The sequence below is a fragment of the Medicago truncatula genome, chromosome 6, assembly GCF_003473485.1.
Source record: "Medicago truncatula cultivar Jemalong A17 chromosome 6, MtrunA17r5.0-ANR, whole genome shotgun sequence".
In the NCBI taxonomy this organism is placed as follows: domain Eukaryota; kingdom Viridiplantae; phylum Streptophyta; class Magnoliopsida; order Fabales; family Fabaceae; genus Medicago; species Medicago truncatula.
The window spans coordinates 6,172,607-6,244,695 of NC_053047.1; the positions used below are offsets into that span (position 1 = coordinate 6,172,607).

Consider the following 72,089-nt stretch of genomic DNA (forward strand, 5'->3'; position numbering starts at 1 on the left):
AAAATGTCAAAAAAACCTTAAAATAAAATTGACCAAACCATCAAATTGGTCTCTATCTTTATACTAAATTCTCAATTTGGTCAATGACTTTATTAATAACTCAAAATGGTTCATATTTTGAAAGAATTCATATTGGAATATGAATATCCATCTAATTTATGTAGCACCAAGCGCCATGGAAAAGTACAAAAGACGCAACTAGCAAAGTGATGCCTCAATGACACAATGTGGTGCTTCTCTTCCTTGCTTTGCTTATGTATAATCTTACATATGGAATCATAGTGTCCTAGCTAATCCGAGTTTTCTAGTACTACGTATTTGATTGTTTTTATAAATAGAGAGTTCAAGCCCTATAGAATAAAATTGGAGATGCATGCGTAAGAATACAAAAGTTTGTATTAAAAAAAAATGGAATTTGTTTTTTGAGGATAAACATAGAAAACATTACAAAATTTGGAAGGTTTATTGGAACAATGGGATGAAGTTGCTGCTGCTATTATTATTTACAAACATAGGATTTTCTGCAATGTCAATAGCTTCATTTGTCCCGTTGGTGTTTTCAAATCGACCAATGTAACGTGTACACTTTCATGCATTCGTCGACAACTTTTGTTCCAAAAAAGGATGAGGGTTTCTACTAATCTCTACATGATCACTCGCACTGGTCATGCTTCATTCATCAACTCTCAAGGAATTTCCATCGATGAATAATCCATTTATCAATACTTGATCACCAATATTCAAAAAAACAACATCACCAACAACAATCTCAAAGATCGATATCTTTTGGCAGTTACCACTTCGAACTTAATCATTTTGATAACATTGCTAATTGAAACAATTTATCAAATTGTCTGTGTTTATAATTAATTTGGTAGGGAGTATATTTGAATAGAAAATAAAAACATGATAGGTGTTTATAATCAAGGACAAAGGGAGTAATTATCTTTTTTTCTTCATTTGTAATGAAATTGATCTTAATTGATTTGTTTCTTCGAATAGGATCAAAGATTAAAATTAATTTATGAGATATAGAATTGGTTCCAGGATGACATAAAATTGATTCCATTGATAAAAAATTGATGTGGATATTTTTTAATGTGTTCCTATTTTATTAGCCTATGTTTGTATTGTTATTTGATAGTGGATTTGTTGTGTCCTACAATTTGTAGCTTCTCTATTATCAATTTCCAAAGCTATCAAACATGTGGTGAAACGCCAAAACAAACACAAACTTAGTTAAGTTGTTGGGAGTTCAGACACAAGTTGTGACAGCTTGGTGTTTTTTTTTTCCTTTTTCCTTTTGGTTTTACTTCAAAAACTCATTTTAATACCAATTCTTTTTTGTGAAATGAAGGAGACTAAGCTCAAGCAAATAATCAATTTAATGTGACATCTTTTTAATTTTTAAAATGCAAGACACGGGTTGTGGCAAATTGAACTTTGTAGACACAAAAAATGACTATAAAGGTGGGGTGGTTCAATCAAAAACTTCGGTGGAAATTTGTCATTAGCCAAGTGAGTAGATCATATGCATTTTTTTAATTATAAACAAAATATACATAAAAAAACAAAAAAATACGAAGAGTACAAGAAATAATCGAAACAATATACAACAAAATGGAAAATAGAAAAACGAAGAGATATAAACTCCAACGTGCAAAGGTTAAAGAGGGAGACCGCAACTTAAAAACACCAATAGCAAAAACTCGTGAGTACCAGAGCAAGACATAACCAGTAGGGCAACGAAAACCAAACACCCGACAAACAAACACAACCTAAATCGGTCGTTGCTCAAGCTCAACCGTCACCAATTTCGCAAAAAAGATCAATTCATTCAGGGACATTTAAATGGACTACACGACCAAATAAGTTGATATATTATTTGCATGATTGAATCTATGACATGTTAATTAAAATACAGTTTAATAGCCATATAATGTTCATGTAAATCAATTTTACAGTATTTTTTTTTTGGATAAAGGCAAATGAACAATTACAAATATTTGATCAAATATGTGACTTATAAAAGTGAGATGATATGACGAAATAATGAATTTTAATTAGTTTTCCATATTCCTTAAATCTCACAATAATATACTACTAATTATGTTGTCTAATGCATAAAGTTCAATATTTCTAATTAATGTCGCAAGTTGTGTTCCTTGTACCTTTGTTCAACAAATTGTACTTGAATTAACAACCACACATGGTCTCCAATTTCAATTGCTTGTCCTTTCTGCGACATTCATCTACTTAAGAAAATGCAAAACAAATTGTAACACTTATATGCTTCTCAGCTTCAACAATACCAAACTTCAATAATACCAAATAGCTTCACAATTTTTCTAAGCATCTTCATTCGACAATCCATCTCCAATCAAAATACAATAACAAATTTACATCTCTAATTTACTCTTGATATGAGACCCTCCACCTTCTGATTTTCCATTTATGATTTTTTGTTATTTTTTTTTGTTCATTTGGATGTATTTTTTATTTTTTATTATAACTTTTGGGGTTTTATAAAAAGGAAGAAGACATAAAGTACTTAATAAAAATATCATATAGAATTGGCTAAGGGAACAAAAAATAGTTTGAATTAGTAGACGCTCATCAAAGACAATAAATCTTTCACTGTTGGTCATATGTTGGAAAAATTAGTTTGATTGTTAAGGATTAAGAATGGATGAAATTGTTTGTCTGCATATGAAATTGTTATAAGTCAATTTTGATATTTGTTGTTCTTTATTAACCCTTTAAATTATTACGTGTATCAATATTGTGCACTTGATTATCAAAATATGAATAAAGAATGTCTAAATATATAGCCAATTTTAACTGTACTCTCATTATTTAACTTGGAGGTTAATTTTTTCTAAAATAATAAATATCAACATCGAAATATTTTGATGACAACATGTAGAACTTTTTTCTTTAAAAAAAAAACATGTAGAACTTTTCATGAATAGAAAAATTAAATTTTTACAAAGGGGAAACCCTAGAAATGGCAGATGCTCTATTCTATATAAATGTGGTTTAGATTTACTGTTCTCTGGCTTCAGCTGTTTTGCTAAATGTAGAGAGAAAAAGGTGATGATCACAATGAAAGAGCTTTAGTGGGAATTACTAATTACTAATTTAATTGGAAAATCAGAATCTTCGTGAAATTTGCAATTGAATTGGTTGTTCCCTATGGTGACAGATCTCTCTGAATTTTCCATTGATATGAGCCTCTTAACCCATCTGATTTTCTAATCTTATGATTATTTTAACTTAATTGGATGGTTTTGTTCGGATTTGTAGTTTTTTTTTGCACTCCTTGTTTTGGATGGCGAAACATTTGTGTTGATTTCTTGTTCAAGATTTAGTGCGTGCGTTAAGAGAAAAACTTGATTAGAGATGCAAATTATATCAATTTCCTCCAACCTAATCAAATTGGGCTCGACACAGAGTATGTGGTCTTTGTGTCTGATTAATTGATTTGACTAATCTAGCATAAAAACCAGGGTACTCTGTTCGAGTCTTTGTTTGATTATGATTTGGAGATGGAATCAAATCAACTAGGCATAACATTATGGGTGTTGCTGTAATTGGGCATCAGCTAGACGACCGTAAAGATGGTTCCTAAAAAAAAAAAAGTTTTAGAGATGGAATCCACAAATGGTAGGTTTGTTCTCTCTCTATATTCTAACTATTTCCATCTCACATTTTCTTATTTGTCGGTATCCTAGCTATTTAAATTTAATTGTTTTATCTCTCAATTTTTTTTATAATTGTTTTATGTATTTTTTATTTAGACAGAAAATTTGGGGTTTTATATAATAAGGAAGAAAACATAAAGTAGCATGCATATGGATACTCTGTGTGGGTGCATTTGCACTCTTGTTGTTCTCTTTGAATAATTTGATAAAAGTTATGAGCTTTCACACTTGTATATTAATCAATGCTCTTGGTATGGACTTGAATTAATAATTAGCCAGAGCATGTGTGCAATTTTGAAAATGTCAGCTTCAGAAATGTTTATTATTTCTAACTTCTTGAAAGTGGAATGCTTCCACCATCTCCTACATTTACCGTTTTGTTTACATTTGTTGAATCCGTTCAAAGTAGGAAGTGGACATTAAATTGAAACATTTGTAGATGTTTAATTAAAACTGTTCAATTGCCCCCTTCATATATTCATGATGTTAAAGGTGTAGAGTGTTCACTAATTTCAATGCAGTACTGGATATAATGCAGATATAGACTAAATAAATCTTTGAGTAAATTAAAGTGTACATATATACCAAATAAACCTCATTTTTCAGTATTATAATTTATAGTTTAAGCAACAATTAGTTGTACTTAGACTTAGAGACGAGTCTATAGAATGGATGAAGTCAAATTAGGTTTCGGATAGTAAAATAAGGAGTCACCTTGATGTTTTTAATTTGTTTTAAATAGGTTAACTTACCGCATATATTGTCGTTATGGTTAATGAGAGTTCTAAATCCGGTTTCTTAAATCATAAGTAGACACCACATAATTGATGTTGTACTAAATTAATTTCAACAAAGACGAAGGGGGATTCAAGGATTTTGTAATCGTCGTTAAATATCTGAATCGCAAACATAATCTTGCATTGGGCAGAGAAATCAAACCCTACAATTCTTTCTTAATCTCTTTTAGTTTCACTATCTAAAATAAGTTTTGTTAACTGCTAAATTAAACAACAGTCTATGCGGAGACGAAAAAACTTAGTACTTTGCTACTTTTTACGATTTGATGCACTTGCCAATTTGATCCATCAGAAATCCCACAACAAATAAGGAAGAAAAAATCACGGGGTATGTAAGAGTAATAACTTTCATTAAGTGGGAGAAATTACAAGACCTCTCTAAATACAAGTAGAGGCAAAGTTACCTTCTCTCTTGAAATAAAGAAATACTAAAACTAGAAGAATCCTTATAGGAGAAACTATATTTCCTTTCTATATTTTTCTCTCACTATCCGCAAGCTCTAATTCTTGTTGTTGCGTTACTACTTGATGGAAGGGGCGGATCCAGACAGTTGATATTGGTGTGGCAAAATTTGCAAAGCAACTATATATATTAACAAAGTAAAGCTATAACAACTTAAAAACTATAGCAAAGTGGTTTGGGTGAGAGCATTTTACCATGGTGTTACAGGTCTGTATATCCACCATGTTTCACAGTAGATCCGCCCCTACTTGATGGGATGATTGAAATGGTGCAAATAAACTTGATATTTATAGGAGAGGTAAACAATAGTAGTTCCTTACATATAGCAAGCCACTTGTGTTTCATGCAAAACACCAAGGGTGAAACATGTCACTAGCATCCCATGCATCATGCAACTATCCGTTTTACCACTTTGCATTACATGAGAAATGCAACTTAATTTACATGCACCATTAACATGTATTTTGTTATAAAAAATGGCTTTATCAATCACAATATTGAGTTTGCGTGATGCTCAAGCTAGAGACATCTGTTGATGTTGTAATGTTGTTGTTATTCTTTAGTTTTTGGTTATTTTTTACATTTCAAACAGATCAATAATTTTATTTTTCTTTTACCTTTTCAAATTATGCACTAATTAATAATAATAACACATAAAAAGAGAAAGAAATTCAAATTGGAAAGGGTTAGAAAAAAGATACGGATCTTGGAACATTGCAATATAAATATAAATATAGAAATTGAAATTGACCAACTTCTGCAATTTAAAAAGGGAAAGTGAGACCAATGCTTTTAGTAAGAGCACTCTCTATTATTGCTTTTCATTACATATATTTTTCTCCCTAGTCTCTTGTAATTTTGAAAAAAAAGGCAAACATTACTTTATGGTATAGTTATTTTCATTTTTCCTATTTATGTGTAAACATGCAAAGACATAGGTTGAGCCATTGAATATTGACTGGTTTATGTTATGCATGTATTTATGTGCTCATTAACTTGGATTTTTGTACTGATTTTATCACTTTCTCCACTTCTTCATAACTAATTTTCGAAATTGAGTTTGACCTTTTTATGAAGCAGAACTTAAGCGTAGAGTATAACTAACTTCCATCAATTGAAAGTGCTAACTTTTGTTTGATATCTCAGTTTCGGTCTCTGTCTTCTTTCTCCTCTTCCTCTTTCTTTTACACTCCTTCAAAGTGAATTGGGTTTTTCCTACAATCATAGATCTTTCTAAATTTACAAGTACTATGAGCCACTTAACCCATCTGATTTTCTATTCTTATGATTATTTTAACTTCTTTTGATTGTTTTGTTCAGATTTGTGGTTTTTGTTTCCTTTTTTTTGCACTAAACTTGTTTTGGATGGGAATCATTTTTGTTGTTTTCTTGTTGAATATTCAGTTTACACAAAGAAAAGTTTGATTAGAGCTGCCGCTTGTGTCAATTTCCCCCGACCTAATCAAACTGGACTCGACACAGATTATGTGGTCTCTATCCCCGATTAATTAAATTGACTAATGGAAGCCATGTATTCCTTGTCGAACTCCTGTTTGGTTAGCTTGTTGGAGATTGAATCAAATCAGCAAAACACTTAGCATGTTTGTTAGAAACAGCATTATGGATGTTGTTGTAATTGGGCAATGGGTAGACAACTGTAGAGATGGAATCCACAGCTACTACTAATTCAATCTCACATTTCCTTGTTTCTTAGTATGTGCTATTTAAATTTAATTATTTTATGTATTTTTTTATTGACGGAAAAACATGGTTTTATATAATAAAGAACACATAAAGTAGCATACATATAGAAGAGCTTTAGTGGGATGATCACTATTCTCTCGCTTTAGTAAGTTTTTTTCAAATGTTGAGAGAAAAAGGCGACGACCAAGAGCTTTAGTGGAAAATACTAATTCAATTGGAAAATCTATATCTTCGTGAAATTTGCAATTGAATTGGGTGTTTCCTATGGTGACAGATCTCTCTAAATTTACAATTGATATGATCCCCTTAACCCATATGATTTTCTATTCTTATGATTACTTTAACTTATTTGGATTGTTTTGTTCAAAGTTGTAGTTTTTATTTATTTTTGGCACTCGTCTTGTTTTGGATGGCGAAACATTTGTGTTGTTTTCTTGTTGAAGATTCAGTGCTAAAAAGAAAAACTTGCATTAGAGATGCCACTTATATCAATTTCCTCCGACCTAATCAAATTGGGTTTGATAGAGAGTTTGTGGTTTTTATGTTTGATTAATTGATTTGACTAATCAGGTATGAAACCATCAACTCCCTTGTCAAATCTTTATTTGATTAGGATTTAGAGATTGAATCGAATGAGCAAATCATTGAGCATGTTTTTTTTTTTAGAAATATTATTAATTAAAGGGTTAATAGTGTTTTTCACCCCTGTAATATATGTCATTTTCGGTTTTCGCCTCTATAAAATTTTCGATTTGATTTGCACCCTCGTAAATTTTTTTTTTTTTTGGAAAACACCCCTAATAGGCCATTTTCAGATTTTTTTTCAAGAAATTTTGGTTTTTGAATGGCCTATTAAGGGTGTTTTCTGAAAAATAAAATTTTTACGAGGGTGCAAATCAAACCGAAAATTTTATAGAGACGAAAACCGAAAATGACATATATTACAGGGGTGAAAAACACTATTAACCTTTAATTAAATGGAATCCACAAATGGTAAGTTTGTTCTCTCTCACGGATATAACTAATTCAATCTCACATTTTCTAACTATTTAAATTTAATTGTTTTTTGTATTTTTTTTTTACAGGAAATTTGGGGTTTTATATATTAAGGAAGAAGACATAAAGTAGCATGCATATATGGATACTCTGTTTGGGTGCAGTTGCACTCTTCTTATTCTCTTTTAATAATTTGATAAAAGTTCTGAGCTTTCACATTTGTATATTAATCAATACTATTGGCGTGAACATGAATTGATGATTAGCCAGAGCATATGTGCAATTTCGAGAATGTTAGCTTCACAAATGTTTATTCCTAATTTCTTGAAAGCGTCAGCATAGAGTGCTCACTGATTTCAATGTAGTACTAGATTTTTTTTTTTTTTTGAAGGAATATAGTACTAGATGTAATGTAAACAAAGGCTAAATAAATCTTTGAGTTATAAATTGTACATATATACCAAATAAACCTAATTTTTCGGGATTATAATTTATAGTTTAAGCAACAATTAGTCGCACTTAGACTTAGAGACGAGTTTATAGAATGGACGAAGTCAAATTAGGTTTTGGATATTAAGATAAGGAGTCACCCTAATGTTTCAATTTGTTTTAACTAGGTTAAATTATCACACATATTGTCGTTAGGGTTAATGAGAGTTCTAAAACCGGTTTCTTAAATCATAAGTAGACACCACATAACTGATGTTTTACTAAGTTAATTCCAACAAAGACGAAGGAGATTCAAGGATTTCCTAATCGTCGTTAAATATCTGAATCACAAACATAATCTTGCATTGGGCAAGGCAATTAAGCCCTCCAAACCTTTCTTAATATCTTTTAATTTCACTCTCTAAAATAAGTTTTGTTAATTGCTAAGTTGAACGACAACCCTGTGAAGACAAAAAACTTACTACTTTGTTACTTGTTACGATTTGATGCACTTGTCAATTTGATCCATCAGAAATCCCACAACAAATAAGGAAGAAAAAACCACAAGGTATGTAAGAGTAGATAAATTTTATTAAGTGGGAGAAATTACAAAACCTCTCTAAATAAAAGCATAGACAAGTTACCTTCTCTCTTGAAATAGAGAAATACTAACACCAGAGGAAACCTTACAGGAGAAACTCTATTTCCTTCCTGTATTTTTCGCTCACTCTCCATAAACTCTAATTCTTGTTGTTGTGTTACTATTTTATGGGATGATTGAAATGGTGCAAATAAACTTGATTTATAGGAGAGGTAAACAATAGTTCCTTACATATAGCAAGACACTTGTCTTTCATGCAAAACATTTGGTTAAATCTTATTAATCTTTAGTACCCTTTAAAAAGATTTTATAAAAATGTCATAAGAATTGGATAAGGGAAAAAAAAAATAGTTTGAATTATAGAAGATGCTCATCAAAGACAAGAAATCTTTCATTGTTCTTGAATGTTGGTCATATGTTGGAAGTATTAGCTTGATTGTTAAGGATTAAGAATGGATGAAATTCTTTCATTGAACTTCAATAGATAAAAATTATTTTTTAAAATAGATTTTGAAAATTCAAATACAAAAAGTTTATAGATCCAAAACCAACACGTATTCTCGTAGCCAAAATATGTGTTTTTTCACCTTGACCACACTATTGGGTATGTAGTTATCCTTTCAAATGTGTAATTAATAATTATCTCCCATAATTAGTTTTTTGTTCATGAAAGGAAAAGTGGTAAACACCCTTCTTTTTTTTTTTTTTTTTTTAAGTGTAACACCTATATTTTTTCAGCTCATTCAGTTTTATAAAATAATTCAAAAAGAATCCTCTCAAAAAAAAAAAAATCAAAAAGAAAGTTTGTTACGCATGTTGTTTTGTGTGCTTCATTATACCTTTTGTTTTATATAATTTCATTTTATATATTGCATAAAAAAAATTAAAAAATATATATGAAAACAGTAGAAGTATGGGTTGTTGCTTAAGCCTAACACTTAAATTTGGTCAATTTCAAAATTATGACAGAGCGAAATGAATTATAATTACAACTAGTAAACATAATTCAAATTTACAAAAAGAAAAAAAACAAAGTACAAATAACTATTTTATTTTAAACAAAGTACAAATTTAAACTTCACACCTAAATTTGGTTCAACTCAAGATATGATAGAGAGAGTAAAGAAATTAAAATTAAAGTACATACAATTAAAATACAAGCAAATGAAAATAAAAAAAAAATTAAAAAAATTAAAAACTGAACAGAAACAAACATTAGTCCTATTATGTCTGTCCTTTTTACTATATGAGTGAGTGTTTGACCATTTTCACCACATGGTTGTGATCATAAATTCTTCACACAATAATTGTGACTTGCACCTTTGTTCAACAAACTCTACGTCAATTATTAACAATCCTTCATGGTCCCAACTTGAATTGTTTGTCCTATAGATACTAGTCACCTTCAATAATACCATATGCAACTAGCCCCACAATATTTGTAACCCTAAAATCTACTACCAAAATAAACCTAGAACCTCTATCTCAATCTCATTTTCTTGCCACTTATATATACGAACACATTATACTACTAAGCTTTATTTTGTGAGTGTTGATTTTCTCACTCACACTTTCTTTCTCACTCTTACAAAATTAGAGCCACAAATCTCTCGTTGTTTCTAGCATCAAACTCTTTCTCTCATCCACACTCTCAAAATGTTTCTTGCATCTATCTCTATTTTTTCATTTTCGATCTTCTCCTTTGTCTTATTGAAAACTCATCGTTCAATGATGAGTTTTATATTTAATAAAAATATTAAAAAAATTAAAATCATGGTTTTTTTGCAACTCAACCGAATTCTACACATGCATCAAATAATGTGTACCACATCTGAATGTGATTTGATAAGTCTTGTGTTTTTAACTCATTAAATAATGTGACCATAAATTATTAAATGTATGTGTAAAACTTTTGTACAATGATAGTATGTATAATTTAAACTATTCTTTGGACAGATACATTCGTTGGAATAGCAATAATCATCATTGTGCTATTTTGAACGTTGACGGTAGCTGTAATGGTACACCCATCCAAACTGGTTTCGGTGGTACTCTCAGAACCCATACAGGAAGCTTCATTTCAGCTTTTTCAGGGCGCACTCATCACACCGAGGACATCCTTATTGCGGAGCTCACAGCCCTCTATCAGGGTCTGGTTTTAGCAACCAATCTGGATTACAACGAGTTGGCTTGCTACTCGGACTCTCTTCTTACGGTTAACCTCATCAAGGATGGTTTGAACCATTGTCATGTCTATGCTGTGCTCATTCAGAACATCAAAGACCTCATCAGTGCGCGAAATTTCTCTCTTCACCATTCGCTAAGAGAAGGCAATCAATGTGCAGATTTCATGGCCAAAATCGGAGCTTCTAACGAAGTTGATTTGTTAATTCACTACCACCCTCCAGACGGACTCCTCCCTTTGCTGCAGTCAGATGAATTAGGAACGCTCTTTTTGAGGCGTTAGTTTTTTTTTTTCTCTTTTTCGTTTCTTTTGTCTTTTTCCTTTTTATTAGCCTTGTAACCAAAAAAAAAAAAATTAAACTATTATTTTTAGGCTTAAATGCAATTTTACCCCCCATATTTTAAAACTCGGAATTTTACCCCCTCTATTTTGATTGAATCGGGATTTTGCCCCCCTTATTTTAAAACTCGGAATTTTACCCCCTCTATTTTACGTTTTTTAGAATTTTACCCCCTATTTTAAAATATAGAACCAAAAAAATAAAGAAATGATTAGAAAATATTAATTTGGTAAAAAAATATAAGGAAAACAAGAAAACACAAAAAAAAAAAAACTAAAAAATAGAAAAACAATGAAATTACAAAAAAAAAAATCAATTAAGAATACATGAAAAAACTAGTTTGCACCTCTAAATATTTTCTATTTTCATACTAGTTTTTTATTTTGAATTTTAGAGATCATACTAGTTTTATGCATTTTTTCTAGTATTTTTTATTCATTTTTTTTAGTTTTTTTTTTGTTTTATTTTTATTTTTTCATTAAAAAACATTCAATACAAATAATTAATTATGTGTAGAAAATAGGGGGAGGGGGTAAAATCCTAAAAAACATAAATTAGGGGGGGAGGGGGGGTAAAATTCCGAGTTTTAAAATAGAAGGGGTAAAATTCAGATTCAATCAAAATAAGGGGGATAAAATTGCATTTAAGCCTTATTTTTATAAGCATATGGTAGACGTTGATGCGATGAGTGAAGAAAAATCTGTGATATAAAATAATGACAATGCTTTTGCATCTAATAAGAGAAATAAACCCTTCAAATCAAAAAGTGAAAAACAGTAAACTTAATTTAAAAGACATAATTGTTATAACAATTATGCATAAACAAAAGATAAATCTATCACCTTAATCCATTATAGTTCTGTATGCATCTTTATAGTATAGTTTCCATAGAGAACTATAATGGCAATCAAGGTAGTTAGATTTATCTATTCTTTATGCATATATGTTATACTAATTAAGTCTATCAAATTAATTTTACTCTTTTGTCACTTTTTTGATGAATAAGACTCATTAGTGAAATTGTACCAAAAAAAAGACTCATTAGTGAAAAATATTTTATAATCGATAGTACAATAACCATGGTCATCATCTTCGTTTCAATCTTCACAATGACAGATTTAATGCTGATTTACCCATCTTAGGTGGAAAACATTTCAACATTAATTTGGATATTGTCTTGCACTAGGCTGAGAAGGATTTCATGACTACCTTGCCAATGAAGTTGATATTTAGCCTGATCATAATTTTCTTTTCAGTTGTGTTAATGTTAATTGCATTTTATTCCAATCTTGGGGTTTCTTGTCACTTGTATTGGTCTCTTTTATCAATATCATTCCTCTTGTTTGCTATTCAAAAAATAATAAATAAATTGAGCTGCTCCAGAAATTGGAAAATGACTTGTATTCTTTCGAGCAATAGGTGAAAAAGATAAGTCACTGTTTTTCTCAAAGACAATACAACTCTTTAGGATCAAAAGTAAGAGTCTTTCAATTACCTTGGTTTTCACTTCTAGATAAGTAGGTGAAAGTGGAGGTGAATTTGTGTCTTGAATCATCTACCTTGGTCTTCTTCTTCAAATTATGGAAGAATGTTATAGATTTCTACTTGCACCTCAAGATTCTATGTCAAACTCCTTTCAAAATTATATAAATTTAGATTTTAACCGTAATTTTTTAAAACAAAAAATAATAGATTAAATAAAAAGTACACATGATTCACAAGAATGACAACCCATTTGATTCACACAAACCCTAACGGGTAATAGATGTTGGAATATTTTATTATTTTTAATACATTCCATGTCATTATTTTGATGAATATCATAATAATAATTATATTATCTCCATCCTTAAATATACATTTTTTTGAGAATTTCTTTTCCTTTTTTACAAGAATTTAATAGTACCATCTACATTTTGGATAGAAAATTATATTAAACTTTTCCACAAAATCTTACTAGAGTCCATCTATACCAAATTTAACCCCACAACTTCATCTCTCTCCAACTTTATTTTACCAACTACACTGACAATGTTAGTGAACTTTGCAAACGCCCTAAAAGATTGTTGGGTTTGATTTGATGTAGATGGATGTAAGAAGGTTTAATCCAATTGTAGAAAGTAGAAAATATTGGTCAAATTGGACTAATCTTTCACGAGGGCAAACTATATTGACTATTTTAGTGAACTTTGAAAATGAGTTAAAAGATTTCAAAATTGGTATCTTTTTTTGTTTTTTTCAAAGAAAATAAAGTTTTAACTCTAATGGTAAAAAATCAAGTCTTAAATCTGAGAGGTCTTGCACTGGGATACAAATTACAAATTACATTCTAAATTAAGAAATTGTAGTTTAGAATGTCATAGGTAGGGGAACAAATTGTTTAAACTAATTTAATTGTAAACTATTTAACCTCACAAGAAAAAAAGGTAAAGGATGGTAGAGGAATGAGAGGAACTCTGAATTGGGTAGATGTTCCAATGACAGGAAAATGAACATTTTTTAATTGTGTTGTTCTAATATGTTTTTCTTTTAATAAGAAAAGAACGAAGGAATAATAGGCACTCATTTGTAGAAAATGGTCACAGTACTGGTTAGGATTTGATACAAGGAGATGAAAGATTGTTTGGCGATGATGGAAGAGCATATAAGAGAAGCTTTCAAAATCAGAATTTATGAGTTATACTTATTGGATTTGAGGGGGGTTAATTAGTGTACGGCGATTATTTAGTTGGGTTAATTAGTGTAACATAATTGAAGTTTTAAAATTTACTTGAAACACATGTGTTTGTAAAAAATTATTACTTATTTATCTATCAACAAAACATGAGGGTGATTGTGCTAATGACGAGTTACATCAATCAAAACTATTTATGTCTTTCGGTATATATAGTGGAAAATAAATAGTGGAAAACAAATAAATGTTTTGATTGGTGCCAAACGCAGCATTGGTCATTATACCTCACGTTTTACCGATGGGTAATGTAACTGTTATATTTGTAAAATGACGTTAAATGGTAAAAAGTCTCGTCACGTGGTTATTTCACGTTTAAAAACAAAATCAATGTGTCGTTTTTCCATTAGATCGTGGCGCCGCACCGATACATTTCAAAGGAGGTGTCTTACGGAAGAAGGAAGTAATTCACCTTCATATGTGCAATTTGTTGAAGAAGATATTAGTTTAGCCACATGGGTAGGGTTATCATTCTTGACAATTGCTGTTCTAACATTCAATGTGTTTTAGAAACATAAGTAAATGACCAAAAAATCCAACGATAGTTAACTACCATCGGAGGTATTTTAGTATTTTATTTGTGTTTTTAGAAAATATTAAAAATCAGAAAAGCAATTGTCATCATTCCCCTTTTGCCATGATCACAAGTATCTTACTCGTCAATCTAAAAATTACTTGACATTTCTAATTTGATATGTCATAACCTTCTTTTGGTGAATGGGCAGGATGCTTACTTAATGTAAGAGTTGAAAACAAGAAATTGGATTCAGAAGTGCCTAAAATTAACTAAGCACCAAGAAATTGCATTGCTACTACTGTTTCCCAAAAAATTATAGTTTTATGTTTTTAGCTAGAAAGCAGCTTGATGATGAAAAGTGTTCGAATGAAATAGGCAACAATTTCTGTAAGAAAAAAAATTGGATGTTGCATAGAATAATTTTATAATATTTTGAAAAAAAAAAGTACTCAAATACATTCAAATAGTCATAAATAATTATATCTTAAATCAAAATAAGTTTTGTTAAATATTAAAGAATGTGTATCATGTAATAAATGTGATTAAAAAAAAATGTACAATACAAATAGAATGTTCCTACATTTACATAACAACCCACATTTTCTTTCCTAGATGTAGCATCTCTAAACAATCATTATGGCTTATTCTTCATAATCTATTCTAAGTCTTCTTCATAAGCAAAAAATCAAGAAGTGGTTTATCTGAAACAGGTATCAACTTCACAAGAAAACCAATTGGCCAAGAAACAGCACCAAAACCAATACAAATAATCCATTCTCTCCAATTCAACCTTTCTGTACCAGCAAACTTCTTCAAAAACTCAACCATCACAACTTGAAGCACCAATGTCACACCAATAATTCCCAAAAACAACTTGCTCTTGAATATTCCTTCAAAGACATTCTTTTTCTCCAATTTCCTTGCATTAAACTCATTAAACACTTGACATAGAACAAATGTATTAAAAATCAATGTGTCATTTACCTTTGATGTCACACCAAAAATATCCTCACCTTTGAATTGAAGAGTTAACAAAATTATTATTTGGTACAAAGCTTGTGACACAAGATTCCTCCACATAATGTTAGTAATAAGAGGCTTTGTTCTACCAACTGGTTTTTCATCCATTAATTCCTTAGTAGGTTTTTCAGTTGCAAGAGCCAAAGCACCTAATGTATCCATAATCAAATTCACCCATAATAATTGAACTGCTGTTAATGGTACTTCACCGGCTGAAACCGCCGCAACGAAATTGATAACAAGGGCTGCCACATTCACTGTTAGTTGAAATTGAATGAATTTTTGAATGTTGTTGTAAACACATCTTCCCCAGTTTAACACTGTTACGATAGATGCAAAATTGTCATCTAATATAACAATATCTGAACTCTCTTTTGCAACTTCAGTACCTTGAATTCCCATTGAAAGTCCGATATCGGCTTCTTTCAATGCCGGTGCATCGTTTGTTCCATCTCCTGTTACAGCAACTACATGACCTTTTTGTTTTAAGCATTGAACCATTAGAAGTTTGTCAAATGGAGATGATCTTGCCATCACACATATTTTTTCAACCTTTTCTAATCTCTCTTCGTGCGTAAAGTTGCGAAATTGTTCGCCTTCAACCACCGTTTCATCTATGTCCTGATTAGGTTGAAGAATTCCACATTCAAATGCTATAGCTTTCGCAGTGAAAACATTGTCACCTATTATAATCAGAGATAAAGTTCGGCATCATTTTCATGTAGACTTGTATGTATAAATAGACGATTTTATATTCGATATTCAAAGATCAAGTTACTCATAAATGAGATATTATAGTAATACCTGTAATCATTTTGACATTCACACCGGCATGTTGGCAAGCTTCCACCGCTGTCTTCACCCCTGGGCGACATGGATCCTTAATGCCGACAAGTCCTAACAATGTTAAATCATTCTCTTTTACCACCATCTTGGTGTTGTCTCCTTCATGTCCTAGCTTTTCGTCTGAGACTTCTGTACACGCTAAAGCGATGCAACGAAGACTACTAGCTGCCATACCTTGAATAATGCTTTCGAATTTCAGCATAGATTCATTGTCAAGATCTTTCAAAATTCCATAACCATCATAGTATCTTGAACACATTCTTAGTACCATCTCGGCTGCTCCTTTCCAATGTGCAAAAGCTTTGTTGTCAACATTCCTTCTCAACAAAACTCCACTTCTTTTCTTCTTTGAGTTGAAAGTCTCAACTTGAATAATAGAACAACTTTTTGTCAAGTGCTCCATATCCATTTTCAACTCCAAAACAGCCCAAGATAGTATTGCTTTTTCTGTTGGACTTCCTGAAAACTCAAATTCAGAATCCGAACCTGTTTTCGATTTGTGAGCATCACCAGTTGTATTGAGAGCAACTCCTTCTTTGATCAATTGAAGAACAGATGGATCAACATTGGAATATGCACCTTCTTCCAATGGTTCAAAACCGAGCCAAAACTTTGTCACCTTCATCTGATTCAAAGTAAGTGTACCTATTACAAATCACAGAATCAAAAGTAAGATTCTTGTTACAAAATAAATAATCACTTTTGAAAACAGCTTTTAAAGAATCAAGTTTTTTTCAATAGTACCTGTTTTGTCGGTGCAAATAGTAGTAGCAGATCCCATAGTCTCACATGCAGAGAGTTTTCTCACCATTGCTTCATCAGCCATCATTTTCTTCATTGAATATGCAAGTGTCAATGTCACAGCTAATGGCAAACCCTCAGGAATTGCAACAACAACAATAGTAACAGCATCAGCAATAATTCCAATAATTGCATTCATCACATCATCAAAACTCGTCTTTCTACCATTGAATTCTCTAACTCCGGCATCAGTCTTTGTATTCCCGGTGAAATATCGAACCAAGAGAACAACCAGGACTAAAAACGCGACAACCAAACCAACTTTTCCGATCGATGATGTTAGCTTATTCAACCTTGTTTGCAAAGGTGTTTCCTCATCGATGTCATTGCTTATCGAACTCATCATTTGTCCCCATGTTGTGTTCATACCGACCGATGTAACAAGCATTTTTGCATATCCATCGACAACTTTTGTCCCGGAAAGCAAAAAAGGATGAAAATTTTGATTTATCTCTACATGATCACTCTCACCGGTCATGCTCGATTCATCAACTCTCAACGAATGTCCATCTACGAACAATCCATCAGCCGGTACTTGATCACCAATCTTCAAACAAACAACATCACCAACAACAATATCAAATATAGATACCTTTAGCCGACGACCACTTCGAACCAAATCAATTTGAATGTCATTGCTAACTTGAGACAATTTATCAAATTGTTTGTTTTGTTTGAAGTTGCTTATTGATGACATCGAAATAACGATGAAAACAGCTAGGAAAATGCTACCACCATCATACCAACCTTCTTTGATTCCATGTTGCTTGATACCAAAGCCAAGTGAAAGTGTAGCACAAACCAAAAGGATTAGAATTGTAACATCCTTAAAAGCTTCAATAACAAAATGAATGAAACTCTTAGAAGGTGGTTTTTTGTAAGTGTTGGAACCAAACACTTGTTTCCTAATTGCAATATCTTCAAAATCATTAGTATCATCACTTTTGATACCAAACTCAATGTTGGTTTTAAGTGATGAAGCAACACCTTCAACTCCACCATGATTTTGAAGTGTATCAATGTTTTTCTCTTTGACAATATCTATGAGAGTTTCTTGATCAATGGTAAAAGAGTGTGGTAAATTTAAATCAACCACGGTGAAAGATGGAGTAGGTGTGATTTTTGGTTTCTTGGTAAAATGTGACATGAAAGCCCTAGAGCAATATATTTTCATGAAAGCATTGTGCCATCTTTTGCTGTGTGTGCTATTGGTGTTTTTTGGTGCATTAAGAAGTGTCTCAATGTCGTTCATGTTTGTGAAAAATGTGATTGACATGGTTTCAAGAACACAAGTATAAGAACAATAATTTTTGAAATGGTAATAATAATTATAATAAAAAAATAAAATGTATACGAAGAAAATTATGAAGGAGGATGAATTGAAAGATTTTGAGACTATAGTTGACACAATAGGACCAATGCAATTTGTATGTTAAATTGATGTAAATATTGAATGATAATAACTTTGTATCATTTTCTATTATATATATAGTTAATTTACGCGGTTACTTATATGCATGATATATTCCTTAACATGCAAGTACGTATAATTCAATTTGTTGATGAAATGGAGTTAGCAATTCATACTGCTTTTGGGGAAAAAAATTAATTTGGCGTGTCGACAATAAGATTCTAAAATTAATTATTTTTTTCTTTGTTAAGGAATGAAGGAAGTTACTAGGAAGTGGTGGGATTACTTTAATTAATTAATTTGGTATGTTCGACATCGCAGTCGACAAGATTTTGAAAAGATGAAGTTATGCTATACCCCATGTATTGACCACGTATGTGTTCTTTCTTTCATTCTTCCTCATTGTTTGACAATTGACAGGAAGTATACAGTGCATATTACGGTTAAGTTCACCTGTAATTTTATTTTATAACTCGTCATATTTAACACAAATAGAGATTAATCATTATATAATGAAGGTGTAAAGTTATTTTACACGTACATTCAATGTACTTCAACTCTAACTAATTAATATTATTCCCTCCGTTCCTTAATAAGTGACACAGTTGACCCAATTACGCATACCAATGCGTAATTTTGAGTTTAAATATCTTAAATAATATATTGGAAAAAATTATGAAAATTTGATATTTTGAAAATACTCATCGAGATGAATCTAACGACATCTTATATGATATTATTTATCTTTATATATTAGTAAAAAAATATGCTCAAAGTAAGTTAGGTCAAAATTGCACATTTTCAAACATGTCACTTATTAAGGGACGGATGGAGTACAATCTTTCTTTAAAAAAAAATTATATCATAATTTATATATTTTTATATTCATTAATTGATAAACGTGTTGTTTAATATAGCTACATTAAAGATGGTGTATACTAATTAAATTCATTAAATTTTCCCAAGTGTATGACATATCAAAATTCAAAAGAAACATAAATATGATATGCTTTTAGTCAAAAAAAACACATTGTACACGAGTTCCGGTCTCCTCCTTCAATACTTTTTACAAAGAGCAAAAAAAAAAAAATCATCAAGATCAAAGAAATATTTTAAAATTAATTATTTTTATATTTTATACTCCTACTAATAAATATTTATTCCATGATTACCCTTATATTAGTGCACATAATATTAATTAGACAAAACAATTAACACTGTTTGACTCACGGTGGTCGCTACCGCGACGGTGGGTTTTCTTGTGGGTTCGTTTTTCGTCGATTTGTTTTGCTCTTCTCCTTCCTGTGACTGTTCCTCTTTATTTAATCCTCATTTCGTTGCTTTTCCTTTCGGTGCTGCCGGTTGCAAAAAACAAGGAGTTTATTATGGGTGTCGATCTCATATATGGGTTTCCTTTTTCTAATCTGAGTCGTCAGCTTCATCTTCTGGCTTGGTTAAGCTGATTCGGTTTCACGGGAGGTTTTGTGCAAGCTTCGTCGTTACCCTCAATACACCGTTGTTCTGTTATCAGCTGGTTTTTGTGTTTTTTTTTTCTCATTTTATGGGTTTGCTGGTTGTTTTGTGTGGTTTGCCGGATTCTCTGTTGTCGGGTGGTATGTTCGTTGGAGTCTTCGGTGGTTTTGTGTACTTGATCAAAGATTGGCGATTCTAGATTTTGGCCTTCTTGGTGGTTGGTTTGGAAGTTCGCAGCTTGTTTGTGATTAAAAAACCCGAAAGGGTCTCTTTCTATTAACATGTAAGGGCCTGGTTACTAATGTATTGGACTCATCCCTCGATCTAAATTCTTAGGCATCTGTTTGAAACTTTTTGTGTTTGGAGACTTGACTTCTTCGACTCATTGATGTGTCCAGATTTGTTGAGATTTGCTGGTTTCAAGGCGTGATGTCAACCTACACTATGGTACTTCATGCTCAAAGGAGCTTTATGCTTGCTGGGTTCAGGGAGTTGTTGGTACTTGAATTTTGATTCCGTGTTGGCGGTCGATCCATTCGCTATAATTAAACCTTAATTATCCTTTGCAGTTATTTACTTTTTATTATTTTTTTTGTAACTTGGTTTCGCGACCGTACTCAGGTTCGCTAGGTTGCGTTCGTGATTAGCGAATTTTTGCTAGGATGAATTAGGATTGGTCCACTAAGTTTATTTTATCACGATGTATCCCTTTTTGAGTTGTATCTAGGTCAGGTCTTATGTTCCTCCGATCTTTATATTACTTCTATTTTATTTTATATATTTTTCCTTTTGCCTAAAAAAAATAAAATTTGATCAACCAAATTCTTTTATTTTTGGCGTTGTTGAAATGTTTGACTTTTAACGTATCAAGGGGACGCGGCGAAATGTGAATAAAACCTACTGATTGAGATATGAATGGATAATGTTGTTGAATGCATAGGTAATCATAAAATCTCACTCTTTTATTTTTGGACAGATAATGTTAACATGATAGGTCAACATATGTTGACTATAAGAAGAAGAAAAATTGTCCTTAGAAAAAAAAAAATTGTGAAATTTGCAACTTGTATATAGTTCAGAATGTTTTTAAGGATAACGTTTTCATATAGGATATTGATTACAAGCAACCAAGAAACGCGTTTGTTAACGAAATTTTATTATTGGCAAACTTGAGCTAAAATTACATGTGTGATCCATTATTAATTTAGGGTTAACTAAGTAAATGATCTCCCTAAATATATCAACATTTGATTTTAGTCTCCTTAAATATTTCTTAGGTTTTTGGTCTTTTCAAAAAATTTTATCCATGAAATTAATCACTACTTTTTAATCAACTCATGTCTAACTTTCATATTTGTTAATGAAATTCTCCATAAATAGGTGGAAAATTATGACAATATTTTGCAAAGGAAATTAGAAATTTTTATCACCAAAAACATAAAAATTCATACTTAGGAAAAATACTTAGTTGGATACAAGTTACAACCCCAAGTAAAAAATAGTAGTTGTATTGTCTTTTTATCATATATCAAACTAGATTCCACATTTTGTTTCCAAGAGACCACATTCTATTGTTTTCTATATATATATATATATGACCACATTAAACTTAGACATATTGTTATTAAAATAACGTGCAAAGTTTTCTTTATTGAGGAAGTGCAAAGTTGAAACCAAAAATTAAATAATATATGTGTAAAGTAACGCATTTTTCACTTATTATACAAATTCGAATTTTATTGTCTAGGATAAGACTAGTATTCTTTGAAAAAAAGTAATGAAACAAAAGAACGTATACAATTGTTTGAGACAATGTCCTTTAATTTTGACAATGAAAGAATTGATAGCTAGCACAAATATCAACCGATGAAGAAACTTCCATGTAATGAAAAAGAAACATTGCCCATGATTGGATATATGCTTCATTACAACACGAAAGAATCAACCATCAACAATTGTTTGACAAATTGAGACCATATAGCCAAAATTTTAAGAAAGGAATAAATAGAAATTTCTTCCACAATTCCACATGTGGGTCCATCCACACGCATTTTCATAAATCATGGCACTTTCATTCACTATAAATACCATCTACTTCTTTTATACTAAGCCTTCATGATCCAATAAAAACCCAAACCCTAGACTTGAAACAAGGTGAGAGATTAATAATAATAGAGAAAATTTATTAATTTTTTTTGTGTATAAGTGATTCCAATATGGATGTAGCAGCTGGTGGTGGTTTCAAAAATGTTACATCTCCCACTCCTTACCTCTTTGGTGGCCTAGCTCTCATGCTTGCAATTATAGCATTTGCATTAATTATCTTAGCATGCACTTGTCAAGAAAATTCTTTATCTACAAACGCTGGTGGATATGAAGAGAAAGATACCAAGAATGTGGAAATGGTGGTGGATTTAGAGCCTAAGATTGTTGTAATAATGGCTGGAGATACTAATCCTACATACTTGGCTAAACCTCTATCATCAACATGCCATACTGAAGAAATGGTTTAGAAGTATGCATGGTTTTTTCATAGTTTTAAGTTATGGAATATCTCTCAAAAAAAAAGTTATGGAATATGGTTGTGGGTTACCTTGATGCAAATGTTTATATTACAAGAATGTTCATTTGACGCAGGCGAAATTAAGGGTGTGATGTCATTGCAGAAAGCTAAAAACGCTCAATTATGCAGCCACGATTGCAGTTGCGGACCATAATTTAAAACCATGAAAGGATTTCTTGAATGAAATCATCAGCGAAATGGAGAGAAGATAAATAACAAAGATACTAATTAATGTTTTATGTCCATTGACATTTATTTGTACTATTCCTTGTGTTGATTTTGTGAAGTCTTAGAGTAGTAATGATATATATAAGGTGTGATGGTTTTAGATTTTGTAGGGATGATTTTGAAAGAATTGAATTCCGTTTGTATGTAATTTATTTGTATTTCAAAATTTGAAAATTATATTATCAGAATAAATTTTAAAAAGAGTTCTTTCTGACGATAAAATAGTTTTTTTTTATGTACAATATATATATATATATATATATATATATATATATATATATATATATATATTGTAAAACTAATAATATACTACTCATTTTTTTTTATGGTAGTAAAAGTGGCGTCTCTAATTTTAGCGCAGTTAATAATGATTGTGGACATCTGTTAGGTTCATTCGGAGACAAGCCAACGAAATCACTCATATCTTTGCTAGAGTGGCTCTACGTTATGCTAGTTTCCATATTCATATTAGGATTCCATCTTGTATTTCTACTATTATCATGAATGAAATGCAATAAGTTTCTTGTAAAAAAAAAAAAATACTACTCATTTTTTTAAGAAGATAAAGATTTAGGATTTATATTGCAAAGGGAGTACAATATGTTTCAATAAATAGGTGTATGCTTGTCAAAAAGGCAAAATATTCTAAGCTTGAATGAACCTTGATATGATCCAATAATCACTTTGTTTGACAAGGGATGCTTGTTCACGATAACTTGAACAGCTCACAGAAGAGATTGTCAAAAATCAAATTATATACCTACACAAATACAATAAAAGAGAAGTCACATAATGCAAACATGTTTTTAAAAAAAAGTTTTTACACAAAATTATTTTGATTGCTAGCTTTTGTTGAAAATCATTTTTAAAATGAGAAATATATTTTTTTTTATTTTAAACAAACAATATATCACACATTAATAATTTTTAAATAAAGGTTAAAATTGAAATAAAAAATATATAATCATTCCGTTCCGTCCACTATTCAAACAACTGAGTGGAAAATTAGTTCCGCTCCATTATGAAGTATACAAACAATGGAATGAAATCTTTGTTCTATTCCACACCATTCCATTATGCTCCGTTGATTTTAAGTTATCCAAATAGAGCCTAAATTGTTTATATCAAAATGATTTTAAGAAAAAGCTTACACACAAGCATCATTAAAACATCAAAAGTGCTTTTTTTTAAGAAGCTTAAACAAACGAGTCCATAATAGCTCTCGTACAAACTATATTCACTACATTTGAGATAGGAAAATTCTTGCAAGGATATATTGAAACACATTATTGTTGGGGAGAGAATATAGGGAGCAATAGTCAAATGACCTAAAATCATACGAGAAGGAGACACCACATTTCCAACCAAAATTTTAAAAAATTAGTATGTAATTAATATAAAGCACTCACATTTAAATCCGACAATTTCATGTAAATAAAAATTAATTGTTTGCTTATGTAGACAAGCAACAGAGTTTAGATGCGGCTTACATGTTATATTCCCTTTGTCTGTCTTTTTATTAATTTTCAGTACATATTATAGAATATCTTATCCATATATATTATATATCATAGAATATATTTACTTTGATTATATTTGAAGTTACACAGTTTTTTGTGGTGATAGGAGTTTGAACCCCATACCTTAAACATTTAATGCATTGTCTTATCAATTGAGTTAAGCTCACGAGGATTAAAGTTACACGGTTAGCACAACTAAATATACATGGAGGTGTAATACAATTGGACAGGCTTTATCAAAAAAAGAAAAACCAATAATAATAATAATAATAATAATGATAATAATAATAATAATAAGAGGGGAATTTTCAGTTGGATTCCGAATCAAATTTATTACTAGAAAATTGCCATTTTCAGATGAAATTTCGGACAAAATCAATTTCATCTCAAATGTTCTTTTAATTATGGACAGAATTCAGACGAATTTATTCTTTTACAAGTGTTTCTTTTTGTTTTTCATTTTGATATTCCAATAAGAAAGATTGAAACATTTTAGGTTCATAGATAAAATTGTACCATATTTACATATTAAGAGAGATGATGATCATGAAATTGTCAAAATAAAAAGAGAGATGATCATGAACGGTATATTCTTAGGATTGCAAACCTTTATTATTGTCTAGATTTTTGGATATAGATTTTCACCATTTGTTTAACTCTTTGTTGGGATAATATTTAAATAGCTAAGGAGTTGAAGGCAGAGACTTTTCACTATGCATAACATAATGGTTCAACTCATCACGATTCACCTAAAAATAAAGCTCAATCCAACAAAGAAAAATTTATTTCCATGTCCTGCAATAACAACCAATTCTATGAACTTATAACAAAAAGTTGAGTAGTAGATTATAACAACTTGTTCTGCTTTTTGTCCTTGTTTGCTTGTTGGAGGTAGAAAACAAATGCATATGACAGAATTGCGAGAATGGTAGTTGGCTCCAGCACTCTTTGTGAAAGAAAAGACCGAATAAAAAAAAGGTAGGAATCAATGGTGTTGGTGGAAATAACCATAAGCAATGGTTCTTGTAGAAATTGAATCGAGTGAATAAATTGACCTAAACATGATAATATGATTTTGTAGAAATTGATCTAAACATTGACAATATTGGTCAAATAACAAAATTTTAAGGGTAGAAATCGATCTAAATAAATAAATATGACTTTCAATTAATGTAATTCAAGCAAACAAACTGGATTTAACGAGTCAAACCAAACGGTTCATAAATTTTAAACGATTTGAACTCGAGCTGAAAAATAGTTTGTGTCGAAAGCGGGTCGAAATTTAAGCTGAACCAGTTCTTATTAAGTCAAATCGAACTCGAAAAGGTTTGACTCGACTCATTTCCAACCCTAATTTAAAACACTTTCAAATGCATGATACTTTTATTACTTATGTTTAGTTTCTGTAAATTTCTTTACAAAATTTTAAAAACAAACTCAAAAAAATCAAAAGACTCCAAACTCTATAATGTCCCGACTTTGAATTTCTACTCCCAACCCAATAGCAGGGTCGTCCCAAGGGCTAAATAACAAAGTTTTAAGAACTTAAAGCACCCATTATGTCCCGTCTATATTACTCTAACAAAGATGTATCTACGAAGTATCTCAATCATATTTGATAAAATTTATTTTAAAACAATAAAAGAATTGGATTAGGTATGTCAAAAAAATATGTGCCCGCCGGTATTGGGGATAACATCCATCATATAACGGGGCAAGTAGTTTAACGGGTATCCATGAGTATAATAAATCTGTTTCTTTACGGATGCGAATATAGATTTGTTTGTACTTGTGTTCGTGGGTATCCGTATCTGTTGATAAATTAGATACATTACTAATATTTATATATGTGTTTTCTAAAATAACCATAGTTTCTAATTATTTGAAAATCCCTATAAGTCTTTTTATATATATTTTATACATAAGATTTGACTTTTTATACTTTTTTTACGCTTAAAATACATAAGTCTTTTAATACTTTTTTTTAGACGTTGATTAGTTGTAAATTTGTTTGGATTTTAAGAATTTATATAGATTATGTAAGGACTATGAATTTTGTACGGATTATGAAATTTGTATGGTTTACAAAATTTGAATGGATTATGTAAGACTTATGAAATTAAAAAGAATGTTTAAAAATTAAAGTTTTTAGATAATTAAAAATATATTTTTACAAAAATTCATGGGTATCTGCGAATATATGTGGGTACCTAAATAACCGTGGATAACCCGTATAGTGATACCTGCATGGGTATGGGCACGTGTACCATATTTATCCAACAAAGTGGAGATGGATATCTACTATTTATACCTATAAATATCCATTGACATCACTAAATTAGATAATAATATGGTTTAAATAGTGGTTATATGTGGTGACCATCTCAGACCTTAGAAGTTGAAAACAATTTAGGAGTTCCAAAATGAAACTACTTAGAACAGTTCAAAAAATAAACTATAAACCCTTTAAAGGTTTGAGAAGTGAGACCCTTTAAAGGTTTGAGAAGTGAGCTATGTAGGACTTTCAAAGTGGACATTACCCTTGTTCGAGTCTGAGGAATTGGGAGTAGAGACAGAAATCCAAGTGCACCATCATTGGGAATACATTGTTTTTTATTTGTCAAGTAATTTAGTGGTTAAAGCTCACACATTTTAAACGTGGAGAAGTGAGATGTATGGAGTTCGAACCCGGACCCCTACATATATTATGCATTGTCCTTACCGACTGAGTTAAGCTTACTAGAACTAGGCGAAGTGAGATGCATGGAGTTCGAACCCCGACCCCTACATATATTATGTATTGTCCTTACCGACTGAGTTAAGCTTACTAGAACTGGGCGAAGTGAGATGCATGGAGTTCGAACCCCGACCCCTACATATATTATGCATTGTCCTTACCAACTGAGTTAAGCTTACTAGAACTGGAAATACATTGATTTATCAAAGTGGTTTCGGATGTATAGTTTGATTTTGCGATTGTATTTATTTTCTTTTTATAATTTGTAATAAATAAACAAAAGATTTAATTGTAGTTTTGGTCCCCTTATTTTCATCATTTTACGAAATTGGTCCCCCTATTTTAAAATTCAACAATTTTGGTCCCTCTATCAAATATTTTGTCTAAAATATTGTGATATGTTATATTTTAAATGAAGTTTTCAAGGGAATTTCGTTATAATTTCATTAATGTTGATCTTTTTTAATGATCAGATCATATTCCACGACATTTAAAATTTATCACATCACATTTCTATAGTTTAAGGGGGGTGTATTGGATTAGGATTTTAAAGGACAATTTTTGTTTAAAAAAGTCTTGAGGATTTTAAAAGACTTTCCAAGATTTTGATGACTTTGATGATTTTAAAAGACTATTAAGGATTTCAATGGATTTAATTCATAAGATTTTAAAGGATTTGAAATGATTTTATGGATTTCAAGAGATTTCAACAGATTTTATGAATTTTAAGAAATAATTGAAAAAAATATCATAACACACTCTCTTTCACAAAATCTCAATAAAGACTCTTTTATTTATTTTATTTTATTTTTTACGGGAGAGCTAGAGCTACAAAATCTCAATAAAGACTCTTTTATTTATTTTATTTTTTACGGGAGAGCTAGAGAGAGAGTGAAGGAATCAAAGAGAGAGAGAGAGAGAGAGAGAGAGAGAGAGAGAGAGTGGTTTTTTTACGGGAGAGCTAGAGAGAGGTTTTTTATGGGAGAGCTAGAGCTATAGAGAGAGAGAGAGAGAGAGAGAGAGAGAGAGACAGAGAGAGAGAGAGAGAAGGGAGGAGAGAGAGGAAGAGATAGTAAAATCTTAAAAGAAAAAAACAATCCTAAGAAATCTCATGTTTTCATGAAAGACTTTTTCATGCTAAAATTTCACTAGAAAATCCCACAAAATCCATCAAAATCTGATTTATTAAACAATCCTTCGAAATTTGAATGATTTTGAATACCACTAGACTTTTTTTAAGTGATTAAGAGTCTTGATTGAATACCACAAGACTTTTTTTAAATGACAAAGAATCTTGATTGAATAACACAAGACTTTTTTTAAATTGGAAAGAGTCTTGATTGAATACCACACGACTTTTTCATGATAAAAAAGTTTTTTAAAATCCCTTAGAATCATGATCCAATACACCCCCCTAAAAATAGGGTTAAATATGTTTTTAGTCCCTATAAAATCACAATTTTCAAGTTTAGTCCATATAAAATTTTAATGGTAAATTTAGTCCTCCATAATTTAGTAGTTTGTAAGAATAGTCTCTATTTTGAAAACTTTTTAGAAAAAATGGACACTTTTATTCCTCCAAAATAGTCCCTATAAAATGTAAATAAGGACCAAAAGTGAATAAACTTTTCGTAGGGACTAAACTTGAAGGCTTGTAATTTTGTAGGGATTGAAAACATAATTAACCCTTAAAAATATGATGGAGGGAGCAAAACTGACGAATTTTAAAATAGGGGGACCAATTCTACAAAATGGTGAAAATAGATGGACCAAAACTGCAATTAAACTAAACAAAAAGAACGTAGATGTTTAATTATGGGAAGATCCATCGAAAAAATAATTTTGGAGGGATATATTGTATAAAAGGTGCATAATACTATTGGTAGATTTGATTAATCTAAAGATAAATAATTTGGATCCATTATGGATCTATATTTTTCACGAGTCCATTCTATACGCAACCCGTTATATACGGTTAGATGGGTTGCGTATAAAATGAGTCTAAAAAAAAAAAAATCCATACTAGACCATAAATTATTGCATTTGAATTGATCTAACCCTCACAATAATACTTTGCACCATATATACACTCTCTCCCCCACTTATATTTTTTTCTTTTCCTCAATGTTTATTAACTTATCTCTCTCCTAACCAAAAAAAAATTGATTGTTCTCTTATTTGAATCAAGCAATTATTATGGCCATAGGTCTAACAATTTTCTTCTCAAATTCTTTTGTAATCCTTTGTTCCTCTTCCCTATTTTCACCTCCTTCTATTTTTGTTTATTCTCTTCCTTGTTTGGAGAAACAATGGCAGTTGAAATGTCCATAGTGTTGTCACCACATCTCTTCAAAATAATTAACATTTGGGTATTGAAAAAGTCAACGGCACCAGTGACCAGGACGATGAAGGCCAACAAAGCACTACCATTAATAAGTTACTAGAGGAACCGAATGTTTACAATGATATACATAATTATCGAAATCAGATATAGTATCCAAAAGCTAGTTAATCTAAATGTTTGTGTTCAACAACACTATACTTAACAAAATCTTTGGAATTGAAATAATTTATAATAGTTGTCCAAAAGATTGTGTTTAGATGATTAGGGGTATTGTGGATCATCATAGGGGTTCAGAGGATCACCCCTAAAGGATCGTTAGAGAAGATGTGTTGGTTCATTAGTCTATTATTCATTTGTTATGATGTATATAATATAGATTAGTAGGTAGTTAGTGGATAAGATGGAGTTAGTTACAAACTAACTTGATCATAGATTTACTTGTTAATCAAGTAACCATAGTTACTTAGTTGCATTTCATCAGAAAAGTTTGTGATGTTTTGCATTTGTGTTAATAAAAGACACAATGTTACATAATCACTCTAGTTGAATAAACATTTTACAATCCAATAATCACTTTTGAATTTTCCCTTCTCTTTCTCTAATCTAAGATTTCTCTCCTTTCTTCCTTTCACTTTATTTTCATGTTTCACTTGAGTTTTACCACAATTACAAGATTATCCGAAAACCCACTATAACTAACTATATAACAATAACATGTTGGTTACAATATTTAAAAATAAAATAAAATTATATTGCACAATGGAGGAGATTTTCTTTATTTTAAAAATCGGAATAAGCATATTTTATAAAATAAAAAATATAAAAAATCAGCTGAAATTTAAGTTCGGTTCCACTAGAAAATGTAGCACCTTTGCGAGTCAATCCATATAGAGTCACTTAAAAACATTTATTTTGCTGAAATTAAGTGCGAAACTATGTGTGTGTATTTGAAGACAACATGTATATGTTTTTTTTCCTTCTTCTTTGAGACGTGTACTTACTTTATTAAGAAAAAAAAGTTAAGATTGATAGCCCATATGAAAACATTCTAATGATTTACCTTAAGAGTATTTTTTATTTTTTTTATTGCAAGATTATTATTTAAAGATTCCAAATAGAAAACTACTCCTATTTAAAGAAAAAAGTTAAAATTGATAGCCCATATGAAACTATTACAAGATTTTTAATACAACATTCTAATGATTTTTTTCTCTCATTAGAATGAAAAAGTGCAATTTTTATTAAAAGTGAAATTTTTTTGTAAGGCTTAAAATGAAATTCTTCATATTTAAATGGATCATTTACTTAATTAAAAAAACAGATAAAATAAGAACACTTTTTTAGTTTTTAAAAACTTGAAAATTAAATTTTTTTTTTGCTAAACTAATTTTTAAAATTACAGGTTTGGAAATTGTTTTGAATTTTTTAGTTTTGGAGACTAAAACTAAAATATGTAAAAGGATAACTATTGTGAGAAGAGAATTTGTATATTTCAAAAACTGAAAACAAAAAATATTTCAAACAGGCTCTTAGAAGAAGTTTCTAGAAAAAGCAATAAACTCACAAATTAGGGAGGGAGGCGCACAGTGGGCATGGTGGTCTGACAGATCTATTAAAGACGATATCTCGGGCGAAGGAGGCTTTCGAACCAAATGAAGAGAAGTTTGACAGCAAACAAAAGGTTATGCAATGGGTGTATATGCAAATTAGGGCTTGTTTGGATAAACAGTTTATAAGATGAGTACTTAAAACAATAAGCGCTTATGCATAAGTTTGTATAAGCTACTTTTATAGTAAAAGGTAAAATAATGATGAATTATTTTTGTATATGCTATAACTTGTTTTTATAAAATATATTGGAGAACTAATGAAAATATGTTAGAAAAATATTTATAAAAATTGTTATAAGGTATTTTCAAAAATTCTCACAAAACTTATATCAATTGATAAGCTCAAATTAAGCAATCAAAACCCATCCTTAGTTTCTCTCACTTTGATATTAATTTTTCCTCTCTAATTCTCTATAAAAGGTTGATAATGTTAGTGGTGGATAGTTATGTTATATCAAACTCGATGGATTATGAGGTGAAGGTAAAGATTGAGATTGCTTGATTTTTGAGGTTAGGTTGTTTTGTGTAACTGTGACAGTGTCCTTGTTTACTTGTTGGAGGTAGAAAACAAGGAAGGGAAGAAAAAGACCTAATAAAAATACTACATTAATTGAACACTATAGATTATGGTACGAGACTATGATAAATCTTACTTGATCATAGTTTCAAATAAAATTTATGAGTGTACACTCTTAAATAAAAATAATTAAAAGAGAAAATGATTACTTGATGTGATTAATTATATAATTTTTTAACCTTTTTTCATTTGTGAATATTTGTTAAATAAATTTTATTTGAAACTGTACTTAAAATTAAATAAGACTTACTTTGCAAGTAGTACCACTAATGCATTCTTGTCTTTTATATCTGTGTATTGTTGTTGGGTTTTGTCTAACACACACGAATAAAATGATTTGGTATAGATTTAGGGTAGGTTTTGTCTCAAAATTCGATTTTGGTTTTGTCTAACACCAAATTCGATTTTTCAACAAAATCAAGTGCATCATCTCCATTTAATCACAAGTAAGTATCTTGACTCATTTTTAATTATAATGTTAGTTTGGGTAGGTTTTTTTTTTAAAAAAAATGGTAGTTTTCATGTGGTTAGGGTTAATGTATGAATTGAATTTTTTATGAGTGCATGTAGTTTATAATTGAATGTAGTTGGTTTAATTGATGATTGAATGATGTTAGGGTATAATGTGGTTTTGATTGGTGGCAAAATAACACATTTTGAGTATGTTTGATACTTTGCACACAAAGTGTTTGATAAAATGTGTCAATGACAATTTTATTGATTATTTAGTTAGTTTAGGTATTGGATACGATCTTGATTGTAATTCGAAAACGTGTATGTTGAATTAAGTTGAATGCATATTGAAAAAGTGTATATTGAATTAGGTTGAATGTGTATATTGAATTATGTTTAGTGTAGGTTGAATGTGTATGATAATGCATTTGATTTTTTGCGTTTGAATGTTAATGATAATGTGTATGATAATGTTTAGGTTCAATCAATGTCTTTATTTTGGTAAAGTGGTTTAATGTGAAAGCGGTTATGTTTAGGTTGAATGTGAAAGTGTAGGTTTTGTTTAGGTTTACTGTTTGTTGATAAAGTGGTTGAATGATATTAATTTTTATTTTTTATTTTTTGTAGATATGGCCGATCAGGACCCCATTGATCCATCGAGGATGATTGGTGGTAGGCGTGCCATGACTCAGAGCCACCGCAGGGAGAGACAGATTGCCCACATCCCAAAGAGGGGTAGAGGTCGGAGGGGAGATGGCTCAGGAAGCTCTCAGGCTACACAGCCTGAGGAGTCACAGGTTGTTGACCCGTCACAGCCTGTTGACCAGACTGGGGTGGAGTACCTGAACTATCAGGATCAGGTACATCATGATGTGACGGGCGGTGGATATGACCAGGATCATATACCACATGAGCAGGATGCAGGAGACGAGGATGACATTGCAGCAGCTGCTGCACCGGAGGTGTTACCTACGGACCCTCCCTTTCCTGGTGGACCGGTTGACTTGTCCTTGCTCCACTCTTATGCCGGTCATGTGGCGTTGCCACTCTGGTATAATTCAAATAATGTAAGTGTATTTTTTTTAATTGTTTTTTCTTTAAGTTAAAATATTTTCTTTAATTTAAATGTGTGTTTGTTTAATTATTATATCCACTTTTATATGTGTTTTTTTTAATTGGTTTTTCTTTATGTTAAAATATTTTCTTTAAATGTGTGTTTGTTTTTATTATTATATCCACCTCTATATGTGTTTTTTTTAATTCTTTTTCTTTATGTTTAATTATTTTCTTTAAATGTGTGTTTGTTTTAATTATTATATACATTGTTATATGTTTATTTTTTTAATTCTATTTTTTATGTTTAATTGTTTTGTTTATATGTGTTTTTGTTTAAACCAAATTTATTTTTCTATTATTTCAGGTTCGTAAGACCCGCGTGCTTAAACCGATTAATCATGGGGCGAAGATTCTCACTCTCGGACGCCCTAACGGGAATGAGAATTGGTTTTGGGATGCGCTTCAGCAGAGCGGGCTACATGACTTGGTCTACTTGGGGTACTCCACCGTGCCTCATGCCATGCTGCTTACTTTATGCGAGAGGTGGCATCCGGAGACCAGCACCTTCCACATGCCGATGGGGGAGATGACTGTGACATTGGATGATGTCGCATGTCTCATGCATCTTCCTATTGAGGGGCGGATGTTGGCCCATGGGAAGAAGATGCCCAAGCATGAGGGAGCGGCACTGCTGATGACGTATCTTGGTGTGGCCCAGCATGAGGCTGAGAAGATCTGCAACCAGGAGTATGGTGGGTACATTAGCTACCCCAGGCTGAGGGACTTCTATACCTCGTACCTTGGTAGGGCCAACGTATTGGCGGGTACGGAGGATCCTGAGGAGGTTGAGGAGCTGGAGAGGGTCAGGACATACTGCGTCCGGTGTTACCTTCTGTACTTGGTCGGATGCTTGTTGTTTGGCGATAGAAGCAACAAGCGCATCGAGCTGATATATTTGACGACCATGGCAGACGGCTACGCAGGGATGCGTAATTATTCCTGGGGAGCTATGACCCTCGCCTACCTATACGGCGAGTTGGCGGATGCATGTAGGCCTGGACACAGAGCGCTTGGGGGGAGCGTGACACTGCTCACTGTAAGAAAACTGAAATTTTATATTTATGTTAACTTTATTTTTTTGTGAACTTTTAATTTTTTGTTATATTTTTCCGTGCGTAATAATTTATAAATGTTATTTGTTTGGTTTGTGCAGGCATGGTTTTTGGCGCATTTTCCAGGGTTTTTCAGTGTTGATCTCAACACTGACTACCTGGAAAACTATCCTGTTGCAGCGAGGTGGAAGCTCCAGAAGGGTCATGGGGAGGGGATCACGTATCGGTCACTGCTCGATCGTATACAGTTAGATGATGTATGCTGGAGGCCGTACGAGGAGCACAAAGAGATCCAGGACTTCGAGGAGGTTTTCTGGTATTCTGGATGGATTATGTGCGGCGTCCGTAGGGTGTACCGTCACTTGCCCGAGAGGGTTTTGAGGCAGTACGGATACGTGCAGACCATCCCCAGACATCCGACTGATGTTAGGGACCTCCCCCCGCCTTCCATTGTGCAGATGTTCATCGACTTCCGCACTCACACGCTTAAGGCGGACGCTCGGGGTGAGCAAGCAGGAGAGGATACATGGCGGGTGGCGGATGACTATGTCCTGTGGTACACTAGGGTGTCTCACCCTCAGATCTTGCCACCTATTCCAGGAGATCTTCCGAGGCCTGCAAATGAAGAGCAGATCATTGCAGAGCAGTGGCAGCGGTATGAGGCGAGAAGCTCGCCTGACACCTATGACATGGTTAGTGGCGCTGTTGCCTACGCTGATGCGCAGTTAGGCCAGGAGGAGGTCATGAGCATGACCCCTCAGCAGTGGTATGAGGCCATGACCCATATGAGGGAGCAGATCGCGCCGATTTTGACCAGGAGGAGAACCCAGAGGCCGAGGAGGAGGCACCATCATCAGGATCAGGACCAGTAGTACTATTTTCCTTTTTTAGGACTTATTTTTTAGTTTTAGTCTTTTGATGACATTGAGTTATGTATATATGTATATTTGTATATTTGTATATTTCTACTTTGATGACATTATTTTTAATTTCATGGGTTTTTTTTACTTTGTTTAATGTGCAAAAATAGGTTGCTTTAATGTGCAAATATAGGTTGCTTTATGAACATAAAACATAAAATAAGTTGAGAGTAGGAAAAATAGGGACGAGAGAGAACTTGACAGAATATAATATAAGTGTCCCGTTGATTCGCTCGCAATTCGTGAAAGAAGAATCGGCGAAGATTTGAGAGAACTTGAGAACTTTGTGAAGTATGTTCAGTTTTCCTCGGCAGTTAACTACCGAGGTTTTCTACGACAGTTTTCTTCGGCAGTTAACTGCCGAAATTTTCTCAAATCCGGCTGCAGTTAACTGCCGAGGAAAACCTCGGTAGTTAACTGCCGAGGATCTTTTGCACTACAAAATCTGGCAGAATCTCCTCTCATCCATTATTGATCTTATCTTCCAAAATTTCTTCAAATGTCTCTCAAATTCTCTCTAACAAACACAACCAAATCCAACAAACTTTATTCAACAAAATCACAAGTAAGTAATTATAATGCTATTAACTTACATTTTAGTTGTTATAAATGTTATTATTTTTTAGTTTTTGAGTACATTTATTATTTTTTAGTAGATTTACATGTTATAATTAAATTTTAGGGTATATGTTAGTTGATTAATGTTGTTAAAATATTTGCATGATGTTTATGTTATATGATATAAATTTTTTTATTTTAGTAAGAGTATATGATTTATAATTTTAGGGTTATTTTTATAAATTTTAGAGTGTATGTATAATGTGTTTTTGATTGATTGTTTTTAGTTTCTTATTGTGTAGAATTAAAACAATGGCGGGGTGGATCGACGTTCATGCGCAATTCAACGGCGGAGAACCTCAGAGGTTGAAGGTTCGGTGCCTTGGTGTAACGTTAAGAGGTCTCAAGGATACACTGACTGAATTCAACCAAGGAGTCAACCCCAGAGACACAAGGATGGTGGAACACATTTGGTATAAACGTCCAACACTCGACGAGGGGAGAGTATCATTCAGTTGGGTGGAATTAACGAACGACGAAAACGTGACGACCATGTTTTGGGAGCACAGCATGTTCCAGTGGATCGATATGCGGGTGAAGTTGCTTAGATCAACTGAAGATATCATCAAAAGTTTGATTCCGCCACAAGATCGTCATTAGTTAGGGTAAGGTGCATTCCAACTACAACATTTGTATTCCTTTGAATGAGGTAATTCAAACTTGTCAAACAACAGGACTCAAGCATTTCGCAAGCACCTCATGTTTCTCCTTTGAAAATATTAAATTTTTGTTATGCTGGTTTAGATGAAGGTATTAAGTGTCAAGGATTGAACCTCAATTCGGTGGCACTTGAATACCATCATCTAAAGCAAGCCTCACAAAAATTTATTATTTTCAAAGGGAAAACATGAGGTGTTTGGCGAAATGCTTGAGTCCTGTTGTTTTGCAGGTTTGAATTTATCCCATTCAAAGGTAACACAATTGTTGTGGTTGGAATGCACATTCCAACTGCAACAATTGTCTTACCCTGGATGGGGCAATTCAAACTTGTTAATCGGCAGGACTCCAGTATTCGATGAGCATCTTGGACAATGGTATTCAAGTGTCAAGGAATGCACCTCATTCTTTTGACACTTGAAAACCACCGTTCAAGATGCTTATCGAATACTGGAGTCCTGCTGCTTAGCAAGTTTGAATTTGCCCCATTCAGTGGTAAGATGATTGTTGCAGCTGGAAGGTAAATTTCGGAATGTAATGTAAAATGCAATGTAATGTGATAACATATATTTTGTTTTGAATGGAACAATAATTATCTTATTTTGTTCTCAAATTTATTTATTCCAAATGCAATTTTATTCTAAATACCATAATGTCAAACAAAATGTGCGCGACACAAAAATAAAACATAAAAAAATCCAAAACAATTAGGCATTAAAAGCCATTACATTCATTCTTCCTCGTCACACAAATCAATCGGCTTGTCCGCTACAGTCCCTGCGGTACCTTGTTTTGGTTGAGGACCGAAATAACATGTCCTCCCGCTCCTCCTCAACCTCGAGTGATTGTACACCGGCACCTTCGAACCCTTCTTTTTTTTCGGAACCATCGCAAACAATTCCATGTCATGTCATAGGTGACTTTTCTTTTTTCGTCTCATCATCGTGAACGTTACCCTGATTCTGATTCTGAGACATATCTACATTTAAAAAAATATGGCGATCAATTCAACCTACACTAACCTAAACTATCCTAACAATTCTAACCATTCTAACCTAAACTATCCTAACATATCATAAAATCAACAAATCAATATAATCGAACCTATATAATCGAAATTTAACAAAAAATAACATACAATTCGACCACAAGGCAACTATTGCATAGGATTCAAAAAACTTACTTGTTTTTGTGATTAAAATTGGCTTCTAATGGCTTCAAATGACTCAAAATCGCACCTTAAAAAATTAAAAACGCACCAATGAAGTTTTGGAAACTCCTATGAAGTTCTGATCTTATAACATTCTCCTCGGCAGTTAACTACCGAGGTTTTCCTCGGCACTTAACTGCCGCCGGTGTCCTAAAAACTTCGGCAGTTAACTGCCGCCGGTTCCTAAAAACCTCGATAGCAAACTGCCGAAGGGCATTTTGGTATTTTACTCGTGTGGCACAGTCAAACTATATGTGGGAAAAGCAATTCTCTAGACCGAATAAAGAGTTGTCAATAAAAGGGGTAATTTTCTAAGTAGAAGCTAGGTTCTATGCTCTACATTCAAACAATAGATTTTAGAGCTCTCTCACCTATTTTCTCACAAAACTACAAACCTTCACTTTCACTCATTAACTTCACCTTCACTTCAAATTTGACACAACCACTACCAACCCTTGTAGACTTAGATTAGATGTCATAGATTTGAACACAATTGTGTGAGATCCAACAATAGAGGGAGAAGAACTTTTGGTATTCCCTCTAATGAAGTCTCATCCTTAGCGTGTCTATCATGGCCAAATCTATGCGATGCAAGCCGGAAGAAAACAAACAGCAAACAATCTTGAGCATAATAATATGAAATAAATTAACATATATAGTCTAAAAACATATCGTTATCAACATCATTCTCATCTTCAAAACTACCAGTACCACTAACGGGTGCGGTTTAGTTTTCTTTTTACATCCAAATATGAGGAGTTTGACTCTCGGGATGGGAGGTAGCGTGGATTAGAGGTATGGATTTTAGTTGTTGTCGTCAAATGATAAAGGTATTCTGCTCAAATATACGAGGAAAAAGGGTAAAACTTATGCAGAATTGACTAGTGTTTGATGGAGAATAGGCTAGTGTTCAAAGTGAAAGATTCATAGGTTATTACATGAAGACCATGTTTTTGTTTTTGAGAGACTATGTTTCTTCCATAAATGTGGTCTTCTCTATGTAATTGTCTTGTTTTTCACTTTGCATCCCTAGCACATCTCCATCTCCACGGCCACTAAGTGTGTGTTTGGTATAGCGGTGGCGATAATTGATTTTGATAGAATTGATTTTGAGTGAATTGATTTTGATTAAAAGTGAGTTGAATGTGAATTGATTATGTTTGGATACACTTTACTAAAAGTGATTCTTATGAGTTGATGTTGTTTAGATAGTTTGAATCAAAATTAATTTTGAATGTCTAATGACTAAATTATCCTTATAATTAAAACTAAATATTTCAATCTTAATTAAAATAATTATTTAAACTTATCTAAAATCATAAATGAATTTTGATTGGTTCACAAATTTATTTAAAAATAATAATTTCATATTATAAGAGTTTTTTTTAAAAAAAAATTATGAGTTTTTTCATAAAAATAAAAAATAAAAAATTGATCAATTGAGTTATTTTTAATAACTCCCTCACGTCTCCCCCACTCTCCCTTCTTCATTTCTCCATAAGCTTCCACTTCTACCCACTATCCATTTCCATCCTTTTCTCCACCTCTCAATACTCTACATTTTCCTTTTTCATCTTCTTCTAACCTTTCTTCTTCCCAATTTCACCATTTTTCTCTGATACCATTTCTCCATTACACAACTCATCAATTAAGAACAAATCTCTCCATCACTCATCACTGTTTTCCTTTTTCATCTGCAAATCCAACAAAATTAGGATAGATCTACAAAAATAAAGAAGAAGAAAGATGTTTATTCATAGGAAATTGGGGAAGAAAATATGGGTATATTGGTAACTATACATGTCATTGTAATCAAAACTGAGTTTCACAAAAGCAGAAGTTAGGAATACCAGCTTCTGTTGTACTGGCTTTTTGAGATCAAAACTGAGTTTCCTGAAAGCAATGCCAAACACATACTAAACCGACACTACCTCACATTGCCAAAGACAAACCCCTCTCATTGAAATTTATGTCACTCCTTAAACTACAACAAACTACAACATAACATTTTGTTCCAAACACAAATTGTCTAAAATATCAAAATGGTATATTGTCCACTAAACATCGTACAAGACAAAACATTGTTCAATTTCATATAATTCATATTATGTTATTTCATGTGATGTGTTGTTATATTTTGTGTTGTACCACTGCTTATTTTTTGTATAAACATAATTATTTTCAAGTATCATTGCATTAAGTGAAAACACTCATATGGTGGAACAAACTACTCTAGGACCGCAAATACCGAAGAGTGAGTGTTTTTATAGCAAGAATTATTTGACATTGCCATTATAATCTTGAGAGGTAACAAGACATTTTGAAAATGTGTTTATTATATATTATTTATACCTATATATATAAAGGAGACACATAATTTTAGATTGACTTTTATCTTCAATTTTTACCATTCATTTAAATTAGAGTAATGATACATAGATACCCTTTATTCCCTACATCTTTGTACATCCCATGCATTAGGAAGAGAGAAGAGGAGAGAAAAGAGAAAGTGTGCTAGTGCGGGGTCCACGTGACTACGTGACAGATTTTTGTGTGAGTGTCAAATAGTGTATTGCCACCTAAGGGTGTCTATGTATCATTACTCTTTAAATTATTATATTTACTATTTTATCTTTTTTATAATTAGTGTGTATAACCGTACGATGCACGGGGCATCCGACATATAATGGGTAGAGTAGTTTTTATTATTTTTTCATCAATTTTTTTTATTTTGAAGAAAAATTAAAAAATTATAATTAATTTTTATATTTAAAAAGAATAATAAGCAAGAGTTGAATATATTTCTATAAAAAAATGACTCAAAGCTTGTAAAAAAAAAAAAAGAACTGACTCAAAGATGAATATATTTGATTTAATTATATGTTTGGTCCCTTACGTTTATTTTAGGTTTCAATTTTGTCATTTATGTTTTAAAAGTTTCAAGTTTATCTCTTTTGTTGTGAAAGTTTTAAGATGATCCAAAACATTAATCAGATTTGAATAAATTAGTCCCTTCCACTACCTAATATTGGGTTTAATAAAACAAAAAAAAGTTTAAAATTGATTTTGTAAATAAGTTAGATTTTTTTATCCCCGTGAACTTAGCTCAGTTGGTAGGGATATTGCATATTATATGCAGGGGCTGGGGTTCGAACCCCAGACACTCCACTTCTCCACAATTTAATTGTGTGAGTTCTAACCACTATGCTACTTGACCAAAAAAAAAAAAAAGTTAGATTTCGATGCCCATAATCTCAACTCATATCTTTAAACAACCGAGTGATAGAAGGGGCTAATTTATTTCAATGTGGATAACATGTTCGACCAACATAAAACTTTTAAAACATAAGGCACCAACTTAAAATCTAAAATAAACATAAGAGACTGAACATACAATTAAATCAATATATTTTATGCAAGCAATTGAATGACACCACAATTTTTGTTCTTTATTTATTTTTATTTTTTTGGGGAAATTTTGTTCTTTTTATTTTCTTTGCAATCATATAGATGTGTTAATCTTATAGCCTTTGCAGATGTAGTATTTTTGGACCATTGACCTAAAATAAAATATCAGAGACACTAAAGTTTAAAGTGAATAACTCCTCTCAAAAGTGAGAGAATAAAAAAAAACCTAGTAAAGGTCTTCATTTACTTTTAATGTTACAAATATATGCATTACAAATTCAAGTTCAACAAATAAGTATATATACATTTGCAAAAACCAGCAGCCTTTTTCAGCTTTGGAACACTTCTATCATACAACATATAACCCTCATGGATTATCTAAATGGAACCAACTATCACATGATCTTAAATTTCATATACTTTCTATAGAAACCTATTTAGAAAACTAGAAAACAGAATAATAAAAACAAAAATCTATTAAACTAAAAAAAAAAATGTCTAGGAAAATTTCACCTTGGACCAGAAAGCTCCATGGCTTGGATTAACAAAGAAGAATCATCGGTAAGATCAGAAAATCGATCTGATGAAGATAATTCATACGGTTTGCCCTTGGTAGTGTTATCCGCTCTTTGAGAAGCTTCCCATTTTTCGGCAAGACCGTCGCCTTCAAGCATGCGTACGACTTCGGACATTTTCGGTCTGTGGGCTGGAAGATATTGTGTACACAAGAGTGCAACCTGAACAATTTCCTCCAGCTCATTCTTGTCATAGTTGTTCTTGAGATCCTTGTCTACAAGCAAGTCTAGCTTCTTCTCTTGATGAATTTTCTTCACCTAAATGTATATAATACAATGGCTTAAACTTTTTTATTCTTTAACAAATGTAGATGGATATTAATGAAGGCAATTTTTAGTCCCTGCAGTATAACCTATATAGTCCTTATAAAAATAGTATGTCAATTTGAATTCTTAAAAAGAGACATATTTATTTTTGGTTTTTGTTATTTTGATATTGTCCATGTAGTATTTGGTACATATTGAATTAGTCCCAGTAAAATAAACCTGATGTCATATTTTAGGGACTAAATCCAAAACAATTAAGACCATAAACAAAAGTTTCTGCTCTTCCGGGATTAAAATCGGCAAAAATGGTTTGTACGAACTAAAATAAAATAAAATAGGATAAGTACATTACGGATCAAGATTCCTAGCAGTATATTCCGTGGTTATCATGAATTCACGCAGTCAGCACAACGGTGACGGTTGGATTAAGATCAAGCAGTCCGGATTTCAAGCTTGGTATTTTGGATTTAAAAAAAAAAATCAAAATTTCCATACTTTGTGAACTGTTTGATCTTAATCCAACTATCACAAATGAACTGACCAAACGAAAGCATGGATATCCAAACTGCAGGGAATCCATTTTCGTTATTCGAGCCTTCAATAAATGATGAAAGAAGAAAAGGTTACCCAATCAAGCATGACTCCTTTTTGGTTGGCTGCTTTTCCAAATTCAAGGGCCCTCAAACCTGTGATCAATTCAAGAAGCAAAATGCCAAATCCAAAAACATCAGTCTTTTCAGAAGATTGTCCTGTGGAAAGATACTCAGGAGCTATATGCCCTACTGTCCCCCTCACTGCAGTTGTTACATGTGAATCTTTGTGGTCTAAAAGCTTTGCCAAACCAAAATCACCAACTATTGCTTCACAATAATCATCAAGTAATATATTTGCAGCTTTCACATCTCTATGGATTATCTTTGGATCACATTGCTCATGAAGGTATAATAGTCCTCTTGCTGCTCCTAATGCAATTTGCTTCCTTGTCCCCCAATCCAACACTGGTTTAGCTGGAAATAACAAAAATTGGTATATGAATCAGTCACGGTTCCAGAAATTTTAACATGTGAAGCATGTTGAAGTAATATCCTAGTAATTAATTATTGTATTCTTTAATTTGAAGTTGATTTTCAAAATTGAAAATCTTAGGCTTAGATATGTGGACAGGTTGTTCGAGCTGGTCGGTGACTGAGGGTGCGGGGGCGAAGTCCCCCGCTCTACGGTTCAAGGTAGTCTTGTATACTGGTATTTAAATACAAGTACTAATCTATAACCCTAAGTTTGAATAATATAAAATAGATGCAACACTCTGTAGTCGGAGACTAGGCACAATTGGCTGAAGCCCGTGACCAAATCTTGTGCGTTTTTTGTTTGTGTTTTTCGTATCTGACAAAAATCTTGTGTAATGACAAAAATTATTGGTACATATAGTTCTGTAGGTTGCCATTTCAAATTCTAGTGGAGGGAAACCAAGTTGATCCATCTCCGTCGACAACATATTGTTCTATCATAAATCATGTTAAAATTTATCATACAAAATTATAGAATTGAGCTTACCCTTCAGACGCGAAGCGACGCTTCCATTGGACATGTAGGGGTAAACTAAAAGTCTTTCTGATGTTGTCATACAAAATCCATACAATTTGAGAAGGTTTCGATGCACTGCCAAGCTGATCATTTCAACTTCAGTCTGAAATTGTATCTCTCCTCCCTTCGCATTGCCGTCTTTGAGCCTCTTTACGGCAACAAGTGTGCCATCTGAAAGAATTCCTTTGTAGACATTTCCAAAACCTCCTTTTCCCAATATGTTCTTGTTGCTGAAGTTGTGAGTAGCAATCTGGAGTTCTCTTAATGGAAACCTCTTCAAGTTTCCTAGGTAGACTTCTTCGTGATTTCGGTCTGTAACATGGTTATCAAATCAAGATTCAAAGAGTTAATTAGAGGACCTATTTTTCGAATCGTGAAACGAAACTTATTATGAGTTATAAATCAGGGTTCAAGTCATAAATCAAATGTACCTTTAACATCAAAGAATGCTTGTTGATTATGTTTGTGTCTCCTCCAAAGTATAAATCCAAAACCAAGGACTAACAAACAAAGGCATCCAAGACTTAAACCAAAGACAATGGCCATTTTGTGAGCTTTTGTTCTTCTTGATGGTAATGCATCTAGAGAAGCAAAGATAACTTACTCTCAATCAACAATACAATGGCTATGCAGAATATATTGAAGTACAACACATAGTTCTAAATTGCAGTTCACAACTGCTACTGCGGCTATTATTTTCGCATTTCACCGCAATGTCAAAGCTCGCAGCATAACCGCAATTTAGAACCATAGTACAGCATGTGTGAAAGTAAAGAGAAATTGTAAGGAAAATTTCATTCAAAGATTTTAAAAAGGATCTTACAGTTAGTATTGTTTAAGTTCATTGACATAGGCATGAGTTTCATGCCATGGCAGTTTGTTTGTTTCTCTGTTGCACATACCAGAGGGTTTCCAACAATACTGAAAACAACATGAGAGAATGAGAAGAATTTCAAAGTTAGCACCAAATTTTCTAAAAACTACAGATATCGACACCTATGTAGCTCCGACACTTCACATTGAAGGCTTGTTTGTTGTCTGACACCAACACGACACTGACACATATGGTTTATTGTTACATATTCAATTACTTATATTTTCTTATATGATCACCGGTGTCTACGAATTAGTGTCAGTGTTGTGTCCATGTCAGTGCTTCATAGACACACACACATATATATATATATAGAGAGAGAGAGTAACCTGAATGATTTCGCCAAAATTCTAGGCACATTACCAGTAAGATTGTTGAATGATAAATCACTGAAATAATGATCAGAAACAAGTCATCTTTAGAAATACAATTAACAACAAAATGAATTAACCAAGTAAAGAAAGAAAGGTTAAAAATATTACAGAAAAGCAAGTTGTGCCATGTTAGCAAGTGACTCAGGACATTCACCAGAGAAACTGTTATTGTTAAGCCTCCTGAAATCATGTCAATAACTTCTTAGCTCTAAAAATCATGCTACTACTAAAAAATATGTTAATATACAAAATCTTTTCATCTTTAATAATAGCTCATAAATGCTTACAAGTACTGAAGGTTTCTCAGATGACCAAGAGAAGGAGGAATTTTTCCATGGAAGAGGTTATCAGAGAGGTCAAGTGTTTGAAGCATGGAAAGTTTTCCTAGCTCTGAAGGTATTGGTCCAGTTATGTTGTTATTCTGTAACACACTGAAATAGTAGTAAAAATTAAAATATGCCTGATTTTGTATCAGTGGAAATGAAGAACGGATACGGACACGAACACTAACACGCCGATACCGCTAGTAATTTTAAAAAAACACATAATTAAGTGTAATTAGATGTGTCGGTGTCGTACGTGTCCGACAAGTGTCCGTTCTTCATAGAGTTGGAAGTAATAAACACAAGTGTATGATTAAGTATGGATTCTGCAGATTTTGAATTAATTGATACTTGCTAAAGGTGAGTTAAATGAAAATTGATTTATGTTTGATACATTCATGTAAAACTACGTTGAACAATAATTCATGATTAAAAATCAGTTGTAGAGGCAAAAGTTCCAAACTCTAGCTTCAAGTTAGAATCGATTCTGGAACAAGAATCGATTCTATCGAGAAAATCCAAACATGTCAAAATCAATTTTGCCGCATCTAAAAGTAGAACCAAACAGACTAAGAAACAAAATCTTGAGAATTTTGAATTGCACAAAAAAGTGCTTTCTGATTACTTACACTGTTTGAAGATTGGTTAAGTTTCCTATGCTTGAAGATAATGTACCAGATAAATTTTGACTAGGAATGCCCCTAAACCAAAACAAAACCAAAATCATTAAACTCTTCAACATAGAAAGCTTTGTTTTAGAAACTTTTTCAACTTCAAATATACAAAAAAAAAATTGAGAAAAAAAAAAATTACTCACAAACTAACAACAAGATTCTCAGGAGAACAAGTAACCATATTCCAACTACATGGATCAACAGCATCACCATCCCAATTTTCAAAAATTCCATGAGGATCCATTAATGATTCTTTTATACTCACTAAAGCTTGCACTGCATTTACAAAGACAGAGAAAAATTCATTTCAAAATTAAACACTTAAGATTGTCAGAATCACAGTAAGCCACCGTAACAAAATCACAGTGTCACCGTAATTTGGCTAAACTCACTATCAATTCGAACATACTATAAAATTATAAAATTTGAAGTATACCTTCAAAGTTAATTCCCTTAGGAGAAAGCAAAGCATTTGCACAACTCCAAAACATGAACAATGTAACAAAACATAGAAAAACTTCTCCTCTAAACATCTTCATTGAACAAAACAAACAAGATTGAAGTAATGGATAGATATTGATAACAACAGTTCTCAAGTGGTTTTTTTCAAAATAAGAAAGAAACCATGTTCACTTTTTTTTCATGACAGAATCTACCATTCACCAAAACATTTGTGTCAGAAACAAACACAAGAACAAAAAAAGACAGGTTCATGAATATGTTATAATAATATAAAGGTAACTTTAGCATGCCTGTCATTGAGTCAGGTTTTTTGTATTGATCAAGATAATATGTAAATGGTTATAAACAGAAATTAATTTAAGGTGAAAATTTTATGGTATGTATGGTTCTAAGAGAATGTGTCAAGGATAGAATTGGAAATTCATGTTGTGTTAATCATGCATGTGCCAATAAAGCATAAAAGAGGTTTTAGAAATTTTTTATTTTAACTAAAGTATATAAAGCCAAATACTATATATTAAAATATAACACTAGTGCATGAGGGATATATGTCCTTTAGTCATAATATTTTTACTAGTAAACATCTACTAATTTGTCCTTAGTTGGAAGCACATTTTGAAAAGGAAAAAATATCTTTAAATAAGAATCTCAATATAATTTACTACATTTTTTTTTGTTCGTCTTCCCTCAAACTATCATGGTTGATGGCTTAACCCATTTGTGATTCTAGGCATTGGCTAATACCTTGTTTTTCTTGTTTTAGGTGGTGTGTAATTATTGTGTAGACACTATTTGTAGATTGGTATTACTTCCTTAGTATACCTTGTATTAGGAAGACCATTTGATTGTGTTAATATATTTCATTTTAGCTTCTTAAAAAAAAAAAAGTATTACTAGATCTTTTTATGACCTATGAAATTTGGTTGGATAAATATATACCCAACATCCAATTATTCAATGATATGCCATATTTTTATTTTTATTTATTTTAAAATAAAAGAAAATTTTGAATTAATTTCATTACGCTACCCACAAACTTTAAATACCTACAAATTTACCTCTTTTTAAATGTATTTTTAATTAATACTATTAATTTGTTTGAAAAGAAGAAAAGTCAATAAAAACTGATTTTTCTCATTTAATGTGAGATTCATAAAACACATCATCACATTTAAGGTTGAGTATCTAGAGTGTGACGCAATAGTGTATAGCTCAATAAAAGTTGAATAAACTCTTATATCAACTAAGATTCTATATTGCACCTAACACAACTCTTTTAAAATCAACGTTGTATATGAGACTCTTAACAAGGTTAAACACACATTAATAATAATCAAATACAAGATACATACATAACTTACACTACAATTTTTTTTCTTAATATACTTTATTGATGTGAAATCACATCTAAATTAGGCCAATATATGAGTATCAACAATAGCATAAAACCACCCTTAAAAAAACAATAGCATAAAACCACAATGCTTTTTTTTTTCTTGTTTATGTTTTGATGCAAAAGTGGCAAAATCTCTATATACTTTATCTAAGTGGCAGTACATACATGTTTTTTGTTTTCTTGTATTACTCAAAGAACCTTAACACATGAATTGATAAACCTTGTGTGTGAGATAAGATTATGGTTGCTTGGGGCTTTGAAGAATCCAACATTCCCTGAGCTTGGCCATTCAGTAAAGTTCCAAACACCAAATTATTTTAACCCAAAGTATTGAGAATGTAAGAATCTCGAGGAGGTGGAGGTTCTAGGGGATCGATATTTAATATTTATGATGGATTTGGTCACCCACTATATATTATGACCCACTACTAAGATCTCTCTTGGTTTTTTTATTTTGTTTTATACAATGCAAATTATTGCTAAGTAGTGTTTTTCTTGTATTAAACACTATCTCGATCCTAAATTATAAGTCGTTTTAAAAACAAAAATATTCCAATTATCTTCCATTTTATATCCAATTACATATAGAAGGGTCAATTTTCTTCTTGTTCCAATTTTTTTTATCGGTTTCTCCATTATTTTGATGGTGAATTTTATATCCAATTACATATACCGGTCTCCCTAATATTTTGGATAAGATCGGCCATTTACGAAATATTGGCACAACGTAATTTTATATTTAAAGAGAAGTTCGAGGCATCCTGTAAATACAATTCAGTTGGTAGTTGTAAGGATAAAATATTATGCAGGGGTCAGAGTTCGAACCTTATACTCCTCTGACCAAAATAAAAAAGCTCAAGGTAAAGCCTTTTTCATAAAATAATTAATATTATTTAATTAAAAAATGTTATATCATTAAATGTAACCATTTTTTTTGACGCAATCTTAAAATGTAACCATGATAATAGATGTAAATTTCACTGTATATTTACGTACAAACTATATAGTATTTCTCATGTATTATTATATATACATAGTCATAGTCTCTCTGTTGAGCTCAGCTCACTTGGTAAAGGATAATACATATATATGTAATGGTCGGAGTTCAAACCCCAAACTCCCCATTTATTCACCGTGACTTTCTTTAGCCGATATGCTATTTGACAAAAAAATAAAAAAATGGTAAAATGTTGTCATGACATTGGTAGAGGTGTGCTTTTTAGATTCCATACACCACTATCAGGCTGACCCTCATTCCCTAAAATTGTTCAAACATGGCAAAATTTTCAAAAGCAAAAGCTGTCACTCATCTCACTTTCTCTCCCTTTGCTTTTTCTATGATCACACTCATTTTTCTCTTAATCATGTTTCTTTCTTTTTAGTGTGCCTCCTTGCTCCCTTATCATGAAATCTGTCAATTAATACATTAGTTTAAGTCCCTCTCAAGCTGAAAAAAGGTCCATGCTCAATTATAGTGGGAAATATTAATTTTCTTTGATTTAATGCTTGCACAACATAAACAATATTTTAATTGTTGTCTAATAACTGTGTGAATTTTTTACACCAATATTCAATCAACTTCTAATAACAAATCTTGCATGAAGTATGTGACGTTACGTCGTACAAATTCATTTACTCATCATATAACATACAAAGACCCAAATGTATAATCAGGGATTCACACATTAAGGTACAAGAATACCCTCCCCTAAAAAAAAGAGTACAAGGATATCCTAATCATTTAAGTGGATTCTATGGCTTTGTTTAAGAATATTATAATAATATAAATTAAATTTGAATAATTCTTATAAAATCTTCAAAACCTTCCTTCAATATAATTTTTTTAATTCCTCAAATGAGAAAGATTTTGTATTAAAAAGTTGTAAAGAATATCCGAACATGTAAGAATCAAGTGCAGAGAAGGAATTCACTACTCGATTGCATAAAGTTACGAAATTGAGGGAATAGAAATCGAGGTCGCACTTGATCTTTTAATTTGAATTTAAAGGAGATTAATTGATCCAGCTGCATAATAGTTTATTGATAAATAAATTACTTAATATATTAAACTTTAACTCAAAATAACAGGCTTGACATGATTCTTCTATTAAACTTTAACTCAGTAGTGCACCGGGTATTGTAAGCTTATCACACGTCAGCTCACAATCCTAGGGTTTCTTGAAAATTTAGGGTGTTACAACTTTCATATCCCTTTTGGCATATGAACAATGAATTATTAAAAGAACTAATCGGAGAACTTAGTAATGTCCCTTTTGGCATATAGTTAGATATAATGTGAGTTTTGCATCGCTGTTATGAACATCAACCATCGGAAAAATATTGTTGGTGTAAGTCTTATAGGTCAATCCTCTAGGAAAAAAGTCTTATAGGTCAATGAGTTTTTGTTTAAACTTAATAATTATTGCATGACTATTTATAATAAAATCATGTCCCCGTGAACATAGCTCAGTTGGCAGGGACATGCATTATTATATACAGTGGTCGGATTCGAACCCCAGACACCCCACTTATTCTCCTTAAAAAAATGTGATTTCTAGTCACTAGACTACATGACAAAAAAAAAAACCATTGTGTTAGAAGTGAAATTACTCATTCATTTTTTAAAATACCCTGGTCATTTTGAACCCTAAATTGCACCTCTCTCTCCCACTTTCTCTCCCTCTAAGTCTCCATTTGCAACAACGAGCACTATGAGTGAAGGAATTATGTTCGTGTTGACTGAGTAGATGTGTTGACATTCATTTCGTGATCAACCGCCTTAGTTTCGACTATAATTAAAGATGACACACTACAAGAGGTAATTATTCAATCGTTGATTCATCATTATTCATAATGATCAAAATAAAGAGAATTTATATTCCGCTGTGAATTTTATTGTTATGTATGATCACCATTTCCTTTTAAATATAATCAAGATAAAACTTTAAAATAAGAACACCCGAAGAAATATATATTGATATTCTTGTGTGTCTTAACTACATGCATATATGATTTCATCTCACAATGATAATTTATTCCTTCAATATGGAGGAGGAATAAAAGTGGAGAAAAGAACAATGAGAATAAAGAAGATGAGGGGTGTGTTATAGATTTAAAAGTCTTATATAAGACTAAATAATCTCCTTATATATATTTAGTTTAAATTGTATTTTTGGTCCCTTAACTATTTAATTAATATCGCTTTCGTCTCTTAATTAAAATTTGATTTATTTTGGTCCCTTAACTTCTCCCTGTTACACATTTTGGTCCTTTCCGTTAGTTTTCATTCAAAAACGTTAAATTTTCCTCATCTTCTTCTCCTCTTTTTCATCTTCATATCATCTCCATCAACCTTTAACAACAAGAATCCTCGAAAAATTCCATAAGAAAATGAAGAAAACCTAACGTTTTTGAATTAAAACTAACGGAAAGGACCAAAATGTGTAACGGAGAGAAGTTAAGGGACCAAAATAAATCAAATTTTAATTGATGGACCAAAGCGATACTACCTAAATAGTTAAGGGATTAAAAATGCAATTTAGCATATATATTTACTATAGGGACCGATTTGTTTCTTATGCCCTTCTATATGACATGTGTAATGCCATATTATCATTATCACGATTTAAAAATGCACACAAAATAGGTTGCGTGATACCCTTTCACACAAGAACAAACATGTCATTCTTGTTTATTTTTGTTAAGAGACTAAAAAAGAGTTATTTTTTCTCAAAGATCAACTTTGAATTATTTGATTTTTGTGAGGGGTGAAAATTAGACACTTTCACATTAAATTTAAATTAATAACAAAAATTTGAAATAAAACGATGGGGAATGGGGATCAATATAGAAGTAGCAAGGAAAGGAAGAAAAACAAATAGAAATATAAGAAAAGAACATTACAAATAAGGACCTATTTGAGGAGAATAGGAGATGACAGCTAGACTGTATTGTCCATTTCCCAAACATCACCTTCAACCCCAAGGCAAAGGGACCATAACCTTTGATTAAATTTTAAGGTAACCCTCTATTTGTCTTTTTTATTTTACCATGTCTTTTCTTCACCCTTGTGGAAAAGCTACCATATGTGAGATGTCACTTAGACTTAACACGTGGCATAAATTTTTATTAGTAGAACACGTGGCATTTTGAGATTGGACAAAGGTTTTTTATTTTAAGATTGGACAAAGTTGATAACCTCTTTAAATCATGATGCACTAGTAGCATACTAGCTAGTAGCTATTGAAGTAGTAATCACATTACTATGAGGGCATGCATTGGGTATTACGTTATCAGCAAGGGTCTAAGAAATGTTCTATTTGTATGAAAATTTGGCCGTGAACGATCCACATGCATCTCTAGCTATCATGCAATTGCTACCTATTGGAATCTCAAGGATCATCATGGAAGTTTGTACAATATCATTAGTTAAGTGCTGAGGTTTAAGAAAGATCAACTTTATTTTAGTAAATAAATAATAAATATAAAAGACGATAAATGAGAAAGTGTATTATAAAATGTTTAAGTTTTATTTGATATTAGGTGTGAGAATAAGCAAAGTCGAGTTAGATTTCGTAAGGGTTAAACCTGACTTGATAAAAAATTTAAGGTCTAACTTGACATGCCGTCTATCATAAGCTTGAATATGGTCTTTTGAAAACCTGATATGGTTTGTTAGTCTATTTCATATGAACATCTTTAAATATGAACAATATTAATGAATACTAGTATGCTTAAATTATGAAAAGGTAAAAAAATTATAATTTAATTCAAAATACAAAATATAATATAATGATATTATTAATAAATAATACATCTACTTAAGTAGAGTGGTCTGGTAGACTTAATAGAATTTTTTATGGCATGTGGTTTAGCATGTTTAGCAAAATAGGCTTTAAAAAAGCATAAACCTTCTTTATTTAAAAAAAGTTAGGTCTAACATATCGTAGGTTAGGCCGTAAGCTTCTATAGACCGATCTGACATTTTCTCATCCATAATTGATATATCGGATGAGTTTATAGCCCGTAAAATAGTTGATATACTAGTTGATATCATGAGTTTATGACAAATAAGTTATTTGATATATACTTATTGATAATAGAGAAGTTTGATGGAAAAATTATTCTAATTTTTTTAATGACGTATAAAATATAATTCATAAGAAAAATTAGTACAATTAAAAAGTGCAAGCTGACTAGAATACCAGAAGTACCCCAACAAGAATGAAAACCACCAACAAAAATCCCTAGAAGGAACAGGAAGGAAGAGAAAAAAAAAAAAACCAAACCCCTAGATACCACCTTCTCCATTGTAAAAAGAACACCCACATCTAAGCAAGGGACAACCTAAAAACCCTCCATTGAAGTGTCCAACCCTAAGGGGAGATGAACCAAATCTACTACACTCAAGAACAACGACACAAAGAAACAGAGAAAATAGGTCACAAGACGCTGCTCAAAGACGCCCCAAAAGTGTCCCTAGCATATACAGTTTACCGGCCCCAAGAGAGAACTGGTTCCACCATTCCCTCATAATGGAAACAGAGATGGTCGGTGTTCCTCCCAAAGACTAATACCACAAAGTGAATTGGATTTTATCAACCAATTACTCTTCATCAAAAGTCCAACCGGAGAACACGAGATCATTACAAGACAACTAGATTTATTGCAATAATAATACTTATTTTTTAATTGTACTGTCTGACTTTTTTTTTAATCGGCAAATATTATTAAAACACTTATGTATATCACTCTTAAATAATTATATTTTACTTTATATATTATGATAATGGTAAATAAACCTATCTATGATTTCTTAAAAAAAGAAAGAAAAAAAAACCTATCTATGATATGATGGACGTAGAATATTTCATTTTCATTCTCTTTTTTTTATATTTCATTTTCAATCTTTTTTTTTAACTTTGTTGTATAAGTTTGAGTATTTTTTATTATTAAACTTTCATTCATGATTTTAATTTATAAAAAAAACTCATGATTTTATAACCTACTTTTTTTTCGTGCACATACTTGAAAAATAATTTTTTTTAATTAGAGAAATAAAAATGATAAAACAATCAGATTTCTTTATGCTAAATTTTCTCTTGCACCAAAGAGTGGTGATCTTTGTTATCTAAATCATAACAATTTTCATATCCTGTCCAAATTTTTTCTACTTTTTGAAATTATTTAGCATGTGTTGGGAAATTTTGAGTTTTATTTGTAGCAACATGAGTTGAGTTACAACTCCAATTTGTAGCTCATTTAAAATGGACTTCACTTGGTGGAAGCATTCCAAATTTTAACAAACAAATTACTGATTTACTAAGGATAGAAAAATATGACAATGACATAGTAGTATTATTTTTTGACAGAAAGTAAAAGTAATTTTGTTTTGAAAAAAAAGAAGTAAAAGTAAATTATATTTCCAAAAGTTGAAACACAAAGATGGAGCAAACATGATAAGATAAAACGTTGATTGAGGGAACATCTTTTCCCATTTTCATCTTTTTCTTTTCTCCCTACCATTTCTAACTTGTCCCATTTTCTTCTCATTTTGTGAGAGTGATGTTTTAACGTTTACAAAAGATTCCAAACAACTTAACTTTATACCTGTCTTGGCTGAACATTTCCTACACTATAATTCAGTTTGGTCCATTATTTGTCTTTAACTTCGTACCACTAAAAAACAATGATTTATTTTCCATAAAAAAATAAATGGAAACAATCATTTTCTAACCTTCTTTCAAGTATTGAAAGTGAATGATTTCGAAGATACTATGTTCGTAGATAAGAGGATGTTTGTTGTATGTTCTTATAATAAAAAGGCATAATGTTGTTGTTTGTCACACTTGTATATGTTATATTACTCGTGAGTAGCGTCGTCTCAATTAAAGTGGACATCTGACTTTCATAGTAAAAATGAGCCCTGGTAAAATAAAAACAAAAAACTTTTTAAAAGAACATTCTTCTATTTATATTGTGAATGACATCCATAAACATAAAAAATAGTAATTATTGTAACTAACATAAAAAATATTCATATTCTAATCAATAACATAAAAATTTCTCACGGTTCTTAGTCAATTTTGCAACGTTGAAGTTAAACTACAATGATGAAGTTAAACTGACTAATAAAATTAAGAGATAATTAATGATTAATAAATAAAGTTCTAAATTAACAAATTAGCAAAGAAAATAAATAAATTAGAAATTATAAAATAAGAAAGAAAATTATGTGAGTGGTAATTAATTGTCGTTAGAGATAGTTTGGGTAATTTGAGATGTCTCTCACCAATTATTAAGCGCCTATAAAGCAATTCTCAACAAATGATTGAGTGATCATCATTGATAATTTTTTTAAGCCCTAATTTTATTAGGATTAGAAACAAATTTAGGCTCATTTTATAATTTTATAAATTCATCGTGATATCAAATATGCACTAAGTGAAAACAAACATACCATCACTAATATTTTTGAAGAGAAAGAGTGTGCCTATGTATTGATGTATCACTTTCAAAATATGCTGGCTCTTGAGACACTCAACCTCATAATGCATATGTATCTACTGAAACTGTACAATGAAGATGTCACAAACGACAATTCTCCTTAGTGAAGGATGTCAGAATTCAGAAACACATCTTTTTGAGAAAATTGAAATTTCATGTAGTTGCAAAATTATTAAGCTCACGAGACATTTTTCTAACCACTAGATTTGCAACATTGGAGGGAACAAAAGAACACATTAATTGTTATGTCAATGTCATCTATGTTTGTTAATTATAAGGTTTCTTTGTCTCCACGAACATAAAGGATAAAATTAATTTGCCATGAATTTTGTTATGAAGAATGAAGCAGAAAATGCTGAGCGAAAATTGGATTCAAAAGATAAAGAGCACACACGCATGCTAGCTTCTTGCAAAAGCACATTTTACAAACACTATTTTAAGTGCTTTTGAATTGAGTCACTTTAATTCACGCATGTTATTGAGAAATAAGCAGATGCTTTGGACTTTGGTCCCCCTCTCTTTTCTTCTCTTCCTCAATGGTTTTTCTTTTGGCTTATATGAGAAACCACATGACCCTTTTAGCCTCATGATACAAGATTACCCCAATGTTTGGATTTTGAGAAAATTGTATTTATGCCTATGGAAAAATTACAGCATCATTAGTCTCGATGAAGAAGGTCAAGAGCATCTGGTGATAGAAAGGCAAAAGTGTCAAACACAAATGACATATAAGCATGTTGATTGTCACAACAAAATTTCTCATGTTTGACCACTTTATTTGACGCAAATTTAAAGAAAATCCCTTCCACCGTAAAAGGTGTCTTAGATTTTACGGTGGAATAGGCAGCCGTCTTAAGTTTGTTTGAAAGGTCTAGATTATTTGGATCCATCACGCTTGCCCTTGCCCCCACTCACCAGCACCTCCACAATTGCATGTGTTTTCCCTCTCTTGGTAGGTATGTTTTCTCTAACCTGATCGAGGTGTTGGTCCATATATAAAAACAATCATCACATATACAAATCAACAATTAATACACCTGAGTCGGTTTCAAAATATATAATTTGAATTCATAAACAATCTGATTTAGATTATATAATTTGAAAAAAGTACAACATCCATTAGGAAAAAAATCAGGGAGAATATAACTGTTTTAATTTTTTATTTTTTGTTTACAATTATTTCTCATCTTGTAAGAACCAATAAAACTTGAGATCGCTCAAGTCTGAATGGGCCCTAAAATTACATTCAAGCATTCTCTAAAAGCACATGGGTTGCTTTTCACACCTGTTGATAGACTTGTGCGTATTTGTTGTGTCAAAATGGCTTAATTTTTCTTACATTTTTTATGGGCTAGGATATCATGAAAATATATCAGCCTAACTAACACAAAATCACATTAAAGTATTAAATAATGAAGTTAAAATTCATTGATTAATGAATTAAGTGAAAACTACATCACATAGTCCTATAGGACCGGAGTGTTTCATTATTTACATAACTCCTAAAGAGGAGTCCCATACAAAAAAGAAAAATTAAGAAAAAAAAAAAAAAAAAAGAGCACATTTTAACATGTAATTTAAAATGCCCTTAAAAAAAAGCAATATTGAATATCACTAATAGAAAGTTGATTGATTCATGATCCATCAAACATAATTAGTTCTTGTTATTTGTTGAATCCTTGACTGCATCAACCGCTCCTTGAGCCTTTGCTTGCATCTGCTGACCAGCCTACACATAATAAAAATAAAAGATATAAGCAACATTTTTACTTTTAGGCCATGAATTTGTGCTATAAGTCTATTTCATAGAATGTATTAATTTTGTAAACAAAAAAATGTTACCTCTTGCAATGATTCTCTTGCAGACTGAGCAGCATTGCTAGCTTTCTCCGTCAAGTTGCTAGCCTTTTCCTATAATCAACACAAAAACATTTGTTACTAATAGGCTATTATATAAAATTTAGTGCATTAACATTTGAAAATTATATATAATAAGAGAAGGGAAACCTGAGTTTGGCCCTTGGCCTGTCCAGCATTGTAGCTTGCCTGATTGGAGTCCATCTTATCTTGTGAATATGAAATTAATCAACTGAATAAATTGAAGATTATAAGAAATAATTGAATGAAAGATTAATGTTGTGATTAATGTTGAGATTTAACTGTATATATAGGCAAGATTTCCTATGGATTTTGCACTACTTGCGGTTCTTTTACTCAATTTATTTAAGCCACGTGCCACTAACATTTTCTTTGTGGGAGTGTTGAAGATGTTGTGCTATTTTGGGGGAGTACGTATATGTGGGAAAGATGTAAAATGTGTGAACCAGGAAAACTTCCATTTACTATTTTCAAGGTTATCATGTGTGAACTCCATGCAAAACAAATGTACAATGTTTATGCAAAAATATGTTTCAATAAATTAAAATAAATAAGTAAATAATCATGCATCACTCTTGAAATATGTTTGGAGTTTGGAACAATGTTTGATGAATGTGATTTAGAATCGTTTTGTACTAAATTTTAGGAAAACTAATTTGTTTAAAATAGAGATTTTTTTTTCTCTTAACCCTCTATTTTGGATGGGGGGTGTGTAATTCGGAATCGAAGAAGTAAGGGGTAATGACTATTTCATCTAGCATTAAAGACAAATTTGACCTAAACTTAATTACCCCCACGATGTATAGCTCAAGTGATTGGTAAGATATCCAAAATGGTTGAGAATGAAGTTCAACGTTCAAATCCTAGCTCTCTTTCTTTTGATGTTAAATCCTAGCTCCTATTATAAAATGAATGACTAAAGAACTTCGTCCTTGAATATACAATCATCAATCAACTTCATCTTTGAGTTTTTTAAAATAGTAAAAATGTTTCTCAATTTACTAATGTTTATCAAACGTTTCCCGATCAATTTTAAACATTATACACACTGATGTGCACTTTAAAATATTGATGTGTTGATCCACGTCACCCCCACACGTGGAGGGACCAATTTAATAGTGAAATGTAACAAAGACCAATTTGATAGTTAAATTTGACATCATAAAAAAAAATTATAATAAATTAATAAAAAGAACTCATTACTTTGTCAAATATCCAAAACTTCACGAATAATTCATCTTCTCTCTTTTCTCTCATCAATCAATCTAAACATAAACTTTAAGCACATCACACTTTGAAATAAAAGACTCAAATCTTGATCATCTTTCATCAATCAATAGATCTTTTATAATGAGGGAGAAATTGAGATCTTCAAAAGAAGCGGGAGGGAAATTGAAATATACTGGAGGGACAAAGTGAACAAGATGGAAATTAAACAAATGCAGTGATCAATCACTATCTTTATATGGGGATGGATAGCTCACTTGGTTGAGCTAAGATATTAAAATAGTTAAAGATTTAAGGTTTGAATTCAGAAATGGAAAAAAATATTAATATAACAATTAACATATTACTCCCTCAGTCTCATTTTAATTGTCGATTTATGATTGTAAATAGAGATGAGAATAGGTCAGGCGGGCATACATGGTCCTACAACTTAACCTACGACAGATCAAGTCAAACCATGTTTTTTCCTTAAATAAAGAAGACCTTGGCTTTTATAGAGAAGACCTTCTTTTGTACTTTAAATTAAAATATAAATTGTTAACTTTTTCAGTAATTTAAACTTATTAGTATACATTAATTTTTCGCATATATAAATGTATTATTATAAACTATAATTGAAATATTATACAATATATATTCAGATTCCTTAAAAACTTGTGTTGATTATTAAAAGAGAGTTTAATCTAATTGATCTATTAGTTCACTGAACTATTTTTTTTTTTTTTGGTCAAGTAGCCTAGTGGCTAGAGAAATTCACCTTAAAGATGAATAAGTGGGGTGTCCGGGGTTCGAACCCCGGCCCCTGCACATATTGTGCATTATCCCTTACCAAATGAGCTAAGCTCATGGGGACAGTTCACTGAACTATTTAAACTTAGATCACATTGCTTATTTAAATATGTTGATATAGACTTTTAAATAGACTAGCTGATCATATCTGACTTTCAGAAGACCAGACTCGGATTATTTTTTTTTATAAAAAATCGAGGATTAATTTTATGGGATTTGTGAACAAGATGGATTGATTCAACGTTTTTTTTTACTAACATTCACTTAAGTTATGCGTATGCAACAAGATGAAGTAATTTTACAAAGAATAAAAATGAAAAGCCCGCTGGATCATGTTAATACATCATATACTCCTATGTATATTTGTAATAAAATAAATTTTGCAGGTTACCTATCAAGTGCCCCTTCATATTCTTACTACATTTATTATTGGCTTAATTACCTTTTTAGTCCTCTAATTATTTAATTGGTATCGGTTTGGTCCTCTAACTAAAAATTGATTTATTTTGGTCCCTAAGTTTATCACCGTTACTATATTTCGTCATTTCTGTTTGTTTTAATAGAAGAAATGTTAGGGTTTGTACAACATCATCAACAACAGCAAGAAAAAACCCAAAAACTCATAAAATTCATACACAAACCCAGAACTTCATAAACAACAAAAAATCCAAATTTCATAATAAAAACCTTAAACAAGAAAGTCATGTTTCTATGTATAACCTAACTCATCTTCTTCCCAATATCCTTTCCATACAAATTCCAAAACTATATCTCTTTCCATACAAATTCCAGAATCATATCTCTTTAAAACTCTATCTCTTTCCATGTTGTCTTCCCATTATTTATAATTGTACTGTTGTTGCACTTATTTGCTTTAATTCAAACGACAATTTCATATTGTTGCATTCCCTTTCTTTCAAATTGAATTTCTAAGGCTATGAATCAACACTGTGTCGTGCCCTTTTGATTTGTTGTGGTGTCGTGGCTATTTTGTTTCAATGAATTTGTTTTTTATGAAGGATTGGTGATGATGAGTTTAGATCCGAAAATGATTTTTTTTTTAAGGAATGATGATGATGGGTTTAGATCTGAAAATGGGTTTTTGTGAAGGATTGGTGGTGGTGATGATGATAGATTAGATTGAATTTTTGAATTGGATCCAAAAATGGGTTTCTGGATTTGTATTTGTAGAAGATGAAATGATGATGATGAAGAATTGATGAAAAGATGTTGATTTGTTTTGCTGAGTTTTTTTTTTTTTTTATAAGGTTGATGAAGGTGGATGGGGAAGATGATGAAGAAGTTGAATGCAGATGATGATGGTATAAACCCTAACTTTTTATTAATAAAATTAACGGAAAGGACTAAAAGTAGTAACAGAGAGAAATTTAAGGGACCAAAATAAATCAAATTTTAGTTAGGGACCAAACCGATACTAATTAAATAGTTAAGGGACCAAAAAGGCAATTTAGCCATTATTATTTTTATATTTCAAATGCTAAAATTGTTAGTAAAATGTTAACAAGTGTCCCTAGAATACTAATTAAGGAACTCAATATAGAAATTAAAAGAAAGATAATACGCAACTGGAAATCAATTCCGCTCTAAGCAGGGGTGGGAACAGGTTAGGCTACTAGATAAGGGTCTATGACCTAACCTATTTAAAGTTTAACTTGACCCATGTCGTTTAATAAAAGGGTCACGCTAAAGCTTTTTATAAAGCCTATTTAATTAAATAAGTCATACTAAGACTTACAAAAAAGTCTATTAAACCTGTCAGGCCGGCCTATTAAGTTTTTTATATATAATATATCTTTCATTATTGATATTGTTGAAGTTTTTTCATAAACTCAAGCATTCATATGATTTGGTTATTTAGTAGCAGATATATTGGTGAGATTAGACCTTTGTAAGATTTCGTTATTTAGCAGCAGACTTATCCGTGTGCTTTATGCCTTCACAAGTTTTGGACTATTTAGTAGTAGGTTTATAGGTGTTGGTGGACCTAGGTATAAAATAAGCTTTCAGGCTTTATCATGCCTTTAAAAAGTTCAATTCAGACCTCAAAATTGAGTCTATAACGAGTAATAGGGTAGACTTAGGCCTATAATATTTGAAGTAGGCTAGACTTAAGTCTTACAAAGCCCGGGACAACCTAACCTATTTCCACCCCTGGCTACCTCTAGGTTCATACTCCTTTTATCTTTGAGTGAGCTACAAAAAGAGTAGACAAAGTGATAAGTGTCGCAGAAGCGTTGGAAGTGAATTAGGAATATTATTGGTGGAAAATGTGAAAAAACTCAAAAAATAAATGAAGAAATGGAATGGATAGACAGGCGCCACACTCTTTTCAATCCAAAAAAGAATGATAAGCCGATGGATGAAGATCGCCATAAGAAATGTGATTTCTTGATAAGATCAAGGATGGTTCAATCCAGAACCACAAGAGTCAAAACTCTCAATACACATATGTGTAAAATTCTACAAAATTCAACTTTTTTATTTCATAGTGATTTACATTATATAGGACTTTAGTCCTGAGAATAATGCACACGTAGTTGATAGGGCTCGACAGCTCCTTCAAGAGTGGCAGGATGCAAATCTGCCGCGCACTACAGCAGGCTTGTCTACTGATGCGCAGCAGCAGCAGTAGCATTCTTCTGTTCCCTTGCAGCAGCATCCTGCTGTCATAGCACAGCAGCAGTGCGAACAGCAACAACGCGGACAGCATGCCCTTAGCAAAACAGGTTTGGTTAGTTCACAGTGGTCGCCACCTAGTAGTGGACGTTATAAATGTAATGTAGACGCGGCCTTTTCGGAGAGATTTCAGCGTACCGGTATTGGAATTTGTATTCGTGACGAGTCCTGCATATTTGTTTTAGCTAAAGTGCTGCAGTTTGGTCAAATATATCCAGTTGCTATTGGCAAAGCTTTAGGTCTCTATCATGCTATTCAATGGTTGCAAGATATGCATTTTGACAATATAGACTTCGAGCTTGATTCTAAAATAACGAGAGATGCTTTCAATTCCCGCACGGTGGATGTCACAGAATTTGGAACTATTATTGGTGCATGTCAGCATCTATTCTCCTCTTCATTCACAAACTCAAGGGTCGAGTTTATCCGAAAACAAGCAAATGTGGCGGCTCATGCCTTAGCAAGAAAAGTCACTTCTTTAACTAGTTCCACTATTTATTATGTCATCCCACATTATATTGAAACTATTATTATTAATGAAATAGTATAATCCTCTTTCCTTAAAAAAAAAAAAAAGGACTTTAGTCCCATTACACTTACAACACGCTAATAAAAGCTAATTGAAACTAAATTATTTTAAATTAAAATCAAATCCTAATAGTAATGGCAAATACATATTTTGGCGTGCAAGCCATTGATTAGTAGTACCTAAATAAAGAAGAATAATTTTTTGGATGGACACAAAGATTTGAACCTTCTATTTGATCACACACACAAAAAAATGAATATGTTATAATCATTTGAAAATAAATTATTATTTAATTATTTTTTTTATTTTTTTATTTTTATGTGTGTGACCAAATAGAGGGTCTAAATTTTTATGTTCACCCAAGAGTTTCTCCATAATCAGTAAACACAAAGACTAACATAATAGTCATATGAACTTGTTGTCACGGTCAACCAATTCATATATTCTTCTCCTGCTTTTAAGTTTTGCGCCAATTGGCAAATCAGTTTCATTTCAAGCTCATGCAATATAAATTCTCATTAAAACCAAACGATTTCTCATAATTATGTGATATCTTGCCACCAATTTTGCATTTCTTATAGCTTTCTTTCCACATGCTTAAGGAACTCTTAATCTCATTAGAAAGGTGAAAACAAGATGCAATTGTTAGAGAGTATTAGAAAGAGAGTCTTCATAGCACTCTCCATCTTTATAATATATGCTTATAAATTTTCATGCTATCGTAGGAAAACGCTAGCAATATGATCGGCAAGGTTAACAATGTTGCTCAATCTGCAAAGGGAACCATTCAAGAGGTTTTTAGTTTTAATTAATTATTATTATTATTTAATCTTTCATTTAAATCCTTACCAAAAAAAGAGCACGCATTTGATGCAATTATACAATCTAACTAGACTGTCAAATTAGTACTAGACGACCAACTTTTGAACTTTCATAAATTGAATCTAAAATATAAGATCAAATTGTGACTCGTCTAATCTTAGTAAGATTCAGATAGAAAACTGCATGATCATGTAAAGATGAGGCAATTTAAATTCTAATAACCGTAATATACTATATGATTTCCATGAAATGGTTTGAACAATTTTTTATTTATAATTACTGATCTGTTTTCTTTAAAATGAGCCATTTATATAAAGCACATTGAGCTGCTGATGTAGAGAAGAATGCAACATGGATGACCTAATTATTGCACCATAGTTAGTTAGAGTGTTTAAAAAGTTTGGTTAGAGTTAGTTACTTCAACTAATCTTTATATAACACTCATAATTGTACCATTTATATTATCTTTATCAATCTAATTCAATATGAAACACAAGGATTATTCTTTTGCAAGAACGTTTTATTTTTAAATGTTATAATGTTACATTTTTATTGGTGAGTAGATTCAAGTTTCATATTTGAACAGAATAGAAACTTAATACATTGTACATGGCTCCTAGTTCAAATGGTAAAAATGTTGAAACTGTTTAAGCTGCTATAACTGGAGTTTGAACTCTAACATTCTTCATTTCGTCTATATACCAAAAAAAATTATTACATTCATTTCCAAATGTGATGATTAATTAAACCTCTTATATGTAGTTGTTTATCCATATGTGATGATTATGTTTATAACTTGATAGAAATCACACTAATTAACACCGAAAAGCGATTAAACTAGGCATTGAACCGTTGAAAACTCTAGATCATGGTTCAAGTGTTTTAAATCAAAAAATAAAGAAAAGTATAAAACAATAATGAAACAATATTTTAAAATCAATAATTAAAAGTTAACGCTCATAAGTCCTAGTTCAATTGAAAAAAAAAATGCCAAAATTGTAGACTAGACATCATGATTGGAGTTTGAACCCTCACCCCTCCGTTATATTGATAATTTCTAAAGTGACTACTGTGATTTCTTTTATCCCAAACAAAACTTATTCCAAGATGACACAGACATGATCCATCAAACATAATTAGTTCTTGTTTGTAGAATCCTTTGTAGAATCAACAGCTCCTTGAGCCTTTGCTTGCATCTGCTGACCAGTCTACACATAATAAAAAAAAATATAAGCAACATTTTTACATTTAGGCCATGAATTTTTGCTATAAATCTATATCATACAATTTTTTTTAACTACAAATTGCTACCTCTTGCATTGATTCTTTGGCCGACTGAGCAGCATTGCTAGCCTTGTCCATCATGTTGCTAGCCTTTTCCTATTATTCACACACAAAAAGGTTATTATACAAAATTGAGTGCATTCATATTTAGATATATTTCTTTCTCGGAGATTAACTATAAAAGCAAAATTCACTAACATTAATTTATTAAAATTATTTGTTAAATACAACTAATTCTCGATCTCATAATTTTTTTTAGACATTCTCAATAATTTATTTCATGAAAGCTTGCTTTATGAAAATAAAAGAGTCATATTAGAAAGTAAAAATTACATTAAATAAGGGATATTTTTGAACTGACATAGAACAATTGTTAAACTTTCTTCTATTTTTTTTGTTACAAAACTTTCTTGTATTTAAAATTACTAAACATGAATACATTTTTTCTAATATTTAAAAAGGGTAAAAGATGCGAGAGAAGAGAAGGGAAACCTGGGTTTGGCCCTTGGCCTGTCCAGCATTGTAGCTTGCCTGGTTAGAGTCCATCTTATCTTGTTAATATGAAATTAATCAACTGAATAAATTGAAGATTATAAGAAATAATTGAATTGATGATTAATGTTGAGATATAACTGTATATATAGGCAAAGTTTACCATGGATATTGCACTATTGAGGCTCTCTTACTCAATTATTTTAGGCCATTAACATTTTCTTTGTGGTAGTGTTGAAGATGTTGTGCTATTTTGGGGGAGTATATGTGAGAGAGATGTAGTCAGTTGATCAGGAAAACTTCCATTTACTATTTTCAACGTGATCATTTGTGAACCACATGCAAAACAAATGCACAATTTTTGTTCAAAAATATATTTCAATAAATTAAAAAAAATAAATAAATAATCACGCATGACTCTTGAAATATGTTTGGAGTTTGGATCAATGTTTGATAAATATGATTTGGAATCACTTATACTAAATTTTAGGAAAACTAGTTTAAAATTGAGATTTTTTTTTTTTAATCCTCTATTCTAGATGGGGGATGTGTAATTTGGAATCAAAGAAATCAGGCATGGGTAATGACTGTTTCATCTAGGATCAAACATAAATCTGACTTAAACTTAATTACCCCACGATGTAGCACAAGTGATTGAGTTAAGACAATCAAAAAGGTTGAAAATGAGGTTTAAACGTTCAAATCCTAGCTCCTATAATGAGTGAATAGAGAACTTTGTCCTTGAATATGTGACCATCAATCAATCTAACAATAAACTTCAACACCGAAATAAAAAACTCACATATTGATCGGCATTGATCAATCAATAAATCTTTTTATAATGATTTGGAAATTGAGATCTTAAAAAGAAGCTGGAGGGAAATTGAAAGATTTTGGAGGGACAAAGTGAACAATATCTTGATTACATATAACTCTTAAACTTTAATCATTTCAGCTATAGAAACAATATCGGTAATTACATATAACTCTTTGTGGACGATAAATGTTTTACTACTCGATAAGAACCGTACGCTTGCGGATTCGTGTCGTGTCCCTTCATATTCTTACTACACTTTTTTTTTTTGTATATATCAAATGCTAAAATTTGTTTCAAACGCCAAATTTTAATTGTTATGTGAATCATGATTTTCCTCCAAATGCAAAAGAAAGATAATATGCAACTGGAAATCAAGTGCACCCTTGGTTCATACTCCTTTTATCTTTGAGTGAGCTACAAACAGAGTAGACAAAGGTAAAAAAAACAAGATTTAATTAGTAAGCTAAGAGAAGATCAAATATTCTTGTTTTTGTTTGATGCTCTAATTTCTGAACTTTTTGATGGAGAAGATCAAATAGCCCAAATTTTGGCAGTAAGAGGGTGTCCGTGTTGTACATGGAGAAGATCTCAAAAAAATTAGATACAAATTTCTCCCTCATTTCGGAAGATCTTGATTGATGAAAAATGGTGAAGGTTTGAGTTTTTTATTTGGGGATTTTATGTTGTTGAAGTGTATGGATAGATTGATGGATGAAAGGAGAAAAAGGAGCAGATATTTTAACAAGAAGTTTTGGGTTTAGTGATAAAGTTATGAGTTTTTTGTTATGAATTTTTGGATGATGCAAATTTCAATAGCAAATTGGTCCATGTCAAATTTCACAATCAAATTGGTTTCCGTTAAATTTCATTAACATATTGGTCTCTATATACGTGGGAGGTGGCGTGCATCGCAATTAGCTTTCTATGGATCTGTTATGAGATTAATTTTCGAGTCGATAATATGACATTCAATTTTTTTTAGGCTAAATTACCTTTTTGGTCCTCTAACTATTTAATTGGTATCAGATTAGTCCTATAATTAAAAATTGATTTATTTCGGTCCTCTAAGTTTCTCACCGTTACTGCATTTAGTCCTTTCTGTTAGTTTTATTCAAATAAACGTTAGGGTTTGTGTTATGTGGGTATCTGACCTCCTGTTTCACACATACATATGAACCATAACAGTTACCAATAATATCGGTCACTATTTAATCATAATATCTTAACAAGGCATAGGACCAAGATGATACTAATAAATGAAGTTAGAGGATTCACATAACACAAACCCTAACGTTTATTTGAATAAAACTAACAGAAAGGACTAAATGTAGTAACGGTAAGAAACTTAGAGGACCGAAATAAATCAATTTTTAGTTAGAGGACCAATCAAATATCAATTAAATAGTTAGGGGACCAAAAAAGTAATTAAGTCATTTTTTTACTCGTGCTGGCATTCCTCTCAAATGGATGACTCTAGAAATTGAACTTCTAGAGTCGTCTATTTGAATTAATCTTTCAATTTTATTTTAAAACAAGTGATGTTTCGAATCTCGAATGTTAATTACCTATTTTTTTCAACTATATCCTTAATAATTGGAGGGAAATTTAGAATAATGTAATGTAATTAATAATTTATTAGAGAATACAGTAGATATATTTTAGTTTAAGTGCATATCACTCAACAGTTTTTCAATCTATGTGATCCCTTAAGAGGTATGAAATAGAGGCAGTAGTTTTGATGTTAGGTAGATGTTTATAGAAAAATGTTATCAATATCAACAACTTCTTTCTAACACTCTCTCAATTATCCACTCATAAGTTAAATCTACCGGATCTCATGCTATGAAAATAGATCTCACACAATGTGGTAAAACATCACATAAATTTCACCTGATAAGTGAATAATTATTAGAGAGAGTATTAAAAAGAAAGTGTCCATAGCACTCTTCATCTTTATAATATGCTTATAAATTTTCATGCTATTGTAGAAAAAGGCTAGCAATATAATAGACAAGGCTAGCAATGGTGCTCAATTTGCAAAGGAAACCATGCAAGAGGTTTTTAGTTTTAATTAATTATCATTATTTAATCTTTTATTTAATTCATTACAAAATAAAAAATCACATATTTGTCTCAATCATACAATCTAGCTAGACTGTCAAATGAACGACCGACGTTTCAACTTTGATAAACTGAAATAGTGATATACTACATGATTTGCAAGAAATAGTGTTTACAAATTTTTTATTTATAATTACTGATTTATTTTCATAAAATGAACCCTTTATAAGTAATGTTTTGTTTTGTGGTGTGTACGTAGGCTTGGCAGCAAGCAAAGATTAAAGCACAATGAGTTGCTGGTGCAGATAAGAATCCAACATGAATGAACTAATTACAATAATGGATGACTGTTCAAGATTTAATTTCCCTTAAATATAAATAATATGTTTTCGGCTGATTCATTTATTTTGCAACGTTTTTTTTATAAATGTAATAGTGTTATATTTGTATTAGTGAGTGGATTCAAGCTTCATATCTGAATGGAGAATAAATCTTAGAAATCGTGGTTGAGCCTAACACATTTCCATAATAAAGCCGGCTTGTGAGACTCTTAACACCCCCTCACGACCAGCACTTATAAACAAATTGTCAGGCCTTCACCTATCCGACGTGAGAATTTGGTTCGTGGACATAAATGGTGGGTGGTCCGATAGCGGAAACCTGGTAGCAAGTGGTCCAATGGATCTTGAAGAGACTCTAATACCATCTTAGAAGTCGTGATTGAGTCTAACACAACCTCACCGGCTTGTGAGGTGAGGATTGCCCTCACTTATAAATACATTGTCAGGCCTTCACTTATCCAATGTGGGACTCTTAACAATAAATTTATTACATTGTCCACGACTCTTAACTCGAATGGTAAAAATGTTGAAATCGTTAGATCAGACAACGTAACTGAAGTTCGAACCCCAACATTTTTCATTTCATCTATCTATTAGAAAAGAAATTATTAGATTCATTTTCAAATTGGTATCCAAAATCTACACACGTGTAATTTTATAACCCTTATCCTCTAGTATTGGATTATAATTTATGGACTGGATTAATTAAACCTCTTATATGTAGTTGTATGTCGATATGTGATGATTCTGATTATAACTTGATAGGCACACTAAATAACATCGAAAAGAGATCACACTAGTTATTGAACTGTTGAGAACTCTCGATCATGGTTAAGTGTTTTAAATTAATCTAAAAAGAAAGAAAAGTATAAAACAATAAAATGAAACGATATTAAAAATCAATAATTGAAAGTTAACATCCACAAATTTTAGTTCAACTGAAAAATAATACAAAATTGTAAACTAGACATAATGATTGGAGTTCGAACCCCAACTCCTTCATTAGATGAATAACTTCTAAAGTGATTATTATCATTTCTTCTACCAAAAAAAACTTATTGAAAGTTGACATAGACATGATCCATCGAACATAATTAGTTCTTGTTTGTAGAATTCTTTGCAGAATCAGTAGCTCCTTGAGCCTTTGCTTGCATTTGCTGACCAGTCTACACATAATAAAAAAATATAAGTAACATTTCTACATTTAGGCCATGAAATTTTGCTATAAATCTATACCATACAATTTTTTTTTCCACTAAAAATTGCTACCTCTTGGATTGATTCTTTGGCGGACTGAGCAGCATTACTAGCCTTGTCCATCATATTGCTAGCTTTTTCCTATTATCCACACATACAAAAAATAATAGCTTATTATACAAAATTGAGTGAATTAATATTTAGAAATATTTCTTCCTCATAGATTAATTATAAGCAAAATTCACTTACTTTAATTTATTAAAATTATTTGTTAAATACAACTAATTCTCAATCTCAAAAAAATAGATATTCTCGTTAATTTATTTCATGAAAACTTGCCTTATGAAAATAAGAGAATCGTGTTAGAAAGTAAAAATTACATTAAACATGGGATATTTTAGAAATGACATAAATCAATCGTTAAACTTTCTTGTATTTAAAATCACTAAACATGAATATATTTGAAAAGTATATATAAGAAGAGAAGGGAAACCTGGGTTTGACCCTTGGCCTGTCCAGCATTGTAGCTTGCCTGGTTAGAGTCCATCTTGTCTTGTGAATATGAAATTAATCAACTGAATATATTGAAGATTATAAGAAATAATTGAATGAAAGATTAATGTTGTGATTAATGTTGAGATTTAACTGTATATATATGAAAAGTTTCCTATAGATTTTGCACTACTTGCGGTTCTTTGTGGTGGTTCTTTGTGGTAGTGTAGATGCTATTGTGCTATTTTGGGGAGTATATGTAAGAGAGATGTAGATTTAGTTGACCAGGAAACTTCCATTTACTATTTTCAAGGTGATCATTTGTGAACCACATGCAAAACAAATGTTCAATGTTTGTTCAATATATTTTCAATAAATTAATAAAAATAATAATAATAATTATGCATCACTTTTAAAATGTGTTTGGAGTTTGGATCAATGTTTGATAAATGTGATTTGGAATCAATTACAATAAATTAAATTAAATTTTAGGAAATCTAATTTGTTTAAAATTGAGTTTTGTTTCCTTATCCCTCTATTTTGGATGATGAACGTGTAATTCTAAATCAAAGAAGTAAGGCATCATGAGTAATGACTATTTCATTTAGGATCAAACATAAAAAATAAAAGTCATTACTTTGTCAAATATCCAAAACTTCATGAAAAAAATTATCTTCTCTCTTTTCACTCATCATCAATCTAACAATAAACTTCAACAACATCAAACTCCAAAATAAAAAGAAGCTGGATGGAAATTGAAAGACCTTGAAGGGACAGAGTGAACAAGATGGAAACAAATGCAAAGGTCACTCTGAAATGAACACTGAGCCAGAAGAGGGAGATGATGAATTAGCTGAAGAGGAACCTGTTGGACCTGTCAAGAGAATTAGGCCCAAACGAAACAAGCAGAAACCCAAGAGGCTGAATGGATATCAGCTGTACTAAAATGATAAGATCAGACCTTCTAGAATGATGTTTAGAATATTCCTTTTGTATCAATGTTTGTTGCTGACTCACTCTAGTTTGTTAGAATGCATGAGTCACCAATCATTTAGCTACACTAGCGTGCCTTTATAAGGTTGAAGTATTGAATAAAGAGGTATCAAAGAAATTAATGAAGAAAGTTCTCTGTTTTTATTTGTTAGCTATAGTACATTTATCCTTTTCAATACCTTATCCTTTCATTGGTGCTTTCATTGATGTCTTCTCCTCCCACTTCCGATGAACTCCTCCACCGTATTCTCCTTGACCTTTCCTCCCTCACCACTGAGGTCAATCAGATCCGCACTCGAATGGGTCCTCCGGGATTCCAATTAGCAGATCCACCACCACAACCCTTGTTTTCTCCAGCTTCCATTAAACTTGAAATTCCCACCTTTGACGGCTCCGACCCCCTTGGTTGGATCTTCAAGATTAACCAATTCTTTGAGTTTCATCAGACGCCGGAAGATCAGCGCCTCCGTATGGCGTCGTTCTACATGCACGGTGAGGCCCTTACGTGGTATCAGTGGATGCACTCAAATGCTCAACTCCTATCTTGGAATCACTTCCTCCACGCTCTGGAAATCCGGTTCGCACCGTCTCACTTCGACGACCCCAAAGGCGCTCTGTTCAAGCTGTGTCAAACTTCCTCTGTCAAGGACTATCAAACGGAGTTTGAAAGGTTAGCCAACCGCATCACTGGTCTATCTCAACAGTGTTATTTAAGCTGCTTCATCTCCGGACTCAAACCGGAGCTTCGCCGTGAGGTTCAGGCGTTTCAACCCACTTCATTACCACACGCCATCAGTCTCGCAAAGCTGCAGGAGGATAAGGTAAACGACCGCTTCCCTAAAACTCTTCCTACTCCTAATACTCCCACCGCCGGACCCTCTCGTTCTCCGATTCGGCCAGCCTTGACATCAACACCGCTCAAACCACCCACAAATCGACCCACCACTATCAAACGCCTTACCCCTGATGAATTACAGGCTCGCCGTGATCAAGGGTTATGTTACAACTGTGATGAACGTTTTCACGTTGGTCACCGTTGCAAACGACTCTTTCATCTGTTGATTGCAGCACCCGACCCGGAACCCGACATACCAGATGATGAAACCCTAACCCAACTTCTTATGGCTTCACCCGCTCCACTACAACCCGACCCACCCACCACCCCAAACACAGATAAAGCCCAAATTAGTCTCCACGCTCTCATGGGCCACCCCATCCCACAAACCCTCCGCGTCCATGGCTCTATTAACAAACATCATGTATCTATCCTTATTGACAGTGGTTCTACCCATAACTTCATCCAGGATCGAATTGCTAAACAAATAGGCCTTACAACACAACAAGCTCCAGGGTTCCAGGTTCTGGTAGGTAATGGTGAAGAATTAGCTTGCACATTACTCTGTC

The 72,089-nt window shown here is 31.7% G+C and overlaps 4 protein-coding genes and 1 long non-coding RNA gene across 5 annotated transcripts; 2 read left to right on the top strand and 3 right to left on the bottom strand.

Annotated features, from left to right (window-relative positions):
• Positions 1-14,992: 14,992 nt before the first annotated feature.
• LOC25495503 (putative calcium-transporting ATPase 13, plasma membrane-type) lies at positions 14,993-18,595 on the bottom strand. The gene is made up of 3 exons (XM_013595727.3): positions 17,078-18,595; positions 16,292-16,978; positions 14,993-16,170 (listed from the first exon to the last, which is right to left on the bottom strand). The coding sequence occupies exons 1-3, from the start codon at positions 18,408-18,410 to the stop codon at positions 15,128-15,130; spliced, it is 3,063 nt and encodes a 1,020-aa protein (XP_013451181.1). The 5' UTR covers positions 18,411-18,595; the 3' UTR covers positions 14,993-15,127.
• A 928-nt stretch (positions 18,596-19,523) lies between these two features.
• Positions 19,524-20,790, top strand: LOC112422568 (uncharacterized). The gene is made up of 2 exons (XR_003012992.2): positions 19,524-20,301; positions 20,417-20,790. It is a non-coding gene; the product is annotated as an uncharacterized lncRNA (long non-coding RNA).
• A 1,333-nt stretch (positions 20,791-22,123) lies between these two features.
• LOC25495504 (protein GLUTAMINE DUMPER 5) lies at positions 22,124-22,965 on the top strand. The gene has a single exon (XM_013595728.3). It carries the CDS (start codon positions 22,235-22,237, stop codon positions 22,529-22,531), a length of 297 nt encoding a protein of 98 aa, XP_013451182.1. The 5' UTR covers positions 22,124-22,234; the 3' UTR covers positions 22,532-22,965.
• An 18,283-nt stretch (positions 22,966-41,248) lies between these two features.
• LOC25495505 (protein NSP-INTERACTING KINASE 1) lies at positions 41,249-46,495 on the bottom strand. Its single transcript, XM_013595730.3, has 11 exons — positions 46,139-46,495; positions 45,846-45,978; positions 45,658-45,729; positions 44,993-45,136; positions 44,814-44,885; positions 44,661-44,720; positions 44,281-44,378; positions 43,889-44,038; positions 43,428-43,769; positions 42,501-42,880; positions 41,249-41,864 (listed from the first exon to the last, which is right to left on the bottom strand). Exons 1-11 carry the CDS (start codon positions 46,239-46,241, stop codon positions 41,541-41,543), a joined length of 1,878 nt encoding a protein of 625 aa, XP_013451184.1. The 5' UTR covers positions 46,242-46,495; the 3' UTR covers positions 41,249-41,540.
• Positions 46,496-56,463: 9,968 nt separating this feature from the next.
• On the bottom strand, positions 56,464-69,784 carry LOC25495508 (late embryogenesis abundant protein 76). The gene is made up of 5 exons (XM_024786339.2): positions 69,694-69,784; positions 69,267-69,341; positions 64,785-64,826; positions 64,341-64,388; positions 56,464-56,795 (listed from the first exon to the last, which is right to left on the bottom strand). The coding sequence occupies exons 1-5, from the start codon at positions 69,745-69,747 to the stop codon at positions 56,721-56,723; spliced, it is 294 nt and encodes a 97-aa protein (XP_024642107.1). The 5' UTR covers positions 69,748-69,784; the 3' UTR covers positions 56,464-56,720.
• Between the last annotated feature and the right edge of the window lie 2,305 nt (positions 69,785-72,089).

What these genes read in the sequence shown, in the direction of transcription:
- LOC25495504 (XM_013595728.3), top strand. Translation starts at nt 22,235, where the DNA reads ATGGATGTAGCAGCTGGTGGTGGTTTCAAAAATGTTACATCTCCCACT.
- LOC25495503 (XM_013595727.3), bottom strand. Translation starts at nt 18,410, where the DNA reads ATGTCAATCACATTTTTCACAAACATGAACGACATTGAGACACTTCTT. An exon ending in TATTTGCACCGACAAAACAG is followed by an intron (nt 16,979 to 17,077) that starts GTACTATTGAAA and finishes GATTTGTAATAG; the next exon opens with GTACACTTACTTTGAATCAG. An exon ending in GAATGTCAAAATGATTACAG is followed by an intron (nt 16,171 to 16,291) that starts GTATTACTATAA and finishes TGATTATAATAG; the next exon opens with GTGACAATGTTTTCACTGCG.
- LOC25495508 (XM_024786339.2), bottom strand. Translation starts at nt 69,747, where the DNA reads ATGGACTCTAACCAGGCAAGCTACAATGCTGGACAGGCCAAGGGTCAA. An exon ending in AGGCCAAGGGTCAAACCCAG is followed by an intron (nt 69,342 to 69,693) that starts GTTTCCCTTCTC and finishes TGTGGATAATAG; the next exon opens with GAAAAAGCTAGCAATATGAT. An exon ending in CTAGCAATGCTGCTCAGTCG is followed by an intron (nt 56,796 to 64,340) that starts GCCAAAGAATCA and finishes TATTATGTGTAG; the next exon opens with GCTGGTCAGCAGATGCAAGC.
- LOC25495505 (XM_013595730.3), bottom strand. Translation starts at nt 46,241, where the DNA reads ATGAAGATGTTTAGAGGAGAAGTTTTTCTATGTTTTGTTACATTGTTC. An exon ending in GAGAATCTTGTTGTTAGTTT is followed by an intron (nt 45,730 to 45,845) that starts GTGAGTAATTTT and finishes GTTTTGGTTTAG; the next exon opens with GGGCATTCCTAGTCAAAATT. An exon ending in ATTTTGGCGAAATCATTCAG is followed by an intron (nt 44,379 to 44,660) that starts GTTACTCTCTCT and finishes TGTTGTTTTCAG; the next exon opens with TATTGTTGGAAACCCTCTGG.